Raw genomic sequence first — 55,648 nt, forward strand, 5'->3', positions numbered from 1 at the left:
CCTTAGCATCATAACGGTGGCCATTTTGATATTTGTTATGGAGCACCTTCTTTTTTTTGCTTGCCAAGTACTCTGCTTTTTCTCTATATCATCATGTTGTATTACGTTTTTATAGAGTTAAAAAGGTTTTTCCCATATCATTAACATGATCTATTATAAATCCCCTTCCTATAGTAAGTATTCTTGCACTTAGGTTCATTTACCTTTTGTGTACTGCTCAGGAGATATCACTCCCTGGTGAATTTCATGTGTACCTGTCATTCCCCTTGGATTCGACCCAAGCTCTGCTTTAGCAGCCTGGGCTGTTGATGTTCATTGTCTTGCTGCTTTTCTATTGTAGTGGATGACACGGATTTTGGAGCTGGATTATTCTTTTTTTTTTTTTTTTTAACTTTATTTATTCCTTTTTTATCTTTTACAAATTACCAAGAACAAACATATTATAAAAATGTAACAATCTTACATTTACATTAACCCTTTACAAATATCAATATCCAGAATAACAAAAACCTCCCTACCCTTCCCCCCCAAACCCTTCGCCTGACGGGGTAAAACAAAACAAAACAAAAACAAACCATCAACCTATGCCATTAATTAATAAAATTTCTCATACAGTGTCACGAGTCTTTCCCAACAACTCACTGATGGGGGTACCGGGGAAATCCAGCTGGACTATTCTTTACTGGCAAAGATATTTTTCAAGGTTTTGGTTTTCAAATGATCCCTTTATGTTCTACCAGCATTTGCATAATATTCCAGACAGATCCAGATTGTGTTACCTTAAACAAGATACATAGGGAAATATCATATGGTGCATGGATTGTGTTACAAAGATATGTAAGCCTATCTTGTTTAGACATGTCTCCCTTTTCTGATAATAGACAAAGCATTACGCTGTTACATTAATGTTATTGGTATGACAGCAATAGCCCTTGGCAGTGGAAAAAAATATTTCCTCAGCATGCTCATTGGATTCTTACTGTTAAGTAAGGCTGCTTGCACACATAGAAATTGCATGGCATCAAGGGTCTGTTCCAATCACGTTTGGCTATTCTTTTTAAACATCTGCCTGATTTTTGCTCTTGTGTTGTTTCCTTATTTTTTTTTTCTTTAAAGGCAATCTGTTAGCTGCAATTCACATTCCAAACTTCTGACACTGTTACATAGCTGTTATATAGTAAGAAGAGTCAAAGAGGCTCTCCTAAGCTCCTGCATCAAGCTGTAACATCTCCTTACTTTCCCCTCCCATACCCAATTCTGCTTGGAGCTCAGCTTTCAGGTGTCAATCAAGCAAAAGGGGTGGTGTAAGGACACATTTCAGACTGCAGCTATTCAGGAGCAAAATTTGCAAAAATATCCCTGAGTAGAGAAATTATGTCCCGTGCAAAAAATGCAAATATACAAAAAAAGAAAAGTGTTCAGTTAGGGTTAATACTCTCAATGAGATCTGTTGATTTACTGGGCACTGTCGCTTCAGAGCAGGCTGTCTGAGCTGATAGGCCACTCCGCCAATCACTGGCTGGGACCATTGAATCGCAGGACCGGGGAAGAGGCAGAGTGCAAAAGGAGACCAGGAATTTGGACAGGTAAATATAAACTGTGTGTTTAGTCTTCAGACTAGTTTGTTTAAACTTCAGGGCCTGAACAAACGATCAGCTGATGATCGTTTCATCGGCTGATCATTCTTTATATAATGGTGTGTTTACACAGAGAGATTTATCTGACAGATTTTTGAAACCAAAGCCAGGAATAGATTTGAAAAAAATGAGCAATCTCAGTCTTTCCTTTATGACCTCTTCCCTGTTTATAGTCTGTTTCTGGCTTTGGCTTCAAAGATCTGTCAGATAAATCTCTCTGTGTAAACCCACCATTACTTGGGCCAATTCGGTCATTTATTACTTTGTATAAAAGGGCCCTAAGGGTACAAACACACACAGCATATACACTGCGTATTTACTGCTGCGATACGCAGCAGATACGCAGCAGATTAGATCTAAATAACTTAACACAGCATCAAATCTGCTGCATATCTGCTGCGTATCTGCTGTGTGTGTTTGTACCCTAGGGGATAAAAGAATTTTTATTGAGCAACAATTAAAGCCAAAATGAAATAATACAAAAATGTGTGCAAACAAAAAATAAACACAATTACAGACTGTTACGCTCCCCATGTACAGAACGGGTCTCACATGGTATAAAACCCCTATATGGAAAAAATGTTAGATATTATACGTAGAGGGTTGCAGTCTCAAACTGAATTGTTTCTTTTTTTTTTTTTTTTGCTTTTAATTGATGATTTTATTTAGTAGCTTAGAAAAGCCTCTTTGACACCTTTTATAGGAGAAATAAAGCATTTTTCTACATCCTGGAAGAAGACAGATATATAAAAAGTACCATGTGTCTCCTTGACCTAACAGCTACAGTATCTAGCAGTGTCAGCAGCATGGAACATGAATTACAGCTGACAGATTCACATTAATTGACCCATTGGTTTTTATTGGGGTGTCTGTTATGATTGCTTGCGCATATGCGACTTTTGGATCGCTTTTTATTACAATTTTTCTGGATTTGATGCGACCAAAAATGCACAATTTTGCACTTTGGGATTTTTGGACGCTTACGCGGCAATAACAAACATGTTTGTTTATTTTTTTTATTTTTTTTTATTTTTTTTTATAACATGGGGAAAGGGGGTGATTCAAACTTTTAAAAGGGGAGTTTTTTTTTTTTCATTAATAACCACTTTTTTTTTTTACTTTTACACTTATACTAGAAGTCTCCCTGGGGGACTCCTAGTATATGCACACTGATCTCTCATCGAGATCTATGCTGTATAGTTATACAGCATAGATTAATGAGATAGGCACTGGATTGCTTCCGGTTGCTGCAGCCGGAAGCAATCGAATGTGGAGCCGGGATCAGCGCCATTGCGGTGAAGACCCCAGCCCGAGCCAGATGTGTGGATCGCCCCTCCGAAACAACATACCGGGGGGCGATCCATCCCATTAGACACCAGGGATAGGCTGCAGTAAGTAATCGGATGCAGCTGTTAACTTTGACTGCTGCATCCGATTACTTAATTAGCGGACCGTGCCCGCTAATAGCTGCGGTCCCGGGCTATGAGCGGCACCTGAGACTGCGGCGGTTCAGAGCGGGGCCACCGCGCAGCACTGCTCTGAACATCCCTAGGCAGCCCAGGACGTACAGGTATGCCCAGGGACGTCTAGGGGTTAACGTGATAGACAAACAAACACCATCTTTTTTATGTTGTGTCAAAAAAAACTGAATCCTGACAGATGCTTTGTTTGTATAATGCAAGTGTATGGCAACAGCTTGCTGCAGGATAGGCATTCTATTGAATCATCCTGTTTGGCATCTGCTTTTCAAAATAAAACTTGCTGTTGACTATAAAGGGGTTTTCCAGGTGTTGATATTTTGCTGTGGTTGTATAGAAAATAATAAACAGCCAATTCTCACCTACCACTAACAGTGGTCATAGGCTATCATGGAATCTTTTTGATGAATGGGTGACAGATGCCTTATTATTAGACATGAGCGAACCGGGTTCGGGTTCGAGTCGATTCGAACCCGAACGTTCGGTATTTTATTAGCTGGGGCTGCTGAACTTGGATAAAGCTCTAAGGTTGTCTGGAAAACATGGATACAGCCAATGACTATATCCATGATTTCCACATAGCCTTAGGGCTTTATCTAAGTTCAGCAGCCCCAGCTAATCAAATACCGAACGTTCTGGTTCGGATTGACTCGAGCATGCTCCAGGCTCGCTCATCTCTACTCATTATAGTAGATGCAATATAACCAGTATACCATATGCCACATTATGGCACATATCACAGGCATCCGTCACTCAGAGGCTATTATGGCAACTGTTCAAAGAGTTTGCCTGGCTAATTTTTCTTATTGGCGTAGGGAATCATTTGTAATCTGTCCCTTTCCCTTAGTTGTTTTCTCCAAGTTTTTTTTTTTTTGTCTCTGTGTCCCTGGGCATCCTCTATTGCTTTTTGGATTTGTTTTTGTTTATTTATATAAAAAAACGTTCAAGTCACAGGGGTCAGCAGTGCCGACATCACAACTCTGCAAGCTTTTTGCTCCACCCCCATCTCTCTGAATTTAGCTTTGCCTATTCTACCCATAGACAGGTAAGTGTCTGTCTCATTGGTTGGTTCTGTTCCCTTGCAATGCTGGGATCTTTAGTTTAAATCTAGCTAGATGTTTTTTTTTCTTCAAATACAATAGTTAAAGGGATATTTTACCCAAGAGATTAAAATACCCCCTGGGTATTACGAGCCATCTACCGTTTTTTTAGCTGCCACCTTTCCTGAGTTACAAGTTTTTCTAAAAGCCCATCTATGGCCAAGATGGTGCCGGCCGGGGAACTACATTTCCCAGCATGCATTGCCTTTCAGAGCCAACTGCCAGGTATCCTCCTCATCTTGTAGTATCTGCCCATCGCTGCCCATCACTGTAAACACAATATCTATCTATCTATCTATCTATCTATCTATCTATCTATCTATCTATCTATCTATCTATCCACATAAATAAAATAGAAAAAGAAATGAAGCAACTGTGTCTCCTTTCCCCTACACTGCTCAGAGAAGAGACAGAGATCATGTAACTTTGTTCTCAGAATGGAGAGGGAGAACAAAGGAGCCGAGACAGAATGGACCAGGAAGTGAGACTTTTCTGCAGCTTTAGGCCATGTTCCCACAACGTATGTTTAGCATAATTCACAGCCGTTGTTGCAAATTGCAACAACAGCTGTGATTTATGCTAAACATATGTTGTATTTGAATGAATGGAATTCCAGCCGGAGCGTATAGACATAGCATATGCTTCAGCTGGGATTCCATCTGGGCCGCATGAAAAACTGACATGTTCGTTTTCTTTGGCTGCTGTTCATTAAAGGGGTATTCCCCCCAAAATTATTTTTGCATTAATACGTTGCCCACCCGTAGCTTTCCATCTTTCCAATATAAAGTTATTAAGGATTCTGCACAGTTTTGCTGTTATCTGGGTGCCCCACCCTCACGGATTGCATAGAATCATCAGCTCTCAGTCCACTCCGACACGCTCCCTGCTCCCCCTGCAGCTGCTGGGCTTACCGGCGGCACCCCCCCTCCCCCCGTCCGTCAGCCGCGGCAACGCTAGCAACGCCCGCGGCGCTTACCAGTGGTGCCTCGGCTCACTGTCTCTGTCCCCCCATCACCCACAGGTTACCGGTGGCACCATCCCCATCCACTGAAACCCCCCTCCCTCTCACCTGCAGCCCCCTGCAACTCACCCGTGCATGGCGTTCATCTCAGCTCTGCTGAACCGTCTCACCATCTCAGCTCTGCTGCACGTCTCACCATCTCAGCTCTGCTGCACCGTCTCACCATCTCAGCTCTGCTGCACCGTCTCACCATCTCAGCTCTGCTGCACCGTCTCACCATCTCAGCTCTGCTGCACCGTCTCACCATCTCAGCTCTGCTACACTGTCTCACCATCTCACCTCTGCTACACCGTCTCACCATGTCAGCTCTGCTGCACATCTCACCATCTCAGCTCTGCAGCACCGTCTCACCATCTCAGCTCTGCTGCACCGTCTCACCATCTCAGCTCTGCTACACTGTCTCACCATCTCACCTCTGCTACACCGTCTCACCATCTCACCTCTGCTACACCGTCTCACCATCTCAGCTCTGCTGCACCGTCTCACCATCTCAGCTCTGCTGCACCATCTCACCATCTCAGCTCTGCTGCACCGTCTCACCATCTTAGCTCTGCTGCACCATCTCACCATCTCAGCTCTGCTGCACCGTCTCTCACCATCTCAGCTCTGCTATGCCATCACCATCTCAGCTCTGCTGCACCGTCTCACCATCTCAGCTCTGCTGCACCGTCCCACCATCTCAGCTCTGCTGCACCGTCTCATCATCTCAGCTCTGCTACACTGTCTCACCATCTCACCCCTGCCACACTGTCTCACCATCTCAGCTCTGCTGCACAATTTCACCATCTCAGCTTTGCTGCACCATCTCACCATCTCAGCTCTGCTATGCCATCACCATCTCAGCTCTGCTGCACCGTCTCACCATCTCAGCTCTGCTATGCCATCACCATCTCAGCTCTGCTGCACCATCTCAGCTCTGCTGCACCGTCCCACCATCTCAGCTCTGCTGCACCGTCTCACCATCTCAGCTCTGCTACACTGTCTCACCATCTTACCTCTGCTACACCATCTCACCATCTCAGCTCTGCTGCACAATTTCACCATCTCAGCTTTGCTGCACCGTCTCACCATCTCAGCTCTGCTATGCCATCACCATCTCAGCTCTGCTGCACCGTCTCACCATCTCAGCTCTGCTACACTGTCTCACCATCTCAGCTCTGCTATGCCATCACCATCTCAGCTCTGCTGCACCGTCTCACCATCTCAGCTCTGCTACACCGTCTCACCATCTCAGCTCTGCTACGCCATCACCATCTCAGCTCTGCTACACCGTCTCACCATCTCAGCTCTGCTACGCCATCACCATCTCAGCTCTGCTACGTCGCCATCATCATCTCAGTTCTGCTACTTCATCATTAGACATAAGCATTGCATGATGGGAAATGTAGTTTCCTATCTTGATTGTAGACCATGTTTTAGAAAAACTTGTAACTCAGGAACGGCAGCAGCTAGAAAGATGGGAGACGGCTCAAAATACTCGGGGGGACTTGGTGAGTAAGAACTAGGTTTGGGGGCATTACATTTTTTTTTTTTTGCTTTTGGGGGGAATACTCCTTTAAATAGTGGCCGCAGAAGCCTGACAGGTCACACAATGGAGAGTGCGGCTCCGGACGCATGCTCCATTGTGTGCAGCGGTGAATTGGGATGCAGGCGCACACGGGCCTGGATGATCTTCAGTAACACTATACTATATACAAACAAATGATTGACGAATGATTGGAGAATAATTACTGATAATTTAATGCGATCAATGACGCATAAACACATTTTTATTAGTCATTTGATCGTTGCCTACATACACACTGAAAGATTATCATTTAAATTTGCACGATATAAAGATTTTTTGCGTGATAATCTTTCCGTGTAATAGGGCCCTTATTGGGGATGTGCTGCAGACAAACTGCCCAATTCATGTAATAGAAACCTATTACAAACAAACTTAGATTGTGGGTGGGGATTGAACAGGGTTGAATCTTTCTTAAGTGGGGTCCCCCTTTAAATAGTGTGCTGGTAGTGTGCAGCAGTATGGTGGCTTAGTGGTTAGCACAATTGACTTGCTGTTCTGGGATCAAAACTCATGGGGTCTGTCTCTTGAAAATACTGTGTAAAGTAAAGAAGCCATATGCATGTAGACAGGGACAGATTATAGTGGTATCTGAAACAACTGCTGGTATCTGAAACAGGTGGTATCTGAAACAACTGCAGTCTCTGTCGATTACTTATATTATCAAATAAAATTTCCTACTTTCCTGGAGTCCTGAATCTTTTATCTGTTGTAGGATTACAAACCTCAACACATATGTTCCTGATAGGAGTTGTAGTCCTTGATTAAATATACACTACAGTAGCCATCCTACATGTGGGTGTAGTGTTAGTGGGGCGGGGCTTAAATGAGCCAGGATTCTGTCCAAAGTTTACCTCAGCAATAGATAGAATGGTGACTGACATGAGGTGAAATAGCATCTCCTCTCCATATTACACTGCCGGCCACTGGAGACCTTTACAGTACAATAATAACAATATTGTTCCTTTATTTATATAGCTCCAACTTATTCTGCAGTGCTGTACAGGTTTGTGGTCACTCATCTTGGTTCCTGTCCCCAATGGAGCTTACAGTGTTCTGGAGAGTGTAATAAAATACATGCAAACATGTGGGGGACATACATGCAGCTGTTATCCCAGGACCCCAACACTACATTGCAACATGGCTACCCACAACATGGCTATTAGCTTCCGGTCTCACAGGCAGAGTGGTCATGTGACTGAGGCTTAGAATACAAAAAATATACTATAAGTGTATATAGATCATCCACAGAAGTCAATGCAATGCTAGTTTACTGCAAATTCCGAACAACCCTTTTAAAAAATACAGCTTGAAATGCAGAACCACATGCCAACTGGTGTAAAAGTAGACAACAGTGTCTGAAGAAGTACCAAATTTATTTAGCAGCATGAGCCACTGCAATAAATTTAGTGCACCTTTATTGCCTTTTCCCTGGCATACGCCAGCCGTCACCCCATTCGCTTGAAGGAAAGGTGTGGGGGCATGGCAAGACAGTATCAGTAGATCTGTGCCTTTTGTGTTCTAACAATCCTTCCCAATGCCACAACCAGAAGTGCACACCATGTAAATTCTTTATCATGTACTTTCGAATAAAAAATATCAACACCAACTTGCAAACATATGACACATAAATTCTGACAGATATATGTATATTCCTTTACATTAGATAGCTCACCACAGTAAATAATGGACCTCACAAGAAATTAGCTTAGATTTTTTTGTTTTTGCTAAACTGGATTGTATGCGTTCCTCTGCTCGAAAGTGAGAGCAGAGAGGATAAGAAGGTGTTGTCATAGGCAAATAAACGCTTTTTGGCCGGTTTCACACGTAGTAACAGTGCGGGCGTTAAAATTTCTGTCCCGTACATCTCCGGGTGGTCTGGCGGCTGTATTTGAAAACCACTTACGGTCTTATCGTAAGAGTCCGGCCGTAGTGTCATGATGTGTCTTGGCTTGTTTGGCCCCGCTCAAAAGCATGTATTTGATTCATGAATCTGCCCCCGGGCCAAATAAGCACACCCACATCCCTATAAAATCTCCGCCCACTCGCGAAGTACGCCCATATGCTTGTAGTGTTTTGAATGGCAAAAAAATAAAAAAAAAGATGTCTGATGGCGCTAATAATGCGCCCTATGGGCCAGCCCGGCGTATGAGGCTGCGCCGCAAGCACCAGCTCGTGGTGCTTTCGATCCTGTGGAAGATGCGTAATTATTACCAGCGTTTGTGTGTAAGTCTCTATATATTTTTTTTTTTTTTTTTTTTTTTTTTTTTTTTTTTTAAAGCTTTATGTAACTTATTTCAAACTAGCCTTACAAACTGTTTAGGCTTATAATCCGTAAAACATTGATTTAAATGTATTGTTTATGCAAGCTCCCTTAAGTACTGTTGACCAAAGGTCCTTAAATGCAACTGTGTAATAATTTTGTGACTAATTGAGATGTCTTAAAAATAATAAATGTAATTTTTTAAAAATTCTTCTCAGAGGCAAAAAGACGCAGAGCAGCGCCGTCTGCAGGAGGTGGGACGGCGATATTGGGTCCACCCCATCAATGTTCGGAGGGAGACCCGGGGCCACATTGGTTGCCTGTATGATGATTTGCGACGGTATGTCGATTTGAATACATCAAAGTCGTCAAATCTTTGAATGTAATATTGCAAATGTAAAGGTTACTGTCCACAAATGTTTACCCCAAAGTCCATAATTTTATTAGGTTTTTTGTTTATCCTTACAACGTTTGATGTTAATTTCAACATTTGTAAACCGTATGACATCTTCCTATGATGTGTGTTTGTGTGTAATATTAGTGATCAATATTTTTCTTAATTTGTTGCAGACATCCTGACAAGTTCCAGGACTTCGTGCGCCTGCCTATGGAGGCCTTTGATAATTTACTTTCCATTTTGACCCCACATCTCCAGAGACAGGACACCTACATGCGGAAATCCATCCCTCCTGTGGGACGTCTGCTCATAACGTTAAGGTGAAGATGCTTTATTTTAATGCGAACTATTTGTTCATGTAATTGTAGTGAAATCTAATATAGTGTTAAAATATGTAATAATTTAATATGTAGCTGAATGTGAAATAGAATCATAAAATACTATTTTTCATTTTTTCACAGATTCTTGGCGACAGGGGAGAGTTATGTATCGTTGCACCTCCAATTCAGGGTTGGTACGTCCACCATCTCTGGAATTGTGAGTTGCACGTGCGCCGTGATCTGGGAGCATTTGCAGCCCATCGTGATGCCCAGTCCGACCCGGGAGATTTGGTTGCAGTCAGCAGCAGGCTTTCAGTCTGTGGCCAATTTCCCCAACTGTATAGGGGCGGTTGATGGTAAGCACATACGTGTGAAGCAACCACCGCGATCAGGATCACAGTATTTCAATTATAAGAAATTTTTTTCTGTGGTCCTGATCGCGGTTGTTGATTCCACGTATCGTTTCCTTGCCATCGACGTCGGCTCCTATGGCAGTACTGGGGACTCCCGGGCGCTACTGAGATCAGAGTTTGGGCGGCGCATACTCTTAGATCACGTGACTCTACCTCCTCCCACTCCTCTTCCGGGTACCACGCATCCCGCTCCATTCGTCATGGTAGGGGATCAAGCCTTCCCTTTACTCAACAACCTGCTGCGCCCTTACCCACGGAGAGGGCTGGATGAACGGGGGAGACTATTTAACCGGAGGCTGAGCCGGGCACGTAACTTCGTGGAGTGCGCCTTCGGGATCATGACTAGTCAGTGGAGAGTGTTTACCACTGCCCTGCAGTTGAAATTGGCCACAGTTGACATGGTCATTAAAGCTGCCTGTGTTCTCCACAACTACCTTCGGGACTATGCTCCCACCCCGGAGGTGAACGTGGAGACACTGCCAGCTTTTAGTGCCCCTATCAACTATGGCCAAGGGAGACAACTCAACCGCGGGATAGTGGTCAGGAACCTCTTTGCTGACTACTTCATGACTCCTGAAGGCGCCGTGCCCGTGCCCCTTTCACAGCCTCCCTTATGAGCCACGGCCACAGGACTGATGTTTTCCCGCATGTATGTCACCTGTCTCTGGGATGTGTGTTTTTTTATTTTCTTTTGTTGTTTGAACCCGATGTATTGGTTGATATTTAATTTTCATTCTCTTTTTACTAAAACAAAAAATATATTTTCTTATTCGACTAAACAATGTGTCTGCCTTTTCAATGTATGTAAAACATGTTGTGTGTTCCCACATAGTAGTGTTCGAAAATACACATTACCTCACTCGATATACTACTGGCCAGTAATTATCGAGCATGGTCACATCATGCTAATGTTAATTGTATAGTCCTTTGAACCTAGTGTGCTGAAAGATTGATGTGATCAAAACATGTGCATTTCCTATGGAGTGACCAGCAGGGTGCGCACTATATGTCTAACTTTCTAGTGTGGGATATGTAACAGGATCTGATATCTTCTAGTGCCACAGTCCATCTCACTTCTTAACAATCACTATTAACACACCACATATATCCCTCCACACATCACCCAGGTGCGCCAGCTGGATGTGGTCTACTTAGGTTGCGGTTCAAAAATATTATTTTATCATCCATTTTTTTTCTGTAAAACACAGAAGAGTGTATTCAAAGATTAGAAATCTCGCTCTTTACTTGATCACCTGTTCCTTGTCTACAGTCATCTCCTGGATTTCTTATCCAAAATCCATCACATCAATCTGCCAGTGTAAACGCTACATTATGTAGTTTATTGTGTGTACGTTTATATATCCTCCACTTTGTACATAATGACCACATGCTGGATGTCCTGCAGGAGGCGATTTCTACTACCATCGGACATAGAGCTCTATGTGGAAATGATAGTGTCATGATAATAACATTAATGTCCCAAAATATGTTAGTGCTCATCACAAGCCTCTCCTGCTCTGGCCACTTCCTGCCTTGGCTACAGATGTCAGCATAGAGCAGGCTCAGACCTCAAAAAGAAGGAATCGCAGCATTCACTACATCTTCGCTAGTGGCTTCACAATACGTGTATTTCACTCAGTATAGCTAACAAAAACAGCAGTGGATTCTAAACACCCAAAGGATCTCGACACAATGTTGTAATGTTGTGGATGTGCGCCATTAAAACACTAAATAAGGACATTTCCAAATAACATCCATTCTTAGAAAAAAACTTAGCAATATTTCACTTTAAATGGCGCACAGCCACTCTATTTCTACATTGTGTGAACACAGCCTTTGTGTTTTTAAGCCACTACTGGTTTTGTTAACAATACTGACCAAAATATACTGACTCAAATACACGTATTGTGAACCTACTACGAACATGTAGTGAATGTTGCGATTCCTTGTTTGTCATGTATGACAGTGCTCTCTGCTGCCATCTGTGGCCAAGGCAGGAAGTGGCCACAGCAGGAGAGTGTTGGCCTGATAAATGAAATACTTAACTACATTATAATATTTCCTATCATGACACATTCATTTTAACACATACAGCAATGTCTCACATATGATTAGAAATATTCTCCTGAAGGACATCCAGCATGTGTTCATTTTCTACTAACGTAAAGCATACAACAAAATTTTATAAGACACAATAGCAACATTCAATACAGCTTTCTATGCAAACAAAGTCCACTAAGTATTTTGAAGCGTATTTCGTAGTTCCTTAGTGGCAGTCAATAATCATTTGTTTTTTTAACCCTTAAACACTAAAACATAAACAAGTAAAAAATAAGATTTCGGGAAACAACAAGATATGTCGCAATGGATTTATTACATGTCAAAAAATAAAACATTCACATGATAGTGTGTGTGGGTGGATGTGGGCGAGGGTGTGTGGAGACTACTTTGGACCATGTTGACAGAAGTTAGAATAGTGTGCAGAGGCAATAGTGTGGGCAATATGTGAAGGACACAGCCAGCCTGACTGTATTCTGGCACCACAAAAATAAAAGGGACATCCCAATCCCCCCAAGCTGTTATTGTCATCCCTAGCTAATGTGATGCCAGACCTTCTAAACAGTGTGTTATTGATGTGGTCCTGGTGCACACAAATGTTAGGAAATTATTAATGCTAGTAAGGCGCGGTTGGCACTAAGGCCCTACAGTGTAGCAGACAAGGGGTGGTGTTGGTGTAGCTGAGGAGAGGGAGTGCGGAACAAACACAAATGTTGTTGGACGGTCAAGGCACATGTCACTCTCTCTCGCCAGGCTCCACAGGACCCTCTTGACATCTTGGTGGTGGAGTCCTGGCCAACCCCTCTGCCAGATTAGGTTCTTCATTCTCTTCATCCGATGAGGCCTCTGCTGGTTGCTGAACTACTTGTGGTCTGAGGAGAAAACAACACTGGTCACTATCTAAGATGGCACTTTTGTTTAAGGACATATTTAGCCAGATAACTAAAATGGAGGCATCCAATGCAGGATTACACTCTGCCTGCTTTCACACTATTTTCTATGTACGAGGTGCCACACTAGAACTTTTTACAATATATTCACACACTGTTGACCCAAAATGTGGGTCTTCACAAGGCCACCCGAGTGGAACATTAGTTTACTCTATGGACACATTGCGTACATTGTTTAAACATTATGAAGACAGTCCACGCTATTGGCATAACTGCCATTTCATGTTCTGGATTAGATCCTGGAGGGATCAAAAGCTGTTCCCAAAGCGGTTAGGCCAGGCTGCATTTGTTAGTTATCTGGTGTCCAGCAGGGGGCGCCTCATCTTCCCGAAATCGAGATTACTCTAAAGTGTTCACTAAATATACTGCTCCCCCTGCTTGAGCCTCGATGTATACAATCTATATAAATCTAACACATGTCTATGTCTGCACACATAAGACACTGAGCTACTTCCATCATCATCTGCTACTACCATGGACACATGCAATTAACACACACACTTACCTGCGGCGTCTGGGGGAATTCAAAATGAAACCCAGCATTGGGGCAAAACGCAAAGCGGCCAGTTCTTCTTGGGCGGCCCCACGCCTGATCAGCTGCCGTCGCTGCCTGATGAATCGGTCCCTCACACTGGACCACCTGGTCTCCACATAGTTAGCTTCAAGCAAAAGCATCCACACATTAGGAATATATCAGCGTCAGGTGACCATAACACTCGAGTTAATGGTTTGCCACAGTGGCTAAACAACTTACCAATTATCCATTGCTGTAATCTAGTATGCTGGTCCCAATCTGGGTATACAATCCGGGCAACCTCCCTCCATGCGGCACTCCGTGTTAGCCGGCTTCTGTACCCAGGCGCAGGGCCGTCCCATAGCACTGGCCGAGCATGGACCTGAAAATCCAAAATAATTACAGTAACGTCTTAGAAATTATTAGTCAATAAGGTCATAGCTACTACACCCATGTCACATGCTACACGCCATGTTTGATTGTAAATAGTACGTCACTTATGTGGGTGGGGTCTCCAGCTTCACCTGCAGCCAACTCCCTCCCTCCATGATGTTTGCTGGCGCCACATATCATATACACAGTACACTACTACTCACATCATGTCCTCATAGTATTTGCCCTAAATATATGTGCTTACTACTAGGGAATGGAAGGCCACAATCCGGCGCGGGGGTCTGGGATCGGATAGCGACACGGGGGGACACGCCTCCTCTCTGTAGTCTCGCCACCTCAGCACTGGGCGTAGCGGGGGTGGGGGGGGGTTAACTATTGCGTGTCGTGTGCTCGGCGAATTGCTATGTGACACCATGTAACGATGCTCAGCTTACCCATTTCTGTCCGGCATTGTCACGTCGTAAGCCGCTGCACTACAAGTGCCATAATGGTCGGCCACGCCTCTTTGAACGTGGCTGCTGCGGATTGTGTGTGCTTCCGACGTTACAACGCCTGACAAAGTACAAAGCAGAGCAGCGCTAAAAGCCAAAATACTCATTAGCCGAGCAGTGAACAGAATTAGCACAGCACACCAAACACTCCGGCTAAACAACAACCCCGCTACGCACACTGATGACGTGCATGTACTACAGAGAGGGGGCGTGTCCACGCTGTGTCGCTAGCCTATAGCATCATCAGCCTGCGCCGGATCTTGTGCGTGATTTGCGTACTATTTAAGCGACCTCCTTATGATGACACTATCAGCACATTATATGGTAGGATTTCTACTATGTATGTGCCGCCAACAACCATCATGGAGGGAGGAGGGAGGAGGGAGGAGGGAGGAGGGAGGAGGGAGGAGGGAGGAGGGAGAAGGGAGAGAGTTCGCTGCACGGCCATCTCGCTAAGAGCAATCCTAAGTCACGCCCTGTTTGCCCAACAACATGTGCTATTACAAGGACAATTCCTCGACCAGCCATTACTTACAAATCTCGCCTAAAATACGATGTGCGTTACATGGTCCGAAAGAGCTAACACATTCACAGATTTGGAGGAGACACACACATCTGAAAAGACTCATGCAGTCATTGCTGGATTTCAAGCGCCCCCTGATGGCAAACACATAGGAATTACACACAATCGTACTTACATAAACTACTCGGAGCGATGTATCGTGCCACTAAATGACTATAGACAATCGTACACATAAAATAAATATTATCTAGCATCTATTGATCATTACATAATCGATTTGTTTTCACTAAATTATTTACCACTTAAACAGGATGCAATTACAGATGTGACTTTTGGACATCACAAAAAGCGATATAAAAGACAAGACTTGTAAATTACATGTATGTAAATGTGACTCACACAACAAATGACAGTCATACATTAAGTCACGGCCACACAACTATCTTCTCCGAGTCCAAAGGACGATCGAAATCTTTCTATCGATGATCTTATCTATGTATAAAGCACTCCCAACAGCTCCAGAAAATACTTACTTCACTGATCAGCTGGCCGACGGCTATAACAGACCGATCAGGATACATCTCGGGCTCCATGAATCACTCCGGCTTTGTTGTCCAAATCACTTCTTCTTCCAGCGACGGTTTTCAAAGTGCAGATTCTTACAATGCAGACACATCCTAAATAACCTTGGCTTCTACCCATAGGAACTCAAAATGATACATTTGTTATCTCCATCCAGTCACGGACACGGCCTAGGTGAAGCCTGGACACAAACAGTTGTTACATTCATCCCTGTATTTTGAGTTATATTTAAAAATATACAAGGACAATTACAAAATAAGACCGTGAGAAATGTGTGGCAAACAATATTTCTCTCATGGCTAAGCTTCAAATAAATAATTCCTTTCTTCTATCATCCTATGTCAAGGCCAAATGGCAATCCTGCTCTCATCACACAGGTGCAACTAGCCACAGTGCAGGGTGGCACTCAGATACATGCACTAACAATGCTATATAACATTTGGCCACTTCTCCAAGAAATGGACCACAAACACAACATTCCTTTCCCTTCCGGCCCAAAAGGCACCTGCAAAGGTCCAGGACACATGTCCACTCTCTGACAAGGCCGAGAGCACACCTGTACCAACGATACCTCATACCCAGCCCTCAGGCCAGGCACTCACTGGTCGTCAGTTAACTGCAAACTAAGGTGTAATCTCCAGAAGGAGAAAACTGGTGCTCAGCCATGAAATGACCACAGAACAACACGTTTGTTATTCCTAGATTCATTCCTTACACCCCTTTGTTTGCACCATGTCGTACCTGCTTGCCGCTTGGGCCCCACGATTTCTGTGATCCATTCTATATTGGAGCTACCGAACCGGTGGATCAGCCCAGCCACTATCTCCATATGTGAGCGAACACACTCATTTACATATGCAAATAACCAGCCCTTGGCGGAAAAGGCCACTGTTGACTAGAAATCAACGTTAGTTTTCAGTTTGGTTACTGACAGGGTTAAGAAAGTGTGAATTAACATATGAAATAGAGGCTTTGTATTCAGACTGATAAAGTGTTGCCATCTGTATACATGGCTAAAATAGGCATGTCGCATTAATGCAAATCATTACGCGAAACAAAGTGCACAACCAGCTAAGCTTTTTCTGGGAGAGGTGAAAAAATGAGAGATTATATAAATACACAAGGAATTTTATTCAAAAACATTCTCAGACTTGCCAAGCAATATGATGTCACAATAGTAAAGTCAAAGTTAGATTAGGACAGAGGGGGAAGGGCGCATGAAGCTGCAGCTTACTGCAGACAGATCATTGCATTCTGCTGCAGGCTCCCAAAGGCCGATCTCGTGGGCCAGTCTAGGAGCAGACTATCAGATATTCATCCAGCACACACTGAGTCAATGATTAGCGTAGTGACACAACATGTTAATAAAAGCCTGAGACTTGTGGGAAATGTTACATATATATCGTCAACACATCCATTAACTGCACTATGTGCAAAGGCCAAACCAATACAAACATAATAATGGTTAATTTTTAGCTTTTTAAACTGAAAACATGTGAATAGATCCTTGATGTATCCTTGGCAAGGCTTTAGGCCTCTCCATGTGTGAAAATGTGGATTTTATTCTAGGATACAGTACATTGTGTAAGCGCGCGGTACTTTAGTAACCTTGAGCCAAATCAGTACATTACACCTCCCAATCGAGAGAGAACAACGCAGATGTGTGTGGAAGAATGTCAACTATTCGACTTACACACACACACAATGTAGCATTGTTTTCTCCAGGCCAAATGTAGTTTGGATTTTATTGTTGATCATTAAAATACTTATAATGTTGAATTAAATATTATATCTAAAATAATTTTACACCAAACTCTGCATGTTCTGTATGAAATATCACATTAAACCCATTATTGTGTATAAAGGTTAACAAAAAGGATACATTTCACAAATCAACCTTCTGTGCAAGATGCTGAGTCAAACATAGGCAACAAAAGTCAGTAATGGATGTAAAAACCGGACACATCAGACACTTGCATTTAGGAACTCATCTATTTGTATGACAGTCCTTTTTTTTCCTTATTGACGTTTAAATGTAGTGACATATTGGTTCTGCTAACAAGGGCCCCTACACACAAGAACCATTCGCCCTGGAGATAGCTAAAGGAAAGACATTATGATTTTACTTTTTTCTATAGATTCTTTTAAATGAGGATCTTAGCAAACTGTTTTTTCAAACAGAGTGTACCATGTCACCCCGGTAAGGTGTCCTCAGGGACATGGACCCTACTCTACCCTAACACAAAATGACCTCTCTGGGCCTGAAAAAGGAGACCACTTGCCATAAACCAAAAAAAAAAAAAAAAAAATAAAAAAAAAAAAAAAATAGAAAAATTAAACCAAAAAAATATAATAATATTATGATGTATTGCCTCATACATCACATAGTAGAAATCATAAACGTCGTGGGTAACGAGATGTCCGAGAGCGCCGTCCACGCCGTGGCTGGCGCCTAGGAACGGCCCTAGTACCCTCAGATGGAGGGGGCATGGCACCAGGTGGCTCTGGGGACAATGCTGGGGGGACAAGGGGGGAGAGAGGTGGGGGCACAGGTGGGGGCGCAGTGGTCTCGGGGAAAAGAAAGCCCTCCGGCGGGATATGTGGCCTCCGTGAGTGTAACCCATACACAGATTGTAGGAGGACGCCCACATAGCAAGGGTCGGGGAAAGTATCGGGGTCAATCTGCTCGTGACACGACAGCAGCACTTCTGTAACCATCCGCGCACTACGTGCCAGATTAGTAGGGAGATTCCGTAAACGGACTCCCAGATAGTAGCAGAAGAAATCATTCTGATCATCTCCTCCATCAAACCGCCTGACAAAGTTGACGACAGATTGATCCAACTCACTCAGTGCTGAATGAGCTTCTTCTTGCTCCCGACGCCTCCTGGTGGTGGTAGTAGTGGGCCTCGTGAGTGGCTGACGTGGCCGAGCTGCCAGGGGCACACCACTAGGACCTGCACCAGATGTTGATGGTGCTGCAGCCTCCTCCTCTTCGTGCATGGAAGTCGAGCCAGAAGGTCCTGGCATCGGCTCCGTGCCCTCAGAAAGAGTAGGACTGCCAGGCTCCTGTGATGGCGGTGGCGTGGCACTATCCCCCTCCTGCTGTGATGCTGCAACATCAGAACCAGCAGCATCCTGTCCTCCCGGTGGGTCTGCGAAATTGCCACTGGTTCTGTGGAGAGACAGAAAGGTTAGCTAATATGGACACATTCATAAAGGTACTTCATATATCGAATGTTTAAGTTTTGATAACATACAGTATGTCGAAATGTGTGTTTTGGTAACACGAAGACATTATGTAGTACTATGCGCATCCTATGTTAGGACATACAACTATTTATATTAACTCATTCACATTAGTGTTTTCTAATAAACTTAAACAAAAAAACATTAGCCAAAAATGTTCCCCGTTCTGAGTGTGGAAACAATGCTCTCATCTTCAGGGCATGTTGTGGGCATGGAACCATTCTGGTGACAACACAACAACAAGTGTTTTTTAATGTGGCCCAGCAGGGAGAGGAGCCTGAGTTAGTCATGTGACCAGATACACAAGCGGCCAGTAAGAGGCCTGTGTACCTGTCATAGATCCCCGCAGGCCACACTGAGACAGTGACAGAGCAGCAGGCCGCCCAGCATTGAGTATAAAGGAAGTGAATAGTGTGGGCCGGAGAACAGCTCTCGGACTGCTTAGTACTGTAGGACACTAAATATAAAACATTATCCGCTGCATAGAAACAGCCATTTCATTCACCATGCTTACTGGCTCTGCCACCTACAGCACACGCTAAACAACTGAGGGAGTGACCGTGATCTGCAAAAATCACGAGATGTTGTTCTAGCGCCATGACAGAAACTAACATATTTTAGAGAAATGACAGGATGTTGAAGCACGAGTCAGAGTGGTGTGTAAGCATTTGTTTGAGTGTGAGCAAAGGGGACTATTGTGATTGGTCAGGATACATTAACCCTCTCTGGACAGTCACATACACCAGCATGAAGGCTAACAAACATGACACAACTAGGGCCTTATAAAGAATGGCAATAGTGTATGTAGTCAAATTATCGGGATACATTAAAGATAATTGTCTGCACATTCCTATAAAACATATACATAAAGAGGCAGATTGGTGAAATCGGATGAGATTATCTGCTAGTGAGTATGGACCAGGTTCTGCTGAACAACCAAAGGCAGAATTAAAATTCCTTACTCCCATATAACATTTTATCTCATGTATTACATATTGTACACTATATGATACTATATACATTATGGAATAAGAAAAATATACTTACTGCCGTTGACTGCGGCTCGGGATAAAATCCAACAAAGGCGCATAGCGCATGGAGATCGGCTCCCCACCCCTCTCCTCCGTGCGTATCGCCCGTTGGTACTGGTCCCTGACACTAGACCAGCGTGTCTCCACTGCTCGGACTGACAAAAGCAAAGATTTATTAGAAATAGATAGATTTTAATAATTGATAGATATTTCGAGGTCTTGGTAGAAATATCGGACATTGTTCTCACAATTTTATGTCATACATTATTTGACAACACGACATACCCATCCGCAGCTGCTCGCTGTCCGTCACATCGCCCCACTGTGGGACTACCACAGCCGCTATCGTCTCCCACGTCTCGCGACGCAGGACGCGGTCGTGGTAGCCACGCACAGTCAAGTCCCACAAATGGGGACGGGACCGCACCTGAAAAATTATATAGAAAGACAGAAATCACTAGACATCTCCATCTGACTTCACCTCTCTGTGTGTCTACATCGATTAGAATAAGAACATGTTTTCCATTATGACATTACATAGAGTGGTGTTGGGATTCCAACAGACCACCTGTGTAATCTAAGGAACACAGCCTAATAACCACTGAGCCAAGACTCACTAAACCAAGGAATGCCAGAACTCTTTGAACACACTTCTGAAAACATACCAAGATTGGTGTCTAATGATTGAATTTAGGAAAGGCTTTGTATCTTAACTAGCACTAATTAGTAGGCCACAAGACCAGATCAATGCCAGCTTTGCATTCACACCTGATGAAAGAGAAAATCAACATTGTTTCGAAAATACATGAACACATGTGCAAACGAGTGAAGCTAACTATTTCACTGCTGCGGTGTTTGTTCTGGTGTGTGTGTGGTGTTTTGTTATCTTAGTGTGTGGATAAAACATGTCACAACGACTATGGTTAGAGATCTCGACATTTTGTAATAACTATGGTCAACATTTATGTATTAAACAGTCGCTGATATAGAGTGACAAATATATTTTAATAATTAAATACATGTAAGGTTAGGTATAGCATTAGGTCGAACATTCGAGGAGGAGCACACAATAACATGAAACTACGTGCAAAAACGAGCTACATGAAAAACGCATCAAAAACGCAACCTTGCTCGACTCGATTTCCAAAAGATTCCACAAACATTACTTGACTATACTGTGTACGGTGTAGTGCGCACGCTTACTCAGATTCACATGCACTATATCACACAAAAAACGCATCCAAAACGCAACCTTGCTCGACTCGATTTCCAAAAGATTCCACAAACATTACTTGACTATACTGTGTACGGTGTAGTGCGCACGCTTACTCAGATTCACATGCACTATATCACACAAAAAACGCATCCAAAACGCACTATACTGATTTGTGCAGAAAAATTGTCTACATTTGTACACATGTCACTGTTATTAAATACAATTGATACATGTAAGAAATCAAACAACCCTACACTCAATAGGGATACTAAATTCGACATATGTAAGTAGTGGTTTTATATGGGAACTGCACTCGAAATTAATACTATAGCAGATAAGGAAACACATGACGATACTTTGTGGTTTTTTGCAGGCCACATTCCCACGCCCGTGTCGCATGACTAAAACGATTATATTTAAGACCACTAACAGTGTTGACATTCATATGTGTGTTACATGTGGCTTAGGTGCGTGTTTGTTGGCCGAGACGACCATGTGCATTTCTAAGTCCAAGTAAAACATTTTAACACATCACATAAATATATTAACAGAGATATGTATTTGGGTTCGCATACATTACATATTATTAGACATATATTTACATAGATATATAGATAGAGAGAGGGATAAATAGATACACAGAAAGAGACTACACATCCTATTTTCCAAGTAAAACCATTCTAGAAAGATGAGTGTAATTCTTCGATCAAACTTACCTCTGCGATCAGGCGTGGAACATCAATGTCCCGCTGCCAGGAACCACGTCGCCCACGACCAGCACCACCATGCTCCGCTCGCCGTGCCATCGCTCCAGATCGGGACACCTAAAAGGATGGTCACCTATTGAAGCCCATTCACTTGGGCCTTTTAAACTGAAGGGGCGTTACGCATTGATGAATTATTCTAATGAGAATCCAGATTGATCCGGCAGTAATCAGAGGTTCCGCCAGGCCCGAATGTTACTTCCTACGGTCGACTTGGACCATTTCGGCCCGGAAATAATGGTCTTGCTCATTTTTTACGGACCCGGATACAATCAGGCCAGAAACTCATACGGAGTGTGCACTGTGCAGCCGCATATCCTATACTTCCCAGCATACACACCAAACATCAAATATACGGCCGCACTATTACATCCGTACATACGGACGCACTATTACTACGTGTGAATCGAGCCTTTAAATGTAAGCACCTCCAGTGTGGTCTACATGCTAATACTCAAAATGGACATTTCTGCCGCCAGTTTATTGCTACATGTGCTACAACCATATGCTACAAATTTCTTACAGTTGCATACCACCTCTTTATAGTGATAGGTTCGTTGTGTTGAAGTGTTTATTAACAACTTATACATTATTAATACATGTCATACCTACTACTTATTATATTATGATGTACATATTTACCCGTATTCTTTAGCATTAGTACTAAGGTTCTGAGTGTTATTCGAACATTGGCAGCACATGAACTGTTGAGTTACAAAGCAGTAATGTAGCAGAGAGAATGAATACTGCATACATGACAAGATCATACAAGTCTGGAGGTTTCCGCACTCCTCCCTTCCTAACACACTACTATAATGTCTCTCCAGCTCACCACATTTCACAGAAAGGTTACATTTGCTGGGTTCAGAGATCACTGACCACTCAAACAATGAGGACCAGCCAGGTGGTGAAGTATTCTTTATTTTTCTCCTGCTATATATTTTGGGTAAGTAAACAGATGTATTGTTGTAAGATGGAACATTGCCTAGGACACCTTGAGCTAGATAGAGAAAAGACTTTTACCCAAATGTAGATTGGGAAATACAAGGACACAAGTAGCAGAGCTGAACTTTTTGTTTTTGGTACTGTGTATTATAATAGTTCTATGTTTAGTTAATGCAGTAGGGTTACCATACAGTGCTCTGCCACATTAACATATCAATGCACACCTCTATAGGTATGTATTCCCCCCTCTCAAGGATGAGGCATAACTATCACAACTTATAACTACAGTATAGCCTTGGTACTCTAAGGGTGCGTTCACACCTACAGGATCTGCAGCTGATTTTCTGCAGCAGATTTCAGTTAAATAACTGAACACAGCATCAAATCTGATGCTGTGTTCAGTTATTTAACTGAAATCTGCTGCAGAAAATCAGCTGCAGATCCTGTAGGTGTGAACGCACCATTAATGTAAATATTTGCTGAATTATATATTTGCTCCTTAAACTGAAGAATAAATGCATTTGTCTACATTCTGGAAACACAGATGGCGTTACCATGTATCAAACAGTAGGTGGGGTCAGCAGCACTGATAGACTCTGGTAGGTAGATGTTGTAGGATGCACCCTGGAGAGCCCAGAATTCCCAGTAGGGCTCACATAACTTGTAAAAAGGAGGTCCAACAGCATCCAGAAGTGAACTTCAATATTTATTGAAAGCCAAGCTTACATTTAATACTACGTTTCAACCCCAACTGGGGTCTTGTAGGGGTCGAAACATTGTATTCTATGTAAGCTTGGCTTTCAATAAATACTAAAGTTCACTTCTGGATGCTGTTGGACCTCCTTTTTACTACTTAGGCATTACCATGTGTCAGCCATCGAACAGTGTCAGCAGCTTTAACCCTGAATTGCAGCTGCCAGATTCCCTTTAATGGATTGTCCAACCATACAAACCTTTATCAGTATATCGGGTGAGATTTATATCTGAGAGGCCATTGTGCAGTGTTTGGTAGCCCATTGATTCATGGTAGCTTAATGGGATATCTACCTGTATCATCTATATCTACTTGTTGATATTTATTTGCTAATACTTGCATTTCTACCTTCTCTGGTGATTTGTTCTTTTTTGTGAAGCTTCAGGCAGCAATGGTCTTTTTCGAGCCCTGATCCTTCTTACAACTAAGAATAAAGTAGTGCAGCAGCAGCATCACTCCTGGTGTAGATGTACAACTAAACTTGCACCATTTCCTGTCTTTGGCTATGTTCACACGTTTTTTCCCCTCTTTTTAAAATGACAGATGTCATTTTCAGTTTAAAATGATGGATGTCATTTCGCTGTTTGGCCGCTCATCAGTGCAATGACAGCTGTTGGTACATTTTTCAAGTTCAGGTGTGTGTTTTTGGGTGTGTCTTTAATTGAAAAGTCCTTTGAATTTAATAGTAAAAATGGAGAAAGGAGGGTAAAAAAAGAAAAACAGTGTGTGAACAACTAAAAACAACGTCCGCTGTTTGCAATAGACGTCCAAAAAAGTTGTCATGATTTTAGTTGTCATTATTTTGATGTCAGCGCAGATAACGTCCATCATTTTATACACTGTGTGCACTGGATGTCCGTCATCCCATTGACTTCAATGTATTGCATTGAAGTCAATTACATAGCTGCAAAAACGGACATCTTTTGAAATAAAAAAGTGGACGTCTATTCTCTTTTTTTGGCGTTCTGCGAGCATAGCCTTTGCTTTTTTTTGAAAATTTGTTGCACTGTATTTTTTTGCTATTTTTAGCATAGTTTATGCTTCAAACTGGCATCACCCAAATAGTAAATATAGGCCAGTAGAAAAGGGTGCAGTCTTAAAAGTCACACTGAGATGTATGAACTGACTAAAGAACTAAGGATTTTGAGAATGGCACATTACATGTTTTATATAGACATGGAGCAGTGACCTTACTCTTACACTCTTACAGGTTGCCAGTGGACTACTGATTGCAGTAGGACTTTATGCTAAACTCTGTAAAGAGACAGGTGAGTGTCATTGGCTTGTGGTAATGTTCTGATCTGATAGAAGCTTATACATGGGGGGAGATTTATCATTGTTCCGCCCGAGGCGTATGCTAGGGGGAAGGCGCAGATTCGCCCCTTCTCCCTGGCGTACGCCTGCTGTATCCCCTGCTCGATGGATAGGTGAGACAGTCTTGATAAATCCCACCCATGTTTTCACATTAGGGTATAATCACATTGTAATGTAAAGTTATGCAACTTTCTAAAATAATTAGTTTTGATTCCTCATCAGTTTCAAGATTACTTATTCATTATCAGTAAAAAGAAAACTTTTTGTTGACGTTTAGTCTAGAGACAGAAAATGCTGAGCCATGGCAATCTTTTGCAAGATAAATACATCTGGACTGGAGATGAGTGAGCATGCTCGCGATACTCCAGACAATGGCATATTCCTCTTCCTGCATGTTTGGCGGCTTTTTCTCAGCCAATCATCATGCAGGGAGAGTCTTTGGGAGCTTGTATCATCACGTGGGAACCCTACATGTCCATAGCAGCGATTGGCTGGCCAGATCACATGACCTGGGCATATAAAAATCAGGTCCCGCGATGCTCGCTTCAGACGTATGCTGGAAGAGATTAAGGAGAGAGCTGCTGTCTGTCAGGGAGAGTGTTAGGCAGGGAATTAGTGTGCATTTAGGCAGGAATCCGACACGAAGAACCCAACTGTCCTTCTAAGGACTTTAAATTTTCAAAACTTTTTTTTTTTACTACTCTTGGCTGCTGGCTTGGACTTGTAGTGCAGCTGTCGGTAGACAATTTGTCCTGTTGCTGACATTACCTTGGCTGTCTGGGATCTGTAGTTCAGCTATACCTATCCTCACTGTGCAGTGTCTTGTGCAACAAGTGCCTTAAAAAAAGAACCAGCACCAGTTACACACATACTCTATACGTCTACCCCCAACACTGCTGTCAGTAATCAATTTGTCCTGTTGCTGGCATTCTCTTGGCTGGCTGGGATCTGTAGTTCAGCTATAGCCATCCTCACTGTGCTGTGTCCTGTGCACGTGGTGCCTTAAAAAAAAAGCACCAGTTACACACATACTCTAAACGACTACCCCCAAATCTGCTGTCAGTAGTCAATTTGTCCTGTAGCTGACATTCTCTTGGCTGGCTGGGATCTGTAGTTAGCTATACCTATCCTCACTGTGCTGTGTCCTGTGCTTGTGGTGAGAGAGACAGGGATCAGGGAAGTACAGCTACTGCATCAGTGTGTCCAAGGCTGTACTTTCACCCCTGATAGACATCAATCAACTTAGGAGATTACTGGCCCTACAGTGAACAGAAGTTGGAGCAAAGGAAGGAGGTACAGGAACATGGGGGAGAGAGCCAGAAGCCCATAATTTGGTGTAATGTTGTGATTAGCCAGCCCCAGAGGCGTCCACGCATGCTGCCCCTGCTGGTTCCTGTCCATTTCCGTGGTGTTTCAATCATTTTCTGAGGTTTTTAGGTTTTTATGCAACCATCCCTGTGCAGAGCTTGGGTCCCCTGCAAAAATGCTTGAGTTTCCTATTGACTTCAATGGGGTTCATTACTGGAAACGAGCACCCGAGCATCTGGAAATATTTGTCTTGAGTATCGAGCACCCAAGCATTTTAGTACTCGCTCATCTCTAATCTGGATCACAAATGTTTTAGCCTGTTTTGAAAACAAATGGAGAATTGAATAATGACTGGTGTATGGGAAACCATTATTGCACAAAATAGTTGTATAGATGCCATAATTGCTATTGATTGCAGCATCTAGACTGGCATGGACAGGTGTCCTATACCGGTCATGAATAGTCGGTGTCAGCTGCAGATGGTAGCCAGTCAGTATGGATTGGGCTCCACTCCTCCATACCTCCCAACCCGTACGATGATGTATATGTACGTTATGTGAACATATATAGAAATGTGCACATTACATGGGTATGTACATACATGTACACATATACTGTACATTAATTATATATAAAGTATATATTACACATTACTTTCCAATATAAACAAATGCAGATATACATATAAAGTAGTTACACACATACTTCATATATTCTTACAGATACACTTACTTTTTACCCTGCAGGACTTATGCTCACAGCCTTCAGATACGCCTCCCCTTCTGTTCTTACTGCTCAGCTGTAGCATACAGTATACTGAAGGGAAGACACAGGGCAAGTGAAGAGGGAGGGCTCAAGGGAGGGCCCATGGGGGGATTAATCCTAATCGAGGACTAGTCAAGGGAACCCCTTGAGCATACCTCCCAAGTGTCCATCTTTTGGAGGGACAGTCCCTCTTTTTGACCCACATCCCTCTGTCCCTCTTTGCCCCTTACATGTCCCTCTTTTTGACCAAGGAATTAGATTTGCATTAACATACTTCCTATTTTGCTGTAGAAAGTGTCTGGTTTCTTACTGTATAATAGACCCAAACTTGCACATTATTCAATCATGTGGTGACACATTGCCCTTTATAATTACTAACCCCACTGATACCTAGGGGTATAGCAAAAAGTATACCTTCAGTGTATTATGGGTATATAGCCTCCGGGACGCCACCACCGCACATAATAATTACTCATCACCTATGGTTAGACCAATATAGTGCATAGAAAAGAGTATAAAATGGCCATTGTGCCTAATGTGCAAAATTGCTGAAAAATGGAATGATGATATGGTTGTGATATTAAAATCTCAAATAATAAATTGCCAATTATGTCATGTGTTTTAAAAGTGCTAATGTGCGTCATAATAATAACTAAATTAATGTGTGTCTAATTATGTGAATGTGAAACTAGAATAAAAGTGAATAAGTTTAACAAAAATGCTGAAATCATGTATATTGTTATTAAAACAATAAGTCTATTTAAGTGCAATCAATCTGTACCATGAAATATATACATATACAAAAATCACAAAAACGCATAAAAAACCGCATATGTGCAAAAACGCATAATGTGAACTGGAACAAAGAAAAAAAAAAATTGGTCTAACATACATCTAGCTACTTGCTCTATAGTCTGTATCCGTGGTTATGCGCATGCCCTGAAAATCATTCCTTTCTGGTTGTTTGGCAGCATATTGTGCGGGCGGTGTTGCCATGACGCCAAATGGTCACATGATCGGAGACGTCCGGTCATGTGACCGGCGTCCTGACGTAGCTTCCGGCCTGGCTGCGACACATCCATCAAGAAGGGGTGACGGAAGGAACAAGCGCCGATAAACCACAGGTGATGAGTAATTATTATGTAAGAGCGCTTGGTGGGACTGACCTATATAAACCCTAACCAGATGTGACATCATCACCCCCAGACAAAGGCAATGAAACGCGCATCGGGGTGGTGGCGTCCCCGAGGCTATATACCCATAATACGCTGAAGGTATATTTTTTGCTATATCCCTAGGTATCAGTGGGGTTAGTAATTATAAAGGGCAATGTGTTAATGGTTATACCATTGATGAGGCAAATAATAATGTTTGGCATGCACTAGCACTTTATGACCATGTATGTTGTTTGCATAATACACTTTCTATATATGTAATCTGCCCATATACATTATTTTCTGTCAGGGATTCTAGCATATGTTACCATAGTTGATTTCTTGTTATTACCTCCGGGACAGCCACTGTTCTTTTAATGTTTGGTTTTTCTTTTTTAATGATTATGTTTTTAATATATATAATCAATAAAGGAATTTTGTTTCCTACATAAACTCAGCAATTATCTCTTTTTTAGTGAAAACATTATAAAACATCATAAAAGTACTGAAAATGGATAGAAAACAGTACACACACAAAAGCAAATCGGTAACAAAGCAGTGCATGTGCAACACCTAACTACAGGCCCCACAGTAATCCCAGTGGGACACTGCACAGGCCCCACTGTGGTAGAGAGCACAGAGGACCCTTTCCCCTCAGTGCTCCGCTGCAGCTGCACTAGGTGATTAGGGTGCTCATGGGAGATGCCATCTAGCTTTTCTTAGATCATAAATAAGAGCTCAACTGCTCAAATGAGAAGGGAAACAGAGATTTTTCCTGAGGGCAGAGCCAGCACACAGTTTAGAGACAAGATAAATATACAATCCTCCGTTTCTGTTGGATGAGATTGATTGTTGGATGAGATTGATTGTACTGTTAGCCCAGAAGCATTTGGTAGTGCATAGAGGTGGAGAGGGGCAATACTAGTGGAAAGGCAATGCTATTACTACTACAGCTAGGAAGAAGGCACTACTGTCACCACTGGGTACCTTGGTAAGCAGTGCTTTTATAAGGGTGATTGGAGGCACTGCAGTGGCAGTACTGTGACTACTGAAGGAAGGGGAGCACTACGTTGGCTTATAGACAGAGAGAAGGCACTGTTGTAAATATTGGTGGAAGGCGGATTGAATGTCTGGCCCATAGAAGAGGGCTCCACTGTGCTGCTGTGAACACTGTGGGAGGCACTGCTATAATTATTAGAAAATAATGGACTCACTGCTGTGACTGTTTTTGAAAAGAGGGAGTACAACAGTGACAAATCAGGGGATGGGGTATACTAATCTAATGTGATGACTTGATGAAGGCACAACTGTGAATACTGTCGATGCCCTTTTGTGACTATTGGCATGGAGCTAAAGGCGTAGCTGTGTACTTAATTACACAGCTACACATTACATTCATTTTGGGCTTTATTCTAAAACTTATGTTTAGGCTACGCTGACACATACCGTAGAATTTCCGTCAGTCTTTTGGCCAGTCTTTTTTTTCAACCAAAACTAGAAGTGGGTTAAAAACACAAAAGCAGTGCAAATCTTTTCATTATCATTTTGGCCAGTCAGTTCTATTCCTGGTTTTGGTTGAAAAGAGACTGGCCAAAAGACTGAGAGGAATATTATGTGTTAAAGTGTACCTGTCATTATAACTTTCAAAATCTAAATCAACAGTAGATGTGATATCATTTAAAGCAAGTTTGCAATTTACATTCATTATTTATTTTTTAGTTCTCATGGAAAACACAGCACTTCCTGTTTTCTGACTTTTTTCTCAAAAAACAGGAAACAGTCAGAAAACAGGAAGTCCTGTGTATCCCAGGCCATCTGAACGCTCACAGAGAGAAGGCAGTCATGTGATTGACAGACATATTGAGCCGTGACACCCTGTACTGCCCGGAATTCCTGTGTTTGGTCTCTTTTTTTCAACCAGCACAAGTCAGTGACACAAAGTCAATGGGGGATATTTACTAACAAATCTAAAAACACGATTTTGTCAAAGATGTTTTTTCATAATTTAATGTGTTTAGTGAAATTTATATAAATTGTCTAATAGCATAGTAAATGTGTCTTAAAAATAATGGTCTTTTAATTAGTCTAATAAATTCACCTGGTTCGGAGCAGACGTAGCGATGCGCCAATATATGCGACTTTTTAAAAAATTGCGCAGTTAATAAATTTAGCTAAAAAAGAATTCTGCCGCACTTTCAATCTAATTAACAACAAAAAATCTAATTCAAAAAGTCGCATCTAATTTGGATAGTCTTGTCTAAAAAAGCTTCATGAATTCATATTAGATTTATTTTGAGCGCACACTAGATTAGACTAAAAACAGGTGCAATTAGTTTGATAAATGTCCCCCAATGAGTTTTTTTCAACATCACTATTTCATTATGTTACTAGGTAAGAAATATGCACTGTTGTGAAGGAATTGTTCAGAAAAATAATCTTGACTGAAAGTTCAACGCAATTCACAAAACATTATTCCTTGTCAGGTGTTGTGGATTCCCTTACTACAGATCCTGCTATCTTATTGATCGTGGTGGGAATGCTAATGTTTGTTATAACTTTCTTTGGATGCATGGGAGCCCTGAGGGATGTGCACTTACTACTTAAAATTGTAAGTAGATACTGTCGGCATATATTGTATGAGGTTGATTTTATACCAACCAGTATTCCCATATATACTGTCTCTAAAATCTATTCATATAATCTTATAATTCTATATCTCATTAAAGCTAACTGAGTTCAAAGATCGCTACAAGTGAAAGTAATGGTTTTGCATCTTAATCCTATAAATATTATATCATAATATTTAATAATAAAAAAACTATTTTACAGATTTATTTAACCATCAAATAAATAAAAAAAAAAACATTATTGTTGCTACTATCTATACCCGTGATGGCGAACCTATGACACGCGTGTCAGCACTGACACGCATCGCCATAGTCGCTTATACGTGGCCGCATACAGAAAATTCTGCGGCTGCATGCAAGCTCCAGGACAGCCCGGCGGCCTTACAGTGCGGCCCGACCCCACGTATTCCCCAACCCACTTACCGCCCGGACGCTGCTACTGTGACACAGTAGCTGCATCCGGCCGGCCACAGCAGTGCCGCGCTCCAGCCTCCAGCCCCGGCTCCTGGTGCCACAGCCCGCATCTTGGACAGCAGCAGAATTGTAAGTGTGTGGGGAGGGATGGGGGTCGGGGGATTGGGGTCAGGGTATGGGTCAGATGGGGAATTGTGTGTGTGGGGGGGGGGGAGGGAGGGAGGGATGGGGTCAGGTGGGGTAGTGTATGTGGGTAAGGAGGTAAGGTGGGGTAGTGTGTGGGGATGGGGGGCAGTTAAGATAGTGGGGGGGATTGGGGTCAGGTGGGGTAGTGTGTGTGGGGATGGGGGGCAGTTAAGATAGTGTGGGGGGATGGGGTCAAGTGGGGTAGTGTATGGGGAGGGATGGGGGTCAGGTAGGGTAGTGTATGGGGAGGGATGGGGGTCAGGTAGGGTAGTGTATAGGGAAGGATAGGGGTCAGGTAAGGTAGTGTATGGGGAGGGATGGGGGTCAGGTGGGGTAGTATGTGTTTGTGGTTTACAGTTTACTTCCACAATATTTTTATATTATTAAGTACAGTTATATATTACAATTACATATTTTTGATATTTAAACTATAAATATCGCATAATTATGGTGTTGTTTGCCGAAGTGACACACCATCCGAGTTATACTCTTTTTTTTACCGAATGCTGACACACCAAGCTAAAAAGGTTGGCCATCACTGATCTATACTCTAATGTTGTGTTTCTATCATTCTTTGTGGTTATGCTCAGTTAGTACACCAGGGAATGTTAAGAAATGTATTTGGCGGGTATTTGCCATTATTTCTTTTTTCTGTTGTAGTAAAAACATAGTTGACTTCACTTTTTTAAGTAAAGAGGCATGCTTCTAAGAAATGGATAGGACTGTGAGAGTTCTCAAGGGAAAAACATACTATATCTAATCTAGCAGAATTAATAGTAATAAAATAGTGATTCTAAAATATATATAATTGGCTAACAAAAGTAATGCATCAATAAAATCATAATATTGGGTAATAAAAGTCTATAGCAAGTCCGTAGGCAACTGAGAGAACACTCCCACAACAGATGCTTGATGGTAGCTTACCAGTCCGGTGTGTGTTGATTCACAAGCAGGTCGCAAACATCTTGTGGTGCCGGACTAGTACGCTGCAGTCATGTATAGGTATATTGGCTACAAAGTATCTCTCTACCGGGTATAGGCATGATGTACCGATGATATGGATGTAAGTAAAGTAGGTGTTTGTAGAAGTAAGTGCTTTGTAAAGAGAAGGAAGAGGAGAGGAGTTGCCAGAGCAGCCCTGCCCAATGTAGAATATGTACTCTGCCGGAACAGAAGTGTAGATGAGAAGAAGTAATGGCCCTATTACACCAACAGATCTGACGACAGATTATCTGCCAAAGATTTGAAGCCAAACCCAGGAGTGGATTTGAAAAGAGGAGAAATCCAGTCTTTCCTTTGTGACCTGTTCTCTGATTATAGTCTGTTCCTGGGTTTGGCTTCAAATCTTTGGCAGATAATCTGTTGTCAGATCTGTTGGTGGAATAGGGCCTTAAAAAAACACTGCTTGGTCTCTGAGTAGCAAGCTTGCTATATAATCCTATGAACCAAGCGGAGACCTTATGTGTAATATGTTACTGAAATGAAGGTAAAAAATTAATAATAAAAATGACAGTAAAAATTCTGAAATCCACACATAGAAAGGAGCACCTCAGGTAGGAGCAAGTCAGGGTAACCTATTGATAAAGGCTGCAACCACGCCGTTAACAACTAGTCTAAGTCTAACAATACTCAGATGGCATAAGTGACGCGTTATATCGCTCTATGCTGTGGTAATAACCTACAGTGACTCATGCAAATTTCAGGTAAGCAAGGTGCAGTACATACCCATACACAGTTCACTGCTTGTCCTGGATGCCACCAAACTCCAACATACGTTTCATCTCTTTCATCAGGGCGCCCCGCCGGATGTGACGCCACCAGGCCTGCATGCCGGGGGGAAGGGTGGCCACGGCAAACAACGTCACCATGAACCGTCCTCCACGGGCGACCGCCTTGTCTATGGAGCAGCCGGAGGGAGATCCACTCCCTCTGACCCCCCCTTCACCCTCCCAACAGAGCCTGGTGATTACCATAGCAACCCAGACGCTGCTTCCTGCGTCTGGGCTGCTATATGATGAAATGAATGAGCTGTCAGCTTCTGACAGCTCATTCTTTCTCTTTAAAGGGGTTATCCAGTGTGGGGGCACTTTTTGGGGGGGACCGGGGAGGCGGTGGCTGAAATAAAAGACGTCCACTCACCTTCCCGGTTCCAGCGGCGGGTCACTCATCGCGGCGCTCCGGTTCCCGGCCCCTTCTAGGTGTCTGACGCCTCCCGAGACGCTACGTCTCAGGGCCGCTCAGCCACTCAGTGAAGGAGGCGGGATCAGTTTGAAGTCTGCTCGGATCCCGCCTCCTTCACTGAGTGGCTGAGCGGCCCTGAGACGTAGCGTCTCGGGCGGCGTCAGACACCAGGAAGCGGCCGGGAAGCGGGGACCGGAGCGCCGCGATGAGTGACCCGTCGCTGGAACCGGAGAGGTGAGTGGACGTCTTTTATTTCAGCCACCTCCTCCCCGGTCCCCCCCAGAAAGTGTCCCCATGCAGGAGCACCCCTTTAATACATTGCAGCACTGATCATGTGGTGTAATGTATTATAGATGTACCTGTAAAAGTGAAACACAAACACATACATACATACATACACACACACACAAATAAATAAATAAATACACAAATAAATAAATACATAAAATAAATAAATTAAAAAAATTTAATAAATATAAATAAATAAATATACATATTCCCCATCCACCTTTATAAATGATCCCCTATAAATGAGATACATATATTTGGTACCACCACGTCCGTAATGACCCCGTCTATTAACCCGTTACATTAATTATCCCGTTACTAATCAAAATTACAATTTTTTGGTAATCCTACCCCCTAAAAAATATAGATAAAAGCTATCAAAATGTCACATGTACCCAAAAGGTGTACCACTAAAAACGTTAGCTTATGCTGCAAATAAAAAGTCCTCACATAACTCCATTGGCGAAAAAATAAACATATTGCTGCTCTTACAATATGCAAGACACAAACAGTTTATATAGTATAAATGCCATAAACTATAACAAAAGCTATATAAAATGGATATCGCTGTAATCAGACCGACCTAACAAATAATGATAACATGTCATATGTACCGTATAGTAAACGGCGTACAAAAAATGGTGAAAACAGCTGCTAAATTGTGTTTTTTATTCATACAACCTCATAAAAATTTTTATAAAAAATGATTAGGGTGTCACATGTCCCCTGAATGGTACCGATGGAAACGTCAACCTGTCTTACACAAATATTTTGGCACCCTGAGGCCTCTCTGACAGGGTATAATAGCTAAAAAAAAAAATGAAATAAAAAAAGGCCCCAAAATTCACCAGGTCTCTGTCTGTGGCCTGTGGTGACGCACTGCGGTGACGCACTGCGGCCACATATGGGGGATTTCTAGAAACACTGGAATAAGAGGAATAAATATTGAGTTCCATTTCTCAGTTAGTATTTGCTGTGTAAGAGGAAAAAAAATAATTAAAATAGAATATGTGCCCAAAAAAAATTCCCCTCCAACTTGCTTAAATTTCTGCGAAACACCTAAAGGGTTAAAAAACATATGAAATGTTACTTTGAATACTTTGAGGGTGCGGTTTTTACAGTGGAGAGATTTATGCGGGTAACTAACATACAGGCCCCACAAATCCTCTTCAGAACTGAACTGGTCCCTAATAAAATCAGTGCTGAAATTTTCATGAAAATTTCAAAAATCACTGCAAAATTTCAAAGCCCTCTAACATCCTAAAATGTAAAAGGACATTCACCAAATGACGTCACCATAAAGTAGACATGTTGTAGATGTTGCATTAATAATTAGTTCATGTGGCATGACTATCTTTCTTAGAAAAACAGAGTTTTGAATATAAAGAAATTTTTGCATATATGTTGTGAATTTTACAAAAAACTACTGAGTGTATCAACCAAAGTATACCACAAACATAAAGAGGAATATGTCACGAAAAAACAATCTCAGAATAACCGCGATAGTTAAAAGCTCCGCAGAGTTATAACTACATAAAGAGAGACTGGTCAGATTTGAAAAATAGGCCCCGGGCATTAAGGCCAAAACAGGCTGAAGAGGCAAGGGGTTAAATCACTTCTCTCTAGGTGTAGCTATACCCATGTTTGTAGCCACCATAAGCATTTGTTTTACTTGAGTGAAATAAATGTAACCGTAATTAGATTTATTTCTGTATTTCTGTTTTTTCAGTTTGCTGGCATGCTTATAGTAGTCTTGATTCTTCAGCTTGTGGCAGCTATTCTAGGCTTTATGTTTTCAGGAATGGTAAGTGCTTACTTATTAAATATTGAACCTAACTGAACTTTTTCAGAATGTGTTCTTCAATATAAAATGTAATAATCTATAACCTGCTGAATCTCAGTTTTTGTACCTATTTATGGCAGGATAACAGTGGATGTTTTTTTATTTTATTTTTTTACAGGTTTTGGAAAAAGCCTCTTCTGTAATGGCAAGGGCCATTATTTATTACCGGGAAGATCTTGATTTGCAAAACTTCATTGATTACATTCAGAAAAAGGTAATATTGGTCTTAATATAAAAAACATATTACTATTTTAGTGTATATCCCCTAAGATAAATAAAACCAGTTAGCACTGTCCAGATCTTGTTTTTTTGTGTAGACACGAGGCCAGTCTATACTGTGTGAAGGACTTTCTGTGTACTACATGGTTATAACAGCAACCATCAATTGTTTACTGACAGCCCTCAGACACCTCGACATGTCTGATGACATGTAAAAAGTTATTTGTAGTGACAGGTACTCTTTATACATTGTTGCAGACCCAGTTCACTCCTAAATGGCAGTAGTATTGTCTAATGGCAGTAGTGTCTTTTAGAAGAATATTGGGATTCCGGTATACTTTGAGGAACATGACATAGCAAGATGTGAGCTTGGCCTCCAAATTTTTGAGATCTCAATCCAATCGAGCATTTGATCCACCCAATCTTTGCCTATATAGGCAAAAAATGCTTTCTTTAAGCCAGTAGGTCACATTAATTATATCTTTTGGAATAAACGGTGACATTAAAATGTTGTGATGGTAAAATATTTAAAGGGGTTGTCCGGCGATAAAAAATTATTCACAGAATAACACACATTACAAAGTTATACAACTTTGCAATGTATGTTATGTCTGTGAATGGCCCCCATTCCCGTGTCCCACCACTCCCACCTGTGTACTCGGAAGTGTTGGTGCATTATATTACCTGATCCGTGTCGTGCATGTCCTCCATCTTGTGCCAAACGTCATCTTCGGCCGGACGAATTGCTGCCGCCGTCCCCCCTCTGCCGCGTCATAACTGTGCTTAGCCGCGATTGGCTGAGCACAGTTATGCTCAGCCAATCGCGGCTGAGCAGCTGATGACGCGGCCACAGCTTCAGCTGCGATTGGCTGAGTACAGTTATGCTCAGCCAATCGAGGCTGAGCATCGGATGACGCTGCAGAGGGCGGCCGGCATTCGGGACAGTCGGAGCTGTTCGCCGTCCGTCCGAAGACGTCACTGACTGAAGATCGGAGACGGGGGTCGGCACCTGACAGGTATGTATAGCGCACCACACTTCGGGTACACGGGTGGGGGGGGGACACGGGGAAGGGGGCCATTCACAGACATAACATACATTACAAAGTTGTATAAGTTTGTAATGTGTGTTATTCTGTGAATAATTCTTTACCGCTGCACTACCCCTTTAAGTGACATTGCAGTAGAAAGGGTTTTTTTAACCTTCTCAGAATAAGCATCACAAGGGTAAACAGATGTCCTGCACCCTATCTTACCAGGCAGCCAATATCCCTGGTGGACACCACTTTTGTTCCCTGTTGCTCTCCACTGTAACCTGCCAATTCCCACAGCGAGTCTATGAAAAGTACTTTGGGAAAGTTACTTTTTGGTCCACAGAGCGAGAGGAGACTAGAGATGTCATATCTAGAGAAACAGAGGTGCCCAGTAGGAGGGAAAGCAGGGTGTTCATTTATCTTCCCCATGCTTATGTTGGAAGGGTGAAAACACTTTTGGCTGGAGAATCACTTTCAGCATTTTGTGGAAATTTTTTGTCAGAGGCCACGAACCACTATGGGGGAAAGTTTTCAAACCAGAAGTTTCATTTCATGGCCTAAAATGGCCAGATGCGAATTAATTTATTCGCAAATGGACGGTCTTTAAATAAAATATTTGCATCTGGCCATTTTACGCCACCTTCGCCAGTGAAGCGGGGAAGGGGGGCAGAGGGGGCTCCACTGGTGAAGGTGGCGTGGAGTTCACAGGCAGTGTGGAGTGGAGTTCACAGGCAGCCATCTGACAAGCCAACATCCACGCTTAGCAGCAAATCGCTTTGCTAATACTGTAGATTCATCTCTAGTATTCAGTCATCTATTATCTGTGTTTCCATGACCATTGTTAGGGTTAGGTCCTCAAAGGGGTAGTCTAGTGAAAATGATCATTTATCATGCGGCTGGGGCTGCAGTGGACATACCCTGTTTCCCTGAAAATAAAACATCCTCCGAAAATAAGACATAGTGGAGTATTTACTGGATAGCTTAAAATAAGGCATCCCCTGAAAATAAGGCAACCCCTGAAATAGGACCCCTCTTTGCCACCAGGGTTATGCTGGTTTGTGATGACAACTAGTAACCATATAGTATAAATGTATACATATATACATATATATAATAAATGTTCTTTTTTTTTGTTAAACATTAAGTTTGAATTCTTTCATGGAAAAATAAGGCACCCCGCTGAAAATAAGGCATCCCCAAACATAAGACCAGGGTTATGTCAGGTTATGCGGGACTATTGTTAGCTCATTTCCAGTCTTGCGCACCGCAGGCTAGTTTGCGTTGCAGCAGCCATGTCTTTAATCTTATTATACTAATGGGTATTACCTCACTTCCTTTTTCTGTGGCGTGGTTCAGCGTTCGGATCGGCGGCCATTGGGACTCACAGCGGGTAATCATTATTTCATCTGTATCTATCTATAAGTATACACTGCAAGAGTATTTACCTATGCGAACTCCTGATGAAGTTATGGGGACATAACGGAATGCATGGGGTATAGGTGACTGTATACCAGGGAGGACTTGTCATAAAATTTGACCCATTGTGAATTTAGTGATATTTATAGATTTTGTATATATGTATATATGTGCATATTTTTGTTATGGATATTGTTTGGACACTTGTCTTCTTGTTATAGTTTCATAACATTATTGATTTACAAGTCCTAGTTCTATTGTGGTGTGAATATCCCTACCTGGTATATTTCATGTAGCTCCAAGTATTGTGGAGGCACATATGTAGTTGTGTGGCGTTTTTCTGCCACCATTTTAATTGTTTTTAATGTTGCACCTGTTGTTAGTGTATTAATAAAGATTTTCTACATGTAAGTTATTTTTGGGTGTGCAACTTTGTATAGCTGTGTTGCTTTTTTCTTTTTGGTTTGATATGGTTATGCTGGTTTGTGATGGAAACTACTGAACAGTATGCAATAAATGTTAATTTTTTTGTTTGTTTTTTTGTGAATTCTTCATGGAAAAATAAGACATCCCTTGAAAAAAAGATATAGGGCATCTTCGGGAGAAAAAAAGTAATATATTTTTTGGGAAATGGTTACAGATGTGTATACAGTACTTACCCATCCAAGTCTGCTGCCAGTTTCCTGGCTGTCTGGTGTCTGCTGCCAGACTCTTTTGTACTGACGCTCTGTCCGAATGCTCAGCAAACCTCAGTCTTTTTTGTGACCTGTCCTCTGCCCTCTTTGAACACACCCTAAAGGCCAAGTTCGCACAATGTCTTTTTCTTATTAAACGACTTGCAGTTTTGCAACAACAGCCATTGTTTAATCACAGCGGCTGATTGCATTAACCCCTATGGAACCACGGCCGTAGTGTATACCCATTGTATACACTATGGCCGGGATTCCATGTGGCCGTACAGAAAACTGCCATGTCTATTTTGTGTGGACCGTATTCAGTGAACAGCGGCCGCACAAAATAGACTTTGCACACAATGTAAAGTACGGCTCCCTGAAGTACTTTACATTGTGTGCTATGGCTAATTTGTTTGCGGGCACACCCAAAAGTGCCCGCATTCCAATTAAGTTGAAGTGATGTTCACCCGGCAAATACTGCATTTATCGGCCATGTTGAACATCTCAGACAGCGGCCGTTCTGTGACACGACCATGACACAGAACGGCTGTTGTTTTGCCATGTGTGAACATGGCCTTGAAGTTTCTGCATTTAGTACAAAAGCTTTTTAGAAGTGTATACAGCAGGGAGAGCAGAAAAATCTACTACTAATAAACCCAGAACAGCAAGGAGAGTAGGAGTACCTACTAACAAGCACAAAAAAATTATGTAAAATTCAATTTTGTTGCAATTTTTATGTCTGTCTGTCTGATCTGTTTTTTTTTCTTTCCTCCTTTAATTTACCCAAGTTTGAATGTTGTGGAGTTAAAAGCCACAAAGACTGGTCCACAAACATTTACTTCTACTGCACTGACACCAACCCAAGTTTGGAGAGATGTGGAGTACCATTCTCATGTTGCATCAAGGAAAAGGGACAGGTAATCTATGAAGAGGACAGGTGAATTAGTTGTTATCTTTAGGGGACATTCACTTAAAGTGTCACAGTTGTTATAACTTTCAAAATCTAAATCAACTGTAGATGTGATATAAAAGAAAGTCTGCAATTTATATTTGTAATTATTTCTTTGGTTCTCATGCTTTAAAACAAATCTATAATTTCTTGTATCCAGGCCCAGTCTCCTGAAAGCAGCTTTTTACTCTTGTGCTGGTTGAAAAAAGAGACTAAACGTAGGAAGTCCTGACCAGTACAGTGGGGGAGATTTATCATTGTTGTGTCCATGGCATGCACCAGGGAGAAGAAGCAGTTTTGCCTTCTACCTGGCAAAAACTCCAGCTGAAACCCCTGCTCACCTGATGGGCAGACGGGGGAGGGGGGTGTTAAGCAGCTGTAGATTTGTGCCGCAATGCCTGCGCTAGGAGCAGGGCCAGCCAGCTTTACTAAGAGGCGTAAGCATAAAAGTTTCAACCACCCCTCTTTTTCTATTTTATAATTAAAAGTAAATAAATAGACATATTTTGTACCACCACGTATGTAAATGCCTGAGCTGTTAAATTTTCACCTTCCTGATCTTGCACCGTAAACGACGTAAGTGCAAAAAATGCAAAAGTGCTAAATTGCTCATTTTTAGTCACATCAAATCCAGGAAAATTGTAATAAAAAGTGATCAAAAAGTCACATATACAGGTAAACAAGGTACCAATAGCAAGTACAGATCATGGTGCAAAAAATTACACCTCACACAGCCCTACAGACCAAAGGATAAAAGTGTTATAAGGATGGTAAGGCTGTGTTCACACTGCGTTTTTTTTAATATCAGTTCAACGTATGGTTGCTTTTAACGGACAGAAAAATATAGTCAACCCTATTTTTGTGTACATTTTGATACTTTTTTTTTTTGGAAGTCAATGAAAAAATGGATCCAAACAAATGGCACACAACTGCATCAGTTTTTTCCCCCCATAAAAACGCAGTGTGAACCCAGCCTAATAGAGCAATTTTGGGATGTTTTAGTTTTTTTTAAAAGGTTTTAATTTTATAAGCCATCAAATAAAATAAAAGTCATATAAGTTGCATATCGCTGTAATTGTACAAACTTGAGGAACATATAACATGTGAGTTTTACTATAGGATGAATTGCGTAAACACGAAACCCCCTCAAATAAAAAAAAGGCAACTTTTTTTCAATTTCACCACGGAAATAATTTTTTCAGTTTCGCAGCATATTTTATGGAGAAATAAAGTCTGTCATTGCAAAGTACAATTGGTGTCACAAAAAAATTAGGGCTAATGTGGGTCTGACCTTTTAAACACTAGAAGGAAAAAACAAAAGTGCAAAAACGAAAATTGGCCTGTCGTCAAGGTTTAAAAACACTGACGTTGAGACACGTGATGGTGTCTCTGCGGTGTTTTGGTTAATCTCCCTGAGGTCAACCAGCGTCCTTTTGCATGCACCTACTAGTCATTGCTCCCACTAGCCAGAAACCTACTCCACACTGATGAGGGGCAAAAACCCCGAAACAGCTGTCTGTGGATGGATACCTTGCTGCTGGTGGTTTCCTTGACTGGAGAACGCCTTTGGCTTGGTTGTTCCTTCCCGGAGGGAAGGTCTGGCTAGTTCACTGACATCGAGATATGTGATGGTGTCTCTGCAGTGTTCTTTTGCATAAGAATTAAAAACCTGACTGTGTAAACAAACCGTTATACCAGTTTATGTGATGCGGTAAGTGTGAAACTGGCCATAAAGAGAAACTATCATCAGGTTAGGAAGTGTGTAACCTGCTGCTAAGACGCTATAGCACACTGGGCCCTGAGGATGAAGGTACATTTCTTACCTTGCTCCTCCATGCTGTTTTTGTTTAGTTTGTAGTTTATTCCATATGCTAATGAGGTAGTTTGGTGCACTGGGGGTGGGACTATAGCTCCTAGGTACACTGATCTGCCCTGACTGGCCTGCCCCTTCCTATGAATATTGCTGCTCTGAGGGTGGTAGTTCCGCACCCAGCCCACGTAAGCCAGCCCTTAGTTGTAAGAAAGGAAGGTTTGTACAGATTTCTTCAGCTACTTTGCCTTTTTAATGTCCACTGTGCAATCAAATGACATTTCATATCATTCTTTTCTTTTATTAGGCAGGGGAAGGGGTGCTTATATTCATGTTTGTTTATGCGTATTCATGTACAAACATGCTTGTTTGCTAGTTGTTAGTGCCTATTATTTTTATTTTATTTTTTTATACAGACAGTTATTAATACAATGTGTGGATATGAGACTCAGAACCTCGTGAGCTGGCTTGCTGAAGACCGTATCTACGTCGAGGGTTGCTTAGACAAGATTGTCAGCTGGGGTCGAGGGAACCTTCTGTTCCTTGGATACATTGCACTGGGATTCATCTTTCTAGAGGTATTATGACATCCTAAACATAAGATTTGTAAAACTGTACGCAAGGGTTTACATTTGAATTCCAATCCTTATGAGGCCTTTTATAATATTAAAGGTTTATTCCCACCTTAAAGCGAATGTATCATCAGTACATTCGCTTTAAGTTTTGCACATGGATAGAACGGCGCAGGGAAGCCAGTGGCGCGGTCCTTTTTTTTAACTGCGGCCTGGTGCCCACGTACAGCACCATTCTATTCCCAGGCACCGGCCAGGTGTGCAGCACTGAAGGCTGGCCGGCTCGCCCCCAGTGGGAGGAAGCCCCTGCCCTTTTATGTTGTGGCACCATTAGAATCAACGGAGCCGCATTATAGAGGGGCGGGGCTTTTCTAACGGGGCCATTGAGTTTAAAAACTGCTGTGTTTGTTTTTATCATTTGCATAATGTGCTGCTTGACACTTGCATCTTGGTTCAACCCAACATGGCCTGCTATTGTGTGATCTTCAGTCATTATGTCTGTCACTAGTTCATCCAGTCTTTGTACACTCTTGATACTGTGATTCAGGAACAGCCTGTGTCAGAAATACTTGCACCACACCTCCGGGCCATGGCATACATCAGGAAAAGATGCAGGTTTTTGGGCAAACCACTTGCCCTGCTCCCATATGCCCTGCTTGCTTGATTTATCCTCATTTAAACCTGCTAACATCTACATGAGTTTGGAGCTATGCGGCAGCCACCGCTGAATTTATAGAGAAGCATGTGCTACTTAGTAAATCCAGCATGGGGTAGGGCTACATGTAAGAATTGCGTATGTGTATGCCAGACTTGATACATTCTCCCTGATGTATTCTGCTGTGCTGAGAAGAGGTTAACACATTATCTGAGAGCAGATTGTGATGCAGCATCGTGTGGGATTGTGTTTTTGGCCACAAGATATCAGGTGCCAACTATCCTAAATCATTCGGTGTAGTATATATGGTATATAGAATTTCAGTCTCTAGTAACAATAAAAGATAAATAGGTAAAGCACAATATAGTGTGGAACTGTAAGGTGATAAAAAAGTTTGTTAAAATAGGACTCTGCTTACCCTTATATATGAGTCATTGTAGACCAAGGCCTCATGCACACAGCAAGGTCTGTATGGAGGCATATTGAGTTCCTGTAGCTTCACACAGAAGTTGTAAGGACACACAGAAGTTCTTAAGAAAAGTCTATGGGTGCAATAAAATTGGTTTGATACAGCTTAAAGTGTACCTGTCATTATAACTTTCAAAATCTAAACCAAAAGTAGATGTAATATAAAGCAAGTTTGCAATTTACATTCATTAATTTTTTTTTGTTTTTATCATGGAGTACACGGCACTTCCTGTTTTCTGACTTTTTTTTCTTAAAGAGTTGGAAAACAGGAAGTCCAGTGTTTCCCAGGCTATCTGAGTGCTCACAAAGAGAAGGCAGTCATGTGATTGACAGACACATTGAGCCGTGACTCTCTGTACTGGACGGAATTCCTGTGTTTAGTCTGTTTTTCTCAATAAGCACAATCTGCCTTCAGGAGACTGGACCTGAACTTCTGGTAAGCTCAGCTTTGTTTTACAGCATGATAACAACAGCTAAAATAATGAATGTATACTGCAAACTTGCTTTATATCACATCTATTGTTGATTTAGATTTTGAAAGTTATAATGACAGTGACACTTTAGGGGTTAATATGGCTGTGTGCACGATCCCTAATACAGATTTTCTTGTTTGTATTATGGATGTTAGGCTGGGTTGACACTGCATTTTTGTAGTCTGTTTAACATATCTGTTTTAAAGAAAAGAACTGATCCAAAAATGTCTTCAGTTATCCATTTGGATTTGTTTTTCCATGGACTTCCATAAAAAATGTACTTAAAACGGATCTGGTAAATGGACTGCAAAAACGTAGTGTGAATGCATTATTTTTTTTCTTTTTAGTTTTTCTTTTATTTGTATATTACTTACTTTTCAGATTGTTGTGATCTGTTTGGCTGTAGTCCTGATCTATCAAATAAATTTCATAATGCAAAGGAGGAGAAGCACTGCTGTGTTAAGAACCAGGCCAGACGCAGAAGAAGACATAATTCCAGATATGGAGCAAATGAATATTGAAGAGTACATTCAAAAATACTGAGTCCCTGCAACTTGCACTTAGACTAAAGACATTATAACATCTCCTTTTATTACAATGGTTCATAACCAATCATTTTTGAGTGACATTTGTGAGTATCTTCAGTGAATTTTCACTTACATAATATGGAAATGTTTCCTGATATACACATATTTTTCAAACTGATTTATTGTAAGAACAAGAGACAGCTAAGTAATGGACAGGCACAATGTAATTTACAGAATGCTTACTCTATGGTACCTGTATTCTTTGGATGAAGATGAGAGCAGTGGTTGTAAGGTATTGAAGAAATCACAATGACCTCTCACTTCTATAATGTGAAACCTTAAATAGCTCTGGGGAGTTTAACCATTGGGTAAAAGGAATATTAAAGAACTGCTCTAAACGCAATTCCTAAAATATGTTGGAAGGTTCATAGACTTTAAAATATTGATCAAAGAAAAAAATGATACATGTGTCTACCACTGTGAAGAATAACAAATAAACCTACTAGAAGCATCAAATGTTATGAGATTCCAAGGTAGAGATTGCCTTAGAACAGGGATGGGAAACCGTTGGTCCTCCAGATGTTACAAAACTATAACTCCCATCATGTGTAACCCAAGGAAGCCAGGCAGTGTTGTATAGCCGGGCAAGATGGTAGTATACCCCTAAGGCACTTGTCATGGTGGCCAAGAGTGGTGTGCGCCCACCCCTGGATATACCAACACACACTTTTTAGTTAGTACAGGTGTAGGTGTAGTGTGAAGAAATCACAGAGTCTCTGATGAACTTATACAGGAACCAATTTACTATAGATCAGTGTTTCTCAACTCCAGTCCCCAAGACCCAGCAACAGGTCATGTTTTGAGAATTTCACAGGTTATATAATTCTAGTCAGTGCACCATTAACTGCCACAGCTGTTCGTTGTATGGGATATCCGAGTGCATGAGCTGTTGGTGGACAAAACAAAAGGAGTAACACTCGGCATTACTACAACAAGCAGAGAGTCCAGAGTTCCAATAGCTAAAAGGGTGATTACAGCAGGTGGTGCTCAGCAGATCACGCAGAGTTAATAGTATCAAACAAAATCCAGTGAAGTAAAGGAGAAACTGCGGCAACTCACCGTTCTGTAGCAAATTCTTCTTTATTAATGGAACAATCTTGTACAACAAGTCATCGGGGGGTGAATGGGAGGACGTACACACCGATATACAGTGGGTAGCAACGATCGTTTCGTGTGGACTAGCCACACTTCATCTCGCTAACACAGCAAGCACTACACTGACCCTCCATACAAGTAGGCGTGTTGGTCAGGTGGCTCAGCACTGAACATGTGATACAAAACACAGGTGCAGATTAAAAAACCTTAAAAACAAACATAATGCAATGTTAGAGAAATGTATGAAATTAATTTCCGTCGTTAAAACCAAGGGGACCTGTGGCAGCAAAATGGGAAATTAATGCAGATTCGCGCTGTAACAATTTTCTATGGCGATCACCTCCATCTTTAAAAGCATTAACTATTTCCAGACCGGCAAACTTTAAAACGTCGGAATTACTATTATGTATTTACCTTATATGATTAATTAATCTAGAGGCCCCTCTGCCGGTTCGAATGGAATTACAATGTTCACAAAAAGGTATGTGGAGCGGGCAGATCGTCTTACCTATGTAATAAAAACCACAAGGACAGAAGATAATGTAAACAAGGTAAGACGATTTAAAAGTAATAAGCTGTCTTACAGCCCATGATTTCCCAGTGCAAACAATGGAGGCAACGTTTGTTACCTGGGGAACAGGTGAGCCAGGAATTATTACGTTATTACGGCGATGCTATTTTTTTATTTTGTTTTTAGTTGAACTTAAATGTGATAACAGGTTTGTTTATAGCGACACCTTTAACCCCTTAGTGACCGCCGATGCGGCTTTTTACAGCGGTCACTAAGGGGCCTTATTCTGCTGCCATCAGCTTTCTACGGCGATGGCAAAGAATAAGATAGCGGGGCCGGGACGGCCCCCACCCCATCCCCCCAGCTACCGGAGGTAGCTGAGGGGTTGGGGCAGTGTGTGGGGTCCGTCCCGGCCCCCCCCCCCGGTACCGACGATCGCCGCTATTAACGTTATAGCAGCGGCCGTTGGTAACTGGGATTACCGGTGCCGCCGCCGCCTTTCATCTCCCCCCGCCGTGAATCTACGGCGGGGAGAGATGAAATAAGTGTCCCCCAGACCTCAGATCAGCCCCCCCCCCCAGTAGGGCAATCACTAACCCCCCTCCCCCGGCGGCCATCATTTCCAACTAATGTCTGTTCACAGCGATGAAAAAGTGATAATGAATGAAAGCCCCATGCTCTCCGCCACCGGAGGTAGCAGAGAGCATGGGGCAGTGATCGGGGACCCCCCTGTGGGGGGTATACTATATACCGCTGATTGCTTGTGCCACGTGCATCCCGGCACTTTTTATCCCCTGTCACCATAAATGATTGGTGCCAGGGGATAAAAAGTAATGTGTCCGTCCCCCCAAAGTCGCCCCCCCACCCCCCCCAGTCACCCCCCGTCCCCCAGTCACCCCCCCCCCTACCCCTTATACATTACCTGATCCTGGAGCTCCTTCCTCCTCGACGTCCTGGCTGGTTATGAAGTGCGCATGCGCTCCACAACCAGCCAACTCTGAAAATTTGGTCTGTGTCACTGAACTATGATTACTGTGATAGAAAATATTACAGTAATCATAGTAATACAGTGAAAATTAATGTATAAAGTACAAAAAGTGACAAACATACAAAAAAATAAAACACACACTTTTTATTATAGTAATAATTGCAGTTTACTCCCAAATTACCCCTAACCCCCCAGATTACCCGTAACCAATGCACGTTGCCCATAACAACCGCACGTTGCCCGTAACCACCGCACGTTGCCCGTAACCACCGCACATTGCCGTAACCACCCCAAATTGCCAGTGACCCCCTCCAGATTGCCCGTAACCACCCCAAATTACATGTACCCACCCCAGATTACCTATAAGCACTTCAGTTTATCAGTAACAATCCTAGATTGTCTGTAACCCTTTCAGGTTGCACATAACCCCCCCAGGTTGCCCATAATCACGCCAGATTACATGTAACCCCCAGATTGGACGAACCACCGCACGTTGCCTCTGACCACGCCACAATGCCTCTGACCACCGCACCTTGCCTCTGACCACCGCACCTTGCCTCTGATCACTGCACGTTGCCTCTGACCACCGCACGTCGCCTCTGACCACACCACGTCGCCTCTGACCACCACACGTCGCCTCTGACCACCACACGTCGCCTCTGACCACGCCACGTCGCATCTGACCACCCCAAATTGCCAATGACCCCCTCCAGATTGCGGTAACCATGCCAGATTACAGGTATCCATCCCAGATTGCCTATAAGAACTTCAGTTTATCCGTAACCACCCCACATTGCCCGTAACCACCCCACGTTGCCCGTAACCTCCCCAGATTGTCTGTAAGCACTGCAGGTTGCCCGAAACCACCCCACGTTGCCCGTATCCACCCCAGATTGTCTGTAAGCACTGCAGGATGCCCGTAACCACCCCATGTTGCCCGTAACCACCCCAGATTGTCTGTAAGCACAGCAGGTTGCCCGTAACCAGCCCACGTTGCCGTAACCACAGCAGGTTGCCTGTGACCACCGCACGTTGCCTCTGACCACCGCACGTCGCCTCTGACCACCGCACGTCGCCTCTGACCACGCCACGTCGCCTCTGACCACCGCAGTTTTCCTCTGACCACCGCAGGTTGCCTCTGACCACCGCACGTTGCCTCTGACCACCCCAAATTGCCAATGACCCCCTCCAGATTGCGGTAACCATGACAGATTACAGGTACCCCCCCGAGATTACCTATAAGCACTTCAGTTTATCCGTAACCACCCCACATTGCCCGTAACCACCCCACGTTGCCCGTAACCACCCCAGATTGTCTGTAAGCACTGCAGGTTGCCAGTAACCACCCCACGTTGCCTGTAACCACCCCAGGTTGCCGTAACCACAGCAGGTTGCCCGTGACCACCCCATGATGTCCGTAACCACCCCAGATTACCTGTAACCACCTCAGGTTGCCCATAACCACCCCAGACTGTCCGTAACCACCCCACATTACCTGTAATCTCATTTTTTTTATTTTATTTTAGTAACTGCGCTATTCTAATAACCATTACTAGCTGCGGTTTTGCTTCAGTAAATTGGCACTCCTTCCCTTCTGAGCCCTGCTCTGTGCCCATACAGTGGTTTATGCCCACATATGAGGTACCGTTTTACTCAGAAGAACCTGCATTACAGATTAAGGGGTACGTTTTCTCTCCTGTTCCTCATCAAATTGAGAAATTTCAAACTAAACCAACATATTATTGGAAAAATTCGAGTTTTTGATTTTTACTGGCTAATTTTGAATACTTTCCTCTAATACCTGTGGGGTCAAAATGGTCACCACACCCCAAGATGAATTCTTTGAGGGGTGCACTTTCCAAAATGGGGTGACTTATGGGGGGAATCTATTCTGCTGAAACTACAGGGGCTCTGCAAACGCACCTGGCGCTCAGAAACTTCTTCAGAAAAATCTGCACTGAAAATGCTAATTGGCACTCCTTCTTTTCTGAGCCCGGCTGTGTGCCCATACAGTGGTTTATGCCCACATACTGGGTACCGTTCTACTCAGGAGAACCTGCGTTACATGGATTGGGGTGACATTTCTCTCCTGTTCCTCGTGAAATTGAGAAATTTCAAACTAAAGAAACAAACTATTGGAAAAATTCGAGTTTTTCATTTTTACTGTCTACTTTTGAATACTTTCCTCTAATACCTGTGGGGTCAAAATGCTCACCACACCCCAAAATGAATTCTCTGAGGGGTGTACTTTCCAAAATGGAGTGACTTATTGGAGATTTTACTCTGCTGGCACTACAGGGGCACTGCAAACGCACCTGGCGCTCGGAATCTTCTTCAGCAAAATCTGCATTGAAAAAGCTAATAGGCGCTCCTTTCCTTCTGAGCCCTCCTGTGTGCCCATGCAGTGGTTTATGCCCACATATGAGGTACCTTTTCACTCAGGAGACCCTGCATTACAAATTTTGGGGTACTTTTTTTCTCTTGTTCCTCATAAAATTGAGAAATTTCAAACTAAACAAACATAATATTGGAAAAATTTTAGTTTTTCATTTTTACTGTCTAATTTTAAATACTTTCCTCTAATACCTGTGGGGTCAAAATGCTTACCACACCCCAAAATGAATTTTTTGAGGGGTGCACTTTCCAAAATGGGGTGACTTATGGCGAGATTTTACTCTGATGGCACTACAGGGGCACTGCAAACGCACCTGGCGCTCGGAAACTTCTGCAGCAAAATCTGCATTGAAAAAGCTAATAGGCGCTCCTTCCCTTCTGAGCCCTCCTGTGTGCCCATACATTGGTTTACGCCCACAAATGGGGGACCATTGTACTCAGGAGAACCTGCGTTATAAATTTTGAGGTACTTTTTTTCTCTTGTTTCTCGTGAAATTGAGAAATTTCAAACTAAACGAACATATTATTGGAAGATTTCGAGTTTTTCATTTTTACTGTCTTCTTTTGAATACTTTCCTGTAATACCTGTGGAGTCAAAATGGTCACCACACACCAAGATGAATTCTTTGAGGGGTGCACTTTCCAAAATGGGGTGACTTATGGTTTTTTTTCTCTCTGCTGACACTACAGGGGCACTACAAACACCCCTGGCGCTCAGAAACTTCTTCAGCAAAATCTGCATTAGAAAAGCTAATTGGCGCTCCCTTCCTTCTGAGCCCGGATGTGTGCCCATACAGTGGTTTACGCCCACATATGGGGTACCGTTGTACTGAAGAGAACCTGCGTTACAAATTTTGGGGTGCTTTTTCTCTCATGTTCCTTTTGAAAATGAGAAACTTTAATCTAAACGTATATATTATTGGAAAATTTTTATTTTCCATTTTTTACGGCCTAATAGTGAATACTTTCCTCCAGCCCCTGTAGGGTCAAAATGCTCATTATACCCCTAGATTAATTCTTTAAGGTGTGTAGTTTCCAAAATGGGGTCACTTATTGGGGTTTTCAGGATACCAGACTTCTAAATCTATTTAAAAAAGAACTGGTCCCTAAAAAAAAAAATCAGTTTTGGAAACTTTCACGAAAATGTGATAATTTGCTGATAAATTTCTAAGCCCCATAACACCCTAAAAAAGTAAAATATGTTTAATTATGCCAGAATAAAGAAGACATATTGGTAATGTGACTTAGTCACTAATTTATGTGCTACGACGTTCTTTTTTTAGAAGCAGAGAATTTCAAAGTTCATAAAATGCAATTTTTTTTTATTTTTCATGATATTTTGATGTTTTTCACAAAAAACACACAAAGTAGTGACCAAATTTTGCCACTAACATAAAGTGCCATATGTGACGAAAAAACTATCTCAGAATCGCTAGCATACGTTAAAGCATCACTGAGCATACAGAGCATAAAGTGAGACAGGTCAGATTTTGAAAAATTATCCTGGTCATTAAGGCCCAAACTAGCTGCAGCACGAAGGGGTTAAGGATAGGGTCATCTTCTATTATGTACCAAAATTTTGGATTTGCTTTTTTAAGAATTAAGGAGATATAAAACACTCAGAGATCAACTAAAAACAAAATAAAAAAATAACACTGCCAAACGTAATAATTCCTGGCTCACCTGTTCCCCAAGTAACAAACGTTGTCTCCATTGTTCGCACTGTTTACAAAATGTTATGTTAAATACTATTACGTTAGGAGGGAAATCATGGGCTGTACGGCAGCTTATTACTTGTAAATCATCTTACCTTGTTTACATTATCTTATGCCCTTGCGGTTTTTATTACATAGGTAAGACGATCCGCCCGCTCCACATATGTTTTTGTGAACACTGTAATTCCATTTGAACTGGCAGGGGGGGCCCTAGATTAATTAATCATATAAGGGAAATACACAATAGTAACCCCAACGTTTTAAAGTTTGCCGGTCTGGAAATAGTTAATGCTTTTAAAAATGGAGGTGATCGCCATAGGCTGCCACAGGTCCCCTTGGTTTTAACGACAGAAGTAAATTTCATGCTTTTCTCTGATGGTGCGTTTACACAGACAGATTTATCTGACAGATCTTTGAAGCCAAAACCAGGAACAGACTATAAACAGGGATCAGGTCATAAAGGAAAGACTGGGATCTATCCTCTTTTCAAATCCATTCCTGGCTTTGGCTTCCAAAATCTGTCAGATAAATCTTTCTGTGTAAACGCACCATAACATTGCATTATGTTTGTTTTTTAAGTTTTTTTAATCTGCACCTGTGTTTTGTATCACATGTTCAGTACTGAGCCACCTGACCAACACGCCTACTTGTATGGAGGGTCAGTGTAGTGCTTGCTGTGTTAGCCAGATGAAGTGTGGCTAGTCCACAGGAAACGATCGTCGCTACCCACTGTATATCGGTGTGTACGTCCTCCCATTTACCCCCCTGATGCCTTTTTGTACAAGACTGTTCCATCAATAAAGAAGAATTTGCTACAGAACGGTGAGTTGCCGCAGTTTCTCCTTTACTTCACTGGATTTTGTTTGATGACCTGTTGGTGGGTCTTGAGGACTGGAATTGAGAAACACTGCTATAGATCCTTAAAAGTGCAGTATAGAGTATACAGTTCTTCTCTTTTCAGTAGAGGTGCTATAATAAAAACGTAATCCCTTAAGCTGGGTACTTGGACTTGGCAATACTTATGAAGAATATGACTGAATATACCTTTTCGCTGGAGAGATAATAGTTTTCTAGCTTCTAGCTGGAAGAATAATAGTTTATTTTCTTAAAAAGTCTCTCTGTCAGTTTAGCTTGAACTTTGTTTGGTAGGCTAGATTTCGGAGAAGAGGAGTGGACTAAAGGCTACTTCAGGGATATTGGGGGGGCCCTACCTAGACCCTACGGTACTCAGCTGTGGGGGCTTTTATAGAAAGAGTACCTACGCTCATGGGTATGAACTTCCACCTGTCACTGCACCTATAGGCACGAAGTGACATAGACACAGGAACATAGGCCCCAACTTGTGGGTAGAGCTAGCTGTCGGGGGGACCCCTAAGGAAACCTAGCAACAGCAGTGGAGTCTTTTGGCTTTACGCGCTTACCTAGCCACTGACTCAAGATCCTGTCTGTGTTATCAGGATAAATAGAGCTCAGTCATCCAGCATAGGTAGAGTTCTTCCTTTTAATCCTTGTTCACCTCAGCCTCCTCTGTGTGCTGTTAGCCAGACATAGCCAAGATGAGGCTGTACAGGGGAACCATAGCAGGAGCTCCCTCTTAGGAAATCCAGACTGGATCAACTAACTAGATTTACCTCAAGGAATAAACTACTCTCTGATTGGGCAGAAACAAAGTGGAAGGCCTTAACGCTGGCCAGTGATTGGTTAGATAACATGAAGTACTCAGCTCAGGGATTGGTCAGGGGAAATAACCCCATACAACACTGGCATAGACACAGATACAAATACAGTTAGGCAGTTGGACAGTTAACCCTAATCTCCTTCAGCTGTGCATACAGTACACAAAATACAGCGACATCTAGTGGTAGAAAATAGGAAGTGCAGGCAGAAATAGGAAATGTAGGTAGCGCGCAGATTGCCTTCACCAAGAGGGTCCTATACGAAGGTACCTTACTACAGTTGGGCAAAATCATAGTAGGGGGCAAATCTGCTCTGGGACACTGCACAGACATGATGGGAGGTGAAGTTTTGCAACAGCTGGAGTGCCGAAGGTTCACAATCACTACCTTAGAACAATGACTTCAAAGACTACCACCTCAGCTATCAGCTGATTACTGAGGCTCCTGAGATTAGCTGCTATCACTGGAGGAAGCACCAGCTGGCCAAACTCCACTGAACAATTTTACTGCCTTGGCTATTGCTGGGGGAATGTGGTATTACATGCCAACCATTCAAATAAATGTGTGACTGTATAATACATAGACATATGGGCTCAACTAGAGAGTCATGCGCTTATTGTTAGCATTTCCCCGCTCTGGTGCATTTATTTTATGATGTAAGTTTGACTTGAGGTTTTCATTCATTTTCAAGTCACTTTGGTTTTTAAATATTAAAATAATATTTTTCTATTTTATTTTTTGGTGTTTTTATTTTGTCAGTTTTACAAATAATGTTTCATATTTTCCTACAAATCATCTTGAGTATAGCATGGTTTTTGATTACATATAACTATTCTACCCCATGGACCTCAATTGCCAATTGCTTATGAACCACAGTCCTCATAATAAGTGGTAACCTGTCCAATAACAGTCACAGATATGATCACTGTGTGTAGCAGGGTGTGTACAGTGTTGAAGCAGGGGACCAGCATGTAGCAGCCTCTGCTTCAACATTTCTTCACACTAAGGCCCCGTTCCCACTGAGGAAAGGTAGTGGAATTCCGCGACGGAATTGTCCGCCGCGGAATGCCGTTAGCCTCCCGCTTATAATGGGAGTCTATGGGAGGCGCGTGCTCCTGCTCTGTACGCGCTGAAGAATGAACATGTTCATTCTTCAGCGCGGATAGGGCAGGAGCGCGCGCCTCCCATAGACTCCCATTATGAGCGGGAGGCTAACGGCATTCCGCGGCGGACAATTCCGTCGCGGAATTCCGCTACCTTTCCTCAGTGGGAACGGGGCCTAATGCTCTGCACAAACAGTGATCCCCTGCAGATGAGAGTAGGAAACCTTTCATTATTGCATGGGATTCCGTAAATATTGTGTGATAGCAAGTTAGTGTGACCAAATTTAGTTAGTGTGACCAACCAGACTTCAGCTACTGAATGGTGGTCAGGGGAACCACTCAGACGGTCAGGTATCTTTCAAAACTTGAAAATTTGACTCGGACCGTTTCCTTACAATAGGGATAAAATTGTGTCTGGCCGAGCACTGCTTGACTATGGGGCAGAAAAAAATGCAAGATTAACTAAGCCGCATGGCCCCATAGTCCACCAGAGCTCAGCCAGAAACAGATATGTCCCCAAAGGGCAGAGACACAGGTAACAACAATTTATTATAATCTTTGGAAGATACCAGAATGTCTGGCTTTTCTGGCTACACTCTGGAGTTTTCCAGTTGTGTTCAGGCTTTTGGTGGAGCAGTCCTGAATAGGATCATATAGTTTGCCACAACAGAGCGAGATGTTGCTCCAAGGATGGTGTCATCATCTGGCCTTGGATCATCTTCAGGAATAATAGGAGGGGACATAGATTTATTGACAGAGAGAGAAGCTGAGTCAGAAGACATAGGGGAATCAGGCTCTACCCTCTCCTTACATCTATCACAGAGTCTACAGTTAATGCAGATTTCTAAGGGCATTGCCTGCCTAAGGGGGATCTGGAGGACCTACCCAGGCATCCTTAACATATCTGTCAGGCCTTGCTTGAAAGGAGCCCTCAGAGCTGAATCACTTTGAGCTTTATTATCTAAACAACCCCTCAATCACAAAGGGAATGAAAACCACAAGTCCCAATCTATAATCCATAGAAAACATGCATTTATAGGGAATTTAAAAAAAACTTTTATTTATCACAGCAGATAAAAAAGAGCCCAATTGAGGGTCTATATAATACAAAAAAGTTTACAACAAACATGAGACACAATCACATGGACAACAGGACTAATCTAACTGGAGTAAGATGGCACTGTGTGGCGAGGTGGTGATCGTGGTCGGAACTGGTCCTAGCAAAGAAAGAGCACCCCAGATTAATACCCTGGATCAATAGTAATATTAATGTGCAGTATTCCCCCACAGGGACGCGTGGGACAGAACAACATTACAGAACAGCAAGGGCTGTATAAACAGCTGCTGCTGCCCTAGGCACTAAACTTGAAGATGCCCCATCTTCACTAACCAATTAGTATCAGGATTTTCTAGTTTCTGAACATCATATTAATATCTGATCAGTCTTAGGCCGCGTTCCCACATTTACTGTAGGTCACCACATGCAGCCCAAACCAGACACTCATGCGGTAACCAATAGGCGTATGGCCAATAATCCATAATACCACCATACTGTGACTGGATAACAAC

At 42.4% G+C, this 55,648-nt stretch overlaps 2 protein-coding genes and 1 long non-coding RNA gene across 3 annotated transcripts; 2 read left to right on the forward strand and 1 right to left on the reverse strand.

Moving 5' to 3' along the window:
- The first annotated feature begins 9,263 nt into the window (after positions 1-9,263).
- On the forward strand, positions 9,264-10,969 carry LOC138787223 (uncharacterized). The gene is made up of 3 exons (XM_069964425.1): positions 9,264-9,403; positions 9,634-9,780; positions 9,922-10,969. The coding sequence occupies exons 2-3, from the start codon at positions 9,671-9,673 to the stop codon at positions 10,808-10,810; spliced, it is 999 nt and encodes a 332-aa protein (XP_069820526.1). The 5' UTR covers positions 9,264-9,403; positions 9,634-9,670; the 3' UTR covers positions 10,811-10,969.
- A 7,704-nt stretch (positions 10,970-18,673) lies between these two features.
- On the reverse strand, positions 18,674-20,355 carry LOC138787224 (uncharacterized). Its single transcript, XR_011362325.1, has 3 exons — positions 20,270-20,355; positions 20,001-20,139; positions 18,674-18,879 (listed from the first exon to the last, which is right to left on the reverse strand). It is a non-coding gene; the product is annotated as an uncharacterized lncRNA (long non-coding RNA).
- Positions 20,356-22,793: 2,438 nt separating this feature from the next.
- On the forward strand, positions 22,794-45,573 carry LOC138787225 (tetraspanin-33-like). Its single transcript, XM_069964427.1, has 8 exons — positions 22,794-22,910; positions 24,874-24,931; positions 30,688-30,812; positions 35,630-35,704; positions 35,862-35,957; positions 39,872-40,000; positions 42,259-42,420; positions 44,392-45,573. Exons 1-8 carry the CDS (start codon positions 22,854-22,856, stop codon positions 44,551-44,553), a joined length of 864 nt encoding a protein of 287 aa, XP_069820528.1. The 5' UTR covers positions 22,794-22,853; the 3' UTR covers positions 44,554-45,573.
- Positions 45,574-55,648: the final 10,075 nt, after the last annotated feature.

The sequence above is a fragment of the Dendropsophus ebraccatus genome, chromosome 3, assembly GCF_027789765.1.
Source record: "Dendropsophus ebraccatus isolate aDenEbr1 chromosome 3, aDenEbr1.pat, whole genome shotgun sequence".
Lineage (NCBI taxonomy): Eukaryota > Metazoa > Chordata > Amphibia > Anura > Hylidae > Dendropsophus > Dendropsophus ebraccatus.

Bases quoted from the DNA above. Each gene is read 5' to 3' on its own strand.
- LOC138787223 (XM_069964425.1), top strand. From the start codon at position 9,671: ATGGAGGCCTTTGATAATTTACTTTCCATTTTGACCCCACATCTCCAG. The intron at 9,781-9,921 runs GTGAAGATGCTT...ATTTTTTCACAG, and splicing joins CGTCTGCTCATAACGTTAAG to ATTCTTGGCGACAGGGGAGA.
- LOC138787225 (XM_069964427.1), top strand. From the start codon at position 22,854: ATGAGGACCAGCCAGGTGGTGAAGTATTCTTTATTTTTCTCCTGCTAT. The intron at 35,705-35,861 runs GTAAGTGCTTAC...ATTTTTTTACAG, and splicing joins GCTTTATGTTTTCAGGAATG to GTTTTGGAAAAAGCCTCTTC. The intron at 35,958-39,871 runs GTAATATTGGTC...AATTTACCCAAG, and splicing joins TTGATTACATTCAGAAAAAG to TTTGAATGTTGTGGAGTTAA.